Source organism: Martes martes, assembly GCF_963455335.1.
Source record: "Martes martes genome assembly, chromosome: 10".
In the NCBI taxonomy this organism is placed as follows: Eukaryota; Metazoa; Chordata; class Mammalia; order Carnivora; family Mustelidae; genus Martes; species Martes martes.
In genome coordinates, this window is record NC_137898.1 from 12,945,765 (window position 1) to 13,015,023 (window position 69,259).

The window sequence follows — 69,259 nt, forward strand, 5'->3', positions numbered from 1 at the left end:
GGTAGGTTCTATGTTAAGTGCCAGGAGGGTCCCCGCCCTCCCGCACACACAGTCCATTGGATGAAACACACATCTTGATGAGTCTCCTCAAAAGGAAACTCAGATATATAGATCACATAGCAAGGGGATTTATTGCTGGAATCAGGCAGGGAGACTTCTTCCCCCAGGAAGTGACCATTAAGCCATAATCTGAAGGATTAGTTAGATAGGCTCAGGCAGGGGAATGTTCCAGGCCCAGGAGAAACTTGAGATGGGAGAACATGGGGTATTAATGGGCATGGAGAGGTCACCATGGTGAAAGCATAGAGAAGAGAGAGGCCAGAAGGGAGGCTGGGGCTGCAGGTGGGGCCCAGATGAACCTGGGGTCATTGTCGGGAGTTTGTATATTCGCCGAAGGGTCATGGGAAGCTTGTAAGGGGAGGAGTCCTTAACTTGTAAGCTAAGGAGATCCTTAAACAGGATCAAATCCCTGTTTCCAGAAGATCATTCTGACTGGACCATGGGGTCATGTGCACAGGTGGAATCAGAAAGGCCAGGTTGAGAGGGGCGCCCGGCTGGCTCAGTTGGTGGAACATGTGGCTCTTGATCTGGGGGCTGTGAGTTCGAGCCCCATGTTGGGTGTAGCGATGACTTAAAAATAAAATCTTAAAAAAAGAAGCCAGATTGAAAGGGTTGCCGGAGTGCGGGTATAGCTCCTGATAACCTAGCTTCAGGATGACAGTGGATAAAGATGAGAGACCTTTAATAGGGTCCACAGGCTTTCTAGTAGATTGGATGTGGAAGATGAGGCAGGGAGCAAGTCAGGTAACTCCAGTTTTGTGGCTTAAGCGACCAGGTGCCGGGTGGCACTTTGACTGACACAGGCAACAACGGAGCAGAAGGGGGTTAGGGGAGAGGAAGGTCCTTTGTGGTCATTATTGGGCACCTCTCATTTTAAAAAGATTTTTTAAAAAATTTTAAGTAATCTCTATACCCAACATGGGGCTCGAACTCAGAGCCCCCAGATCAAGTGTCGCACTTGATCCACCAACTGAGCCAGCCAGGTGCCCCCCCTGACTATTTTAGAAGATCCAACATAGCTGGATCTTTCCAGCTGCATCCTCACACCACAGTCCCCTCATTCTGCAGGCTTCATCCATTCTGGCCCTCATTCAGCAAACTGACTGCCTCTGGCATCCTCCTGCCGTAGGACCTCCGTGTGCACTGTGTCTTCCTCTTGGTGGGCTGATAAATCCTACTGATTCGGACATGGGAAGCTGTCTTCAGATCAGACTACAAGCACGCTGACCTCCGGTCTCGATCAGATCCCCTCCCCAGGGATATGTTCGCATGGCACCCTACGTCTCTCTTCCTTAGCACCTCCTTTGGATGCAATTACACCACCTGTGTAATTACTCAATTCCTCTATACCTCTGTCCCATTGGATTTTGCATTCTGAGGGTAAGGTCTGTATCCTACTCACCATCGAATCCCTAGTGCCCGAAACATGTGAAGGTGTGTGTGTGTTAGAGATATAAATTCACATATCATAAAATTAAATATTTTATTTTTTAAAAGATTTCATTTATTTATTTAAGAGAGTGTGAGAGCATGAGAGACAGCCCATAAGCAGGGGGACGGGCAGAGGAAAAGCAGGCTCCCCACTGAATAGGGACTCCAATGCAGGACTCGATCCCAGGACCCCCAGGATCATGATTTGAGCCAAAGGCAGTTGCCTAACTGACTGAGCCGCCCATGCACCCAAAATTGAATATTTTAAAGATTTATATTTATTTTTTAATGTAATCTCTACACTGAACTGAGGCTCTAACTCACAACCCCAAGATCGAGAGTCGCATGCTCCCACCAACGGAACTGGCCAGGCGCCCCCTTCTCTTTTTAAAGATTAAAAACATTTTTTTTGCATAATCTTAAAAGTAGATAGTTTAGTGTAAAATTCAGTGGATTTTAGTATATTCACAGAGTCGTACAACCATCATCCCTGTCTAATTGCACATTTTCGTTGCCCGAAGAAGAAACTTCACACCCACTAGCCATCACTTCCCATTTTTCCCTCTTCCAGTTCCTGGCCACCACGAATCCACTTCTGTCTCAGTGGCTCTGCCTGCTGTGGGCATTTCATATGAGTGCAGTCGCACAGTATGCGGCTTTTTGTGTCTGGCTTCTTTCACTGAGCAGTGTTTACAGGGTTCTCCCATGTGGGCACAGCATGAATTGCTATGACCAAATACAATTAAACTGGAGATGAGTACACACACATTTTGTTTATCCACCGACTGATGGATGGTTGGGTGCTTGCACTCTATGGCTATTCCGAATAACGCCGCTGCGAACGCTTGTGTCCAAATTTCTGTGTCTATGGCTGTTCTCAGTTCTCTGGGGTATATTCCTCCAAGTGGAATTTGCTGGGTCATGGGGTAGCTCTATGCTAACTATGTGAGGAACTACCAGCCTGTTTTTCCAAAGCGGCTGCACCATTTTATTTACATTCTTCATGCAAAAGTTTATAATGACGATTTATTACACAGAAGAAATAAGTTCTGACATAGTGAACTGGATGCCATTATTTCCAGCACCTAACGGACTAGAAGAGTGAGGCTCAGCAGCGTGCATGCCTTGGGCAAAATCGCACAGCTCATCAGCTCCTCAGAGCCAGGATCAGGACTCCGGAGCGGATGCTGCTGTCGGCCCAGCCTTGAAGCAGGCTGCACCAGCAGGAGATCCTATATGATTCAGGGGGTGTCAGGGAGATGGAGTTTAGGAAGGCATTACTTATGGGGGCGGGGAGTGGGCTGAGAAATCCTATCAAGTCTGATACAGAAGTGTATCTTAGGTCTCTGCCCTTCTTTTTTTTTTTTTTTTTTCATCTGAACTATTACAGTGGCTTTAAGGTCTTTATTTTTTTATTATTATTTTTTAAAGATTTTATTTATTTATTTGACAGACAGAGATCACAAGTAGGCAGAGAGGCAGGCAGGAGAGAGAGGAGGAAGCAGGCTCCCTGCTGAGCAGAGAGCCCAATGCAGGGCTCGATCCCAGGACCCGGAGATCATGACCTGAGCTGAAGGCAGAGGCTTTAACCCACTGAGCCACCCAGGCGCCCCGAGGTCTTTAAACTGTCCTAAGTTCTCTGTCCATTCCAATATATTCTTCTCCTTTCATTAAGCACACTCATTAAGCAAACTCAACCACATCTATCACCATCCTTAAAAGGAAAAGAAAAAAGAAAAAAGAGACAAGACGATCCAGGAGCTCCCGTCAGCCATCTCACAGCCCTGGAAGTCCTTGGCCTCGCAGAGGTCATTCCAGACCAACCCCAGCTTACTCTTTCAGCTTCAGGTCCCACCACCCTTTCCTTTATTCATCAGATGTTTACCAGAGGTTCGTTATATGCCTGGTGCCAGGATAGCGGCAGACCTATCTCTGCCACATGGCTGTGGCCCCCAAGAGATTTACAGCTCGTGGGGAGGAGGCAGACAACGAAACCAATGAGTCAAGTTTACTGTGAGGGCTTCAGTGGAGATTAGACTAGTGTTTTGGGGAGTATGTGGGCAGGGCCCCAAACCCAGCCTAGGAGACCAGATAGCTTCCAGAAAAAGGTAAAACTTGAGGTGAGTCATGAGGGAGGAGTGCATTAGAAATGAGGTGAGGGGGGCGCCTGGGTGGCTCAGTGGGTTAAAGCCTCTGCCTTCAGCTCAGGTCATGATCTCAGGGTCCTGGGATCGAGCCCCGCATCGGGCTCTCTGCTCGGCAGCAAACCTGCTTCCCTTCCTCTCTCCCTCTCTGCCTGCCTGTCTGCCTACTTGTGATCTCTATCTGATAAATAAAATCTTAAAAAAAAAAAAAAAAGAAAAGAAATGAGGTTGGGGGGGCGCCTGGGTGGCTCAGTCATTAATCATTTGCCTTCTGCTCATGGCATGATCCCGGGGCCCTGGGATGGAGCCCCACATTGAGCTCCCTGCTCAGCGGGAAGCCTGCTTCTCCCTCTCTCACTCTGCCCGCTTATGTTCCCTCTCTCGCTGTGTCTCTCTCTGTCAGATAAATAAATCTTAAAAAAAAAAAAAAAATGAAGAGGGGAATCTGTCATGCCCACAGGAAGGAGGAGCAGGCGCAAAGGCAAGGACATAGGAACCCTGCTGGTTTACATTTCGTTCCACAGGTGCTTGCTGAGGGCCTCTTAGCTGCCAGGGGCTCTTCTAGGTGCTGGGGATACAGCAGGGATCACAGCAGACAGACCAGGCCCTCACCCCCATGGAGCTGACGGTCCACGAGGGGACAATGTGGAAATGTGTTGGGGATGAAGAAGGGCAAGCATTAAAGCCATAAAGGCCCATGGACCCCTAAAGCCCACCCCAGGGAGGGGACCCACAAAACCCTGACATTTGAATGTGAAGATGTGTGTATGTGCGCCCATGGTCACAAATGCATTTTCACAGGGAGTGGACTCACAACATTGCATACGGTGTTCTCAAGGGGATCCATGACTGTTTTGGGTTAGAACCCTTATTCGAGGGCACCTTGTGTTAAGCTAAGGAGTTTGACCTTGATCTGGAACTTCTGTGAGCGGGTAATGAATTTTAAGAGGTGAAACCATCAGAGCCTGACTGCGTGCTCCTGCCAGAGAGAACTCCTTGTGCCTTTGTCCCCGCTGAGCCTTTGCTCTTGCTCTTTCTCCTGGCCAGGAGGACTGGAGTGGGCCCCACTTAAAAGCCAGATCTGACTTCGCATCCTGCCTCCACCCACCACGTTCCAGCAGCTGGCTAGCCTCCCCCCGCTGTGAAAAGCTGTGGAGATGAGCCCATGATGTTTTGAGGATTTAATAGTTTTTTTTGGCAAGTGCCCAGCATTCGGTAGCCACTCAGCCAATGTGAATTCCTCTCTTGGCTTGGTGACTTAACTGTTCGGGGATCCTCTCTTGTCTGAGGTCGTGCTGGCGGTTGCTCACACTGCCACAGAGCTTTGTGGGTATCACCACTCACTCTTAACACGCTGTGTTAAGCTCACATCTGTATTGACTGGCCTTTGCCTCATCTCATTAACCCACACTTCCCCTCTATCTTATCATCGAGGAACCTGAGGCTCAGGGAGGAGTCCGGAAGTGTCTGGAAGCATCCCATCGCCACGGCTTTGGAAATAATAATAAAACTAGCCATGGCAGTAACAACAACGAACCCCCAGTGTGTTACTGAGCACCACCACGCTCAGCATTTGCCCTGCACCACAAGCCCCGATTCCATCCTTCACCTCCTGCCTCCTTTATTTAGGTACTGTTACCTGAATTCACAGAGGAGGAAACCCAGGCTCAGAGAGGTTAAGCAGCTTGCCCAAGGTATCCCAGGCCAGTCACTTTCAAAGTCCAGATGCAGACCTCCAGCTCACTATCCCCAAGGAAACCCGTGTCATTCTGCTTCTTGGAAAACACTACTCCCAACTGCACAGTTCAAAACCCCACCCAAGCCCGCCCTTGCATCGCGGCCAGTCTGCTCCAGCTAAGTCGTTCTCTGTTTTGATCAAGGATACGGAGGGCGCTGCCCAATTCTTCTGGGGGACCCGAGGGAGAGGGTAGGGGTGAGGGAGTGCGGGTGAGGGTGGAAATATTAGGTGCTGGGGCGTGTGCCGGGGGAGAGTATCTGGGGACCGGAGGCGAGTCACGTGCGCGTGAAACTCGACCTAGGGGGAGGGGAAGAAAAGGGAGCCCCCGCCCCTACCTCGGGGCGCAGCCCGGGACGAGTGTAAATACAACGCTTAACTCAGTGGATCCACTTGGTCTATGCCCCACCTTAAGGATCCCGGGTGCCCGGCGAGTTCCCAGTCCCCCGACTTCATCCGAGGGAACAGAGGAGGTAAGAACACCAGACTGCGGCGCTGAGTCTCCGAGGCGGCCCTGCCCGGGAGCGCAGACAAGTCCGAGCACCCGTGCGGGTCGGAGCTGGGCCCGCGGGACAGCGGACACCGAGTGTGGACGCGCCCCGAAGGCGCTGCGCTCCCCAAGGCGTCGCGTTCGCGGCGGCCAGAGGCGCGTTTGCCCCCAGACCAGAGGTGAGCAGCGGGTGTGGGTAGGGGGTCCCCAGCGGCGGGTCCGCTGAAAGCCCCCCGGGCCGGCTCTCACCGACACTCGCAGGCTCCACAAAGAAAACTTGCTCCGGGAACCCGTGGGTCCCGCGGCGCACTGTCGACGTCTCTCCAAGCGTGCCCCTCCTTCCCCTTCCCTCCCGCCCCTCCGACTCCCCTCTTCCTCTCCGCCCGCTCGGCGGCACTTCCTCAGTTTGGAGCAACAGTCTTGTAGTTTGAACGGGCGCGCGGGAACCCAGAGCCCCATTGCACAGATGCGGGTACTGAGGCCCGGGCAGCCGCAGCTGGTGTCCTCCAACCCTCCCTCGTGCCCTCCCCCCCTTGCCCTTCGCCGTCCCTCTCCTCTCAGCAGTATCCGTCTCCCCCCTGCCGCTCCCCGCCCCCGCGCCGCCCGTGTCCCGTCTCCTCCCACGGTGTGGCGGCGGCCGCGGCGGGGGGAGCTCGGGCTCCTTCCCTCCCTCTGGTAAACACACCCGCCCGCCGCCGGCCCGCTGGCCCATCCGCCACCACTGCCCTTATAAAGTCAGCGGCCTCGGGACTTCCTGCCGGAGCTCGAGCCCCCTTCCCCGGCCCGAGAGCGCCGGCTGGCGCCGATGCGCGCCTCGTGGTGGCCCGTGCCCCGCCGAGTGAGTGAGGGGCGCCCCGACTCGCTCTAGGTCCCCATCCACGTGGCAGCTGTTGGCCAGGATCGAGAGACTGCAGGGACACGGGTCGTCCGGTGCGGAAAGGGGGGAGGGAGGAGGGCTGGCGGGGGCCCGGCCCTGGAGCAGAGGAGTGGTCTTAACCCGGGCAGCAGGAAGGGGGGGGGGTCTTAGGCGAGCCCCAGACTTCCCCTTCCTCCTCCTGCTTGCTTCTGGGGGGTCCTTCCTGGCGCAGGCGGCCGGATACTGGCCAGCGGTGGCTCTTCAGAGTGCGCTCTGCCCCTTGTTGACCTTTGGGGACTTGGGGGAGTGCGGGTTTGGGCCCGGGGAGCCGGGCTCCGCGCGTTCTGGCCAGGGCGGAAGAGCCCGGCAGCGCGCCAGGAATCGGCCGCGCTCGCCCAGGACCTGCCTTGTTTCCGATAGCGGCCAGGCGGGAGCCCGGCACCGCGTGAACCCCTGGCACTGCCAGTGCGCACAGAGCCAGGTTGGAGGCACCCGCCGGGAAGCCCGGGGCCTTGGGGCCTTCCCGGGCTGGCTCGAGGGGGTCTCGGGAGGCTCCAGGATGCGAGACCCTTCCCGGGGGCCGCTGGGGGTTCCCCCCGCTCAGCGCTGTGTTCCCGTGCAGGCTCGTGGCCGGCATGGCCCCCACGCTACAGCAGGCGTACAGGAGGCGCTGGTGGATGGCCTGCACCGCGGTGCTGGAGAACCTCTTCTTCTCCGCTGTGCTCCTGGGCTGGGGCTCCCTGCTGATCATGCTCAAGGAGGAGGGCTTCTATTCCATCATGTGCTCAGGTATGCCCGCTGGGGGAGGGACAGCAGCGGGGCAAGGTGGAAGCTGTAAAAGGACAGGTGGCCAAGGGGACAGAAAGCAGGGCTGCCAAAGAGGGAGCACTGGGCAGGCGCGCTTCTTGACCTCTTCACACTTCCCCTAGACAGTGGGTGGCGATCCGCACACTCCACCTCCTTTATCTAATGGAGTCTTTTCCCGAATGCCAGGTGTCCTGCTGGATATTCAGACCCTAGGACTGACCACTGGAGTCCTAAGTCTTTGGCACCTCAAGTCTGGCTAGAGTAAGATGGAACCCCCTAGAAGCAGAGGGATTTTTTTTTTTTTTTTAAACCAGGGTTCCTGGAAGGCTATACAAGACAAAGGAGTCCCTACAAAGTGCACTTGAACTTAACAGGTCTGTGTCCTTCCTCTTCTAGGACTTTGAGCCCCCAGGTGTTCAAATCAGTCATCCGCACAAGGTTAATAAGCCAGGCATTGTGGAGGGACCCTGTTTTCCTTTTCAGTTCCTTTGGCTTCCTGTGAGCGGCCCCTAATGAGGAAGTAGGAATTCTAAGGCTCCAGAGTGGAGGGGAGGAGACCAGGTCCCCTCTGAGTTGTTTACCCTGGAGACTGGCTGCGACCTGCTCTTTGTCACCTCGTGCTCTTGAAGCTTGCCACTGCCCATCCTGTAGCCCCTTCCTGCCTCACTCCACCTGCTTGGTTTGGGTGTTTTGGTTTTTGTTTTTTGGAATCAACTTTATCAAAGATTAGTCTACAGCACACGCTTTGATGAGACTTGACAAATGTGTGCCTCAGGGACCATCACCCACCACAATCAGTATTTAGAATATTTCCATCACCCCCAAACTCCTGCTTCCCTTTTGCTGCCCATCCCTCCGCCTGTGCTTTTTAAAAACACATGCAAAAGCTTTATTAAGATCTAAGTCATATACCTTCCAATTCACTCACTGAAAGTATACAATTTAAAAAATATATATTCTATTTATTTGAGAGAGAAAGCGCGACAGCAGGAGCAGAGGGAGAGGGAGAAGCAGACTCCCTGCTGAGCAGGGGGCACAACACAGGACTCCATCCCAGGACCCTGGGATCATGACCTAGACCAAACACAGCTGCTTAACCCACTGAGCCAGGCAGGTGCCCCTAAAGTATACAATTTAGTAAGTTATGCAACCATCACCATAATCAATTGTAGGACATTTTCCTTTACCCCAGAAAGTAATCATGTACCCATTAGCAGTGCCTTAGTTTACCTAGAACAAAAATAGTTTTTTTTTTTTAAAGCACTTGTTACCATTTAGTAAACCTCCCTCTTTCCCCACCCACGGGCCTTCAAGCGACCAGAACACAGCCACCCCCTGCCCCCGAATCTTCTTTTCAGCTCTTCTGTTGAAGCATTTGGCCTTCCCACCGACGGGTGGCTTTGGGGAGCCCTCCCTTGTCTAGCACTCTGTAGTAGCCTGATTTTACCCAACAGTGATAGGAACTGTTTGCATATTTCATGTAAATGGCATCTTATAATATGTGGTCTTTTGTGACTCACTTTTTTTCACCTAGCATGATGCTTTCAGGGTTGATCTGTGTTGTCGCAGGTGTCAAGGCTCGATTTCTTCTTCACCGTATGGATCGACCACATTTTATTTATGTACTCATGAGCTGATATGCATTTGTTTGCACTTTTTGGCCAATATGAATGCTCCTGTAAACACTTAGGTACAAATTTCCGTGTGGGCATAGGCTTTGCTTCCTCTTAGGAAAGGAGTAGAATTGCTAGGTCAGGTAGTAACTGTATGTTGAACATTTTGAGAAAATGCCAGACTGTTTTCCGCAGGGGCTGCACCATTTTCCGTTCCCAGTGACGGTGTGAAGGGTTCCAGTTTCTCCACATCCTCACCCACACTGATGATCACTTGTCTTTTTTATTACAACCAGTCTAGTAGATACAAATAGTATCTTCTTTTAAAGATTATTTATTTATTTATTTATTTGACAGACAGAGATCACAAGTAGGCAGACAGGCAGGCAGAGAGAGAGAGGGGGAAGCAGGCTCCCCGCTAAGCAGAGAGCCCGACGCGGGGCTTGATCCCAGGACCCCGAGATCACGACCCGAGCCGAAGGCAGAGGCTTCAACCCACTGAGCCACCCAGGTGCCCCCAAATAGTATCTTCTTATGGTTTTGATTTCCAGTTCCCTAATGGCTAATGATGGTGAACAACTTTTCATGTGTTTCTTGGCCCTTGGTATATCTTCTTCGGAGAAATGTCTGTTCAGATCCTTTGGCCATTTTTAAGTTGGGTTATTTGCTTTTTTAAAATTAAATTAAATTAAATTATTTGACTGAGAGAAAGATCACAAGGAGGCAGAGAGGCAGGCAGAGAGAGAAGGGGAAGCAGGCTCCCCACTGAGCAGAGAGCCCTAGGCGGGGCTCAATGGACCTTCAGATCATGACCTGAGCCTAAGGCAGAGGCTTAGCCCACTAAGCCACCCAGGCGCCCCCCTCTTTTTTTTTTTAATCATTGAACTGTAAGAGTTCTTTATATTCTAGATACAAGTCCCTTATGAGATCTGCGATTTGTAAAATTTTCCTCCCTGTGGATGGTTTTCTCACATTCTTTTGGGAGCACATAAGTTTTTTAATATTGATGAAGTCCAGTCCATCCTTTTCTTTGCCATTTGTGTTCTGGTGTCATGTTCAAGCAATCCTCGCCTAACCTACGGTCATAAGGATTTATGCCTGTGTTTTCTTCTAAGAGTTTTTATAGTTACAGCTCTTACATTTAGATCTTGGGTCCATGTGGGGGTAATTTCATCTGGTGTTTTGAGCTGTCCAGAAGTGAGTGTGCATCTGAGCCTGGTTGTCTGGGATCACTAGAGGTTACCAAGCTGAACCCTCCTTCTTTCTCAGAACTTATTCGTCCACTCTTGGAAAGCAAGGCTCAGCACGTCTCTCTTCCCCTGGCTCTCCTTCCCTCAAGTGACTTAGCCTAAATCCTTCACCTATCGGGCTGATGGGGGGTGTTGTACCTTCCGTCATGCTGCCCCATCAAAAGTGCTTATTTTCTGCTTCTTTTAAACATTTTTTAAAAATATTTTATTCATTTATTTGAGAGAGCGGAGTGAACACAAGAACAAGAGAGCATGAGTTGGGGGAGGGGCAGAGGGAAAGGGAGAAGCAGACTCCCCAACTGAGCAGGGAGCCCAGATCCCAGGACCCCGGGATCAGGACCTGAGCTAAAGGCAGACGTCCCACTGGCACCCCTGTTTTCTGCTTCCTGAAGCCACATTCACCAGAACACAAAATCAGACCAGGAATATGGGTCCCCACAGTGTGTGGAAAGAGCCAGGCTTCCAACGCTATGTGTCTCTTCGCTTATATTAGGTGTTTACTTAGCTTTCTGAATACCTCAGTTACCCCATATGTAAAATGGGACCGATCATCCCTACCCCATGGGACTGCTGTGAAAATGAAACGAGAGCAAGCGTGTGGACTCCATGTGGGGGGCCGTTGTTACGTGCTGGACCCAGCTTTGCTGTCATTTGCCATGTGCCTGTCATTCTCTCTGCATCTCTGCTTCTAAGTCTGCAAAACAGAGTGGATGTCCCTCATCCTTCTTGCCACAGAGCAATGACATGAGGACCAAATGATGTCAGTTAACAAATGTGGGGTTCATGACCCAGGTGTTCACTAGTGTGTGCCTTGGGGTCCCTGGCTACACCCTCTGTCTTCTCAGTGTTTCCTGCTCCCCCTTGAGGTTTGCCCTGGGGTGAGTGGTTGAAACACCTCTCGGGGTGTCACAGTTGAAGAGGGCTCTGTCACTCAGAATTCAGGCAAGGACAATTCAATTTAACCCATACTACTGTATAGCCAGCAAAAAATGCCAAAACAATAAAACGATACCTAAAGTTCATCAGGCCTTTAGTATTTGCTAGTTAGGTCTTTAGTCCTGTTATGTAGTCTATTAGTCTTATTATGTAGAAGAGAAAGCTGAAGCTCAGAGAGGCTAAGTAACTTGCTTGAGGTCACACAGCTAATAAGTAGCAGAGTGAGGATTCAGCCCGCGATCTGACTCCACGACCTGTCTCCTGGTCCTCATGGGAATAGTGTAGATATCTCCAACCTCCTGGAGCAGTCCCAGCATAGACGAGACAATAAGCTAGAGCCCAGTCCTACAGGCGTTTGAGTTAGCATGACTGTCAATGGCCGGACGGATCAGGGCGTGAGGAGGTGCTCACCGACCTGGGAGACCAAGTAAATGGGATCATTTTTTGAGTGTTTGTGTGCGGCAGTTCTCAGCCCAGCCAACCTCTAAGGGGGGGTTGCAACCCCCCAATATCCCCATTTCACAGATGGACTAACAGAGTCTCAGAGTTTCTGCAGCACAGCCAGTGAAGCCAGGATTTGAATGTGCTCTGGCTCCAGAGGCAGAATGTTTAACCACGATCCTGCTTTCTGGTGCTTCACAGACCTAATTGCTTGTGGTTCACCCTCATGATTTTACCTTTTCTGCGTCATAGGTGCTATTTACTTAATGCTTCCTTTTAAGCCAATCCATTTTAAAAAATTAGCTTAATTTCAAAGTGTAATATCCTTGGAATCTTGGGTTTGATTGTACTTACCCACACATATACACACACATCACACACACATATATGTGTCTAATAAACACACATACATGCATATGTATCAGAAACACACATATACACACATACATATGTGAATATATTGGAAAGACATATGCATGTTTCTAATGTACATATATATATGCAACGTGTTCCCAATACATTCCTATATGTATGTGTGTATATATGTGTGTTTCTGATACACATTGAAATGACTAATGACTATGAAACATCAAAATCCTTTCCCTGTACCCCCAACCCATCTTGAGGGCCCCACATGCTATGCATACCACAATTTGGGAAACACATTTTTTTCTAAGACTTCAGCTCTACCACTAACTCTATACATTTTCCCTGTCCCACCCTACGCCTCACTTTACTTGCCTATACAACTGGGGCCGTTAGATTTTGACGACCTCTTCTGTTGTAATCAACATGAATAGAGTTCCAAGCAGTCTTGGCAACTTGGGCTGGCTTTATCCAAGAAGTCCGGCTGTAGCCAGCTACCAGAGTGATCAGGCCTCAGGAGCCAGCTCACGTTAGTTATCAATCAGGCTCACGAGAGGCTGATTGATAGACCAGATAGAGCAATGCACTAACTGACCTTGATTAGTAGCTGTCCACGGGGCTGGCACGCTCCATGGCTGGGGAACACCTCCTCTTGCCTGCACCAGGACGGGCTTGGGAAGCACATGGAGCTGCTGCCTACAGGACTGGGGGTCCTGTTGGGGATGAAAGAGTGCTGACCTTGGAGAATGTCTTGAGTCCGATTGGAAGCCTACCTGTAGGAAGCAGCGTGGCTGGGAGTTGCAGGGAGGTTGTGAGGATGGGATCAGATACTGTATGAAAAAGCTTAGCACAAAGTAGGTGTTAATCAATCCAGAGCTAGTGGGACGGTGTAAGGGAAGGTGCTGTCTGATGGTGAAAGACCGAGGAGTGGGGCCAGAGTCTAATTCAGCGGCTGCACACTCAGACACCAACAGGGGTCAGGCAGGTTGTAATAACTAATTAATAATCAGAATTTAATAATAATAAAGTAAGGCAGGTGCAAGATGGCGAATGTCTGGGAGCTACTAGAGAGGTGAGGACTTGGGTGGCCTGGAGAGGGCAAGCGGTGGCGAGAAGGGGTGACCGCCGCTCAGCAAGTGCCAGATCTTCTGTCTCAATCCATCCATCCTTCCTTCCTTCCTCCATTCGTTCGTTCGTTCGTTCCTTTCCTTCTTTCTTTCTTTCTTGATTTTATTTATTTGTGTGAGAGAGAGAGAGATAGAGAGAGCATGAGCAGAGGAAGAGGGAGGGAGGGAGCGCAATGGTGGGCTCAGTCCCAGGATCCTGGGATCATGACCTGAGCAGAAGGCAGACGCTTAACCCACTGAGCCACGCAGGTGCCCCGATCTTCTGGCTTCTTAAAGAGAAGCCAGATTTTTCAGGGATAGCTCCCGATTTTAAACTGCATCCTGTTACAGTCTGCAAGCCAAGCAAAACAGGCGTGGGGGCCACTGCTGGTTGCCTGTTTGCAGCCTTGGGCCTAAATGATCTTTGCATTTTTTGCTGCTTTACCCATTGCCCCAACACCATACCTGGCATACAGTAGAAGTTCCGGAAGCGCATGGAGACTGAATAAAGAGGAGCAGACGAACCTGGTGGAGACATGAACAGTGATCGTGACCATCACGAAATTATGGGGCTTACCTGAACCCCAAAGGCCGTGGTCTGAACACCCCCACTGCTTCTCCCACGGACCTGAGCAGTCTCCCCTAGTGTCCGGGCACTGGTACTGTGGCCAGCTCCCCGTGACCTGAGGTGCCCCCTCTCCTGGTTGATCGGCACTCAGGATCCGAAACGTCTTCGTCCTGTTCTTCCTCATGTTAACACACAGGTCGCCTCACCCTCTGCTGCCTGTATGCCCTTCGGATATCTGAAGTCAGGAGTCATCATCCCCACCCGGGGCAGGTGCTTCCCCTCCCAGCATTCAGGCATCCTCATGGCCTCCTGTTTTGTTCTCTTCATGGCATCCGTCACTCTTTACCTACCTTTCTTTCTTTCTTTCTTTCTTTCTTTCTTTCTTTTTTAAATGTAAGCCCTACGCCCCGCGTGGGGTTTGAACTCACATCCCTGAGATCAAGTCGCATGCTCTACTGACTCAGTCAGCCAGGCGCCCAATAGCACCTGCCACTCTTTAAATCAGGGTCCATTTGTGGACTTGTTTTGTATCTAATATAAGCCCCATGAGAGCTGAGAGCTTCCGTTTGTATTCACTGTGGGATCCCCAGCACCTAGAGAAGAGGTTGACCCCATCATGACCCCCCAGCAGGGCCGGCCCCCACTTACCCCTTCGTCAGCTGTTTCAGGAGAACCTTCTCTGGGCCAGGCCCTCGGCCAAGCTCACTTTCCCCAGCTGAACCTCCTAAGGAACCTGTGGGTTAGGCTCCCTCTGCTTCCTCCATGGCCCAGGGAGAGGAAATGCCTTGTTCAAGGTTGCTCAGCTCATAGGGACGGTGGTAGGAATTCAGACCCTGGTTGGTCTGCCCTCCAGGTGCCCCCCGAGTGTGCCTTTGGCAGTGACACCGAGGCAACAAACGGGGAAGGGGAACAGCCACCTCGTGACTCCGTGAGCCCTGAGTGAAGCAAATTGCCCTCCTTCCCCCATTGTTAACCTTTTTCATTAACTCGTCATGACTCCAAGTTGGCAGGTTACCTTGAGGGCGAGTCCTCACCAGAGTAGATAGGACTCTGGGCCACCCTCAAAGTCACCAGGTTGGCAGGAAGTCATCAGCTCCGGAGCCCCGACCCCAGGCCCTTCTCTCCTGCGCCCGGGTGTTCCCGCTGCCGCGTGCTGAGCCCTCCCTTGCCTCCTCAGCTGAGAACACCACCAACATCACTCAGGGCGAGCGGCGCAAGTGGCTGAGCTGTGACGGCCAGGAAAAGATGCTCAACCTGGGCTTCACCATTGGCTCCTTCGTGCTGAGCGCCACCACCCTGCCGCTGGGGATCCTCATGGACCGCTTCGGCCCCCGGCCCACACGGCTGGTGGGCAGGTGAGGCTGATCGGCAGGTGGGGGACTGAAGGCAGGGGCTGCCGCTCAGGGGCAGGGGTGGGGGGCGGGGGAGGCTCAGAGTGTTCATGGGCAACTCCTCCCCGTTCCCTGGGTCTCCACAGCGCCAGCTTTGCTGCGTCCTGTGCCCTCATGGCCGTGGCCTCTCAGGACACCAGAGGTGAGCTGTTCGGCCTCTCGGGTGACCACAAGAAAATGGGTGGTATGCGGGTGGATCATAGGCTCCCAGCTCCTCCCTTGGCCTCGGACAGCTCCCCAAATGCCCTCACCCAGCCCTCTCCCCTTCCCAGTTCTGTCTCCGCTGATATTCCTGGCGCTGTCCCTGAATGGCTTTGGTGGCATCTGCCTAACGTTCTCTTCACTCACGGTGAGTGTGACGGGCCCCACTTGGCAGCAGGGCACCCAGGAGTGGGGTGGGGAGTGGGGGTAGAGGTGAGTGAGGGGGAGGGGTGAGGGAGGGGCCGGTGGCCGCAGAGCAAATGCTTGTGTGTGTGTGTGGAACCGTGTAGGCGGCCGCTAAGGGTGGGTATGAGGCTGTGCACGTGGGGACTCGACGGTGTGTGGGTGTTGGGCCATGCGCTGTGTCCCAAGCACGCAGTGTCTGCCACCTCCGTTCTAGGCACTGGGGCCACAGCGCAAACAGGACTGCCAACTTCCCTGCCTTACTGGAACTTCTGTTTGGGGGGTGCTGAGTGAACAGGCAACCCCCCCCCAACAAGTAAACTTACAAATGATGTCAGCAGTCATAAGTGCTGGAAAGAAAATAAAACTGGGTGTTGTGATAGCTAGTGACAGGGAAGGAGCAGCTGGGGTGTGTGTTTGCCGCGTTGTGTCTTGTGTGATGCCCTACATGGGGAAGGGCGTGTGTCAGGGAAGGTATTTGTGACTGTTCGAGGTTAAGCCGGGTGAAATTACCGCCGCTTGACCGTGCCGAACCTACAGAAACAGCCTTTTTGCATGATTCGCTCTCTTACATATGTGTTTGCTGTGCGTGTTGCTCTGAGTGTGTCTGTTGATGGATGTGAGCGAGTGTAAGGGTAAAGGCTTATGAGTGTGCGGTGGGGGAGGGGTTCCTGGCTGGGCCAGCCACAGGCTGTTTATCCCTGACCCATCCTGACCGCCAAACTGGGTGTTTTTGGCTGAATTTCACCTCACCCAGCAGCCGCCTTTAATTCCAGCCTGGGACATTTCACAACTCTCTAAGGAAGCGATCCCTTCCTCCCCGCCCCCCTGCGCAGCCCCTTCTCCACGCTGTGCGACTTGGCTCGGGCCCTGAATCCTTTCCCTCCCTTGCCCCGCCCTGCGCTACGCGGTGCCCAACCTTAGACCCTGCCCCGGCCGGCCTAGGGGGCTCTGCCCGCCGCCCCGCCGCCCCGCCGCCCGCCGCTCCTCCCCTGCCCCGCCGCAGTAATCTCCAGCCAATGGCAGGGCCCGGCGCCCGCCCCGCCCCGAGCCTCTGCCCTAGCCTGCCAGGACAGACCCGAGCCGAGCCGGGACATCCAGTGCTGTCCAGCCCCTCGGCCCCGGTTAGCCCGGTCGGCCTCGCGCCCTGCCCCCGGCGCGCCTTGCTGGGCGGAGGCAGCGCCCGGGGACCCTGGGGCGGGGGCGCCAAGGGTCCGGCCGCTCTCTGGCCCTGGCCCTGGCACTTTATCCCGCGTCCTTGGCGGCGTGCCTCGCAGATACCGCAGATACCGGGTGTCAGGGAAACCTCTGCCCCAGTGAGGGTCAGCCTGGTCCCATCCCCTTTTCATAGCCACTTGGAAGGTGGTGGAGGACTCCGTTCTCCGTGTTTACCATCTTCCTTCCCCAAGGAATTTGAGGTCCCCTTCCTGGCCTGGGTTATCCTCTCTGTAGAGAGGGTTGAATTTCCATATGGCATCTAACTCCGGTCCCAGTTGTGGGAATCTGTTGGCCTGGGGAGGATGGTGGGGCCAGAGGAGGGGTGTACACAAAGGGCAGAGTGACTTTGCTTTCTCCTCGCCGGAGGGCCTGGCTCAGGCCAGTGAGCAGAACATATGATCAGTTCCCTCCTGGTGGGAATTCTGGGCCTGCTCTGCACGTCAGAGCCACCTCTCCTGGACACCTGGCCTGCCCCTACCCCACCTTTAGTTCCACCCTTACCTCCCTGGCACCTCCCATGACTTGTCCTGGCTCAGCAGATTGGGGCCTTTGGTGTCCCCAGGAGGGTTAATTCCAGAGCCAGCCATGGTCACAGCCTTGGGGCCTGGGAGACAGCAAGGATCACCAGCACAGGGGAAAAAGTCATTAAAGAGCTCTGTGAACTTGAGTACATTTCTCACCCTCTCTGGGCCTCAGTTTTCACATCTTTCAAATGGGTTGCACTAGATCAGTTTTTCTTAAACACCCACTGCATGGGTTATTAAGAGGCATGGCCCAATAGAAGGGCTCCATAAACTTGGGAAACCCGGGGGTTAAGCAAAATTGACAATTTTTTTTCTTTGAGTGCACGTCTGGGAACATTTCACATGCTAAAGTGCATTGGGAGGGTGCTGGCTAGTTTCCAACCATGATTTTGCCTTCAGACTTTTCTGTTGCATCTCCCAGAGCTAGTTTTCCTGGAGTTCACTTTGAGGGCTGCAGGGCTGGATGCCTTCAGGTTTTACCCCACAGGGCTGGGCACAGGGCCCCCTGGGTGGCTGTCAGGGTCCCCTTGCTCACTAGTGCTGCTTCCCTCCCTCAGCTGCCCAACATGTTTGGGAACCTGCGGTCCACATTCATGGCCCTCATGATTGGCTCATACGCCTCTTCTGCCATCACTTTCCCGGGAATCAAGGTATTGGAACTGTTTGGGGTGGGGGCAGTGAGGTCACTTGGGTTTTCTTTTTGCCTCGACACAAACTGGGTGGGACTGGGTGAGTAGTGGCTGGCGTGTCTGAGGATCCTGTTCTTGCTGGCTGGAGGTCAGTCCCCACCACCTGGGGACAAGGCACTGCCATTGACCCGCAGGTCTGGCCTCCCTGCTTTGCCTCCTTTCCTTTACCACCACCCCGGGCCTGGCCTCCATCCTCTGTCTTAGGCTAGCTCAAGCCTTTCTCGCTGATCTCCCTGCCTTTAACCTTCCCCCTCTCTGGTCTGTCATTCACACAACTTCTAGAATGATCTTAGTTGGAGGCCTGGCTCACACACTTGCCCTGCTTCGCTGACAGACTCAAGTCCAACCCCTTCACAAAGGCATTCAATGCCCTTCACCTCCCTGGCCTCAACCAGTCTCCCTCTCCTGCCCTGGAGGGACTGGTTGCCTTGGGTCCAGGGTCATGAACGTAGTCCACACCGAGGTGGAGCCTGGGCAGGTCTGCCTGGTGGAATCAGAACCAGAAGGCCAGCATTCTAGCTTGGGGGAAAGCTTGGAGCCTCATTTCTTCCTCTGATATCAAGGAGCGGTTTCACCTGGGCCATCGCGTACCCTCCAGATTCTGCCTGGGGCAGTCACGTGTGTTATTTTAGAAGGCACTTGCTTGGCATCCCGGAAGGAGTTTGAGAGTGGAGTGGTGGGGGCGGCCATCAATCATTCAGGTAGCACCAGACGTGGAGGGTGGCAGGTTCTCCCTTCTCTTTGAAGCTCTGTCCTGTCCCCAGGGAAGAAAGAGCCTCCAGGCCCCAGGCTGAGGAGGAGCAGAAACATTCCCAGGCAGCACTGGAGCTCTGAGTGGGAGCCTGAGGGGTGGCAGATGTCCGTCATCCCAGGCATGGAGGACAGGGGGAGGGACACCATCTCTGTGTACCTGGCTTCCCCGTTGGCACAGAATCCCAATCAATTCAGAACCTGCTTGTCCTGATGTGAGGAGGCCTTGGGCAGAGCCTTTGCCCGTGCGTGCGCGCGCTCATGCACGCGCACACACACACACACACACACACACACACACAACACACACACATAGTTGTTGTACCTGGGAGCACCTGTGAAAGGAGAGATAAGGCTTCTCAGATTGGGTTTGTCTTTCCCTCAGGGAACGTGCCAGGAAGGGGCAAGATAAACACATTAGGCCTGGGGAAACCTAGAACATTAATTTTTCTCTTTTGTACATAAAATGAAATGGCATTTTTGTGTGAAAGCCAACATGTGCATGGAGTCATAGGTACATTTGTGTGCCTTTTTAAGATAGTAATTGAGATTTCAAAGACCTTTTGTGCTTGTGACCAGCAATTTCAGCTCCGTGTGGGAATTGTTTCACACCTGTTTAGGGGGCTGGGGTGAAAAAGGAAGAGGGTGGTGGGTCTTCTGGGTCTGACTCTTAACTTCTGGCCTCAGCTTCCTTATCAGCATATCAGGCACAAGGAATGGGGTAGAAGAAACCTTGTCTCAGACCACTGGGTCCTGGGCTCTGCCTTGGGCTGGGAGAGGTCGGGCCAGGCGGCCACCCCTGTGAGTCTGCCCCCTCCTTCCACAGCTGATCTACGACGCTGGTGTGTCCTTTGTGGTCATCATGTTCACATGGTCAGGCCTGGCCTGTCTGATTTTTCTGAACTGTGCCCTCAACTGGCCTGGTGAAGCCTTTCCGGCTCCTGAGGAAGTCAACTACACGTGAGTGGCTGTGGAGGGCTGTGTGGGGGACTTCCCTCCCTGTGGAGGGAGAGGTGGGGGGGGACTGGCGAGCATAGTGGTGGTGCAGTGCACAGAATCAGCTTTGGTGTCAGAGAGACCTGCCTTTGCTGATGGCCTCTGCTTTCTCATCTGTACAATGGGCTTGATCCTCCCCACCCACAAGTGTTTGAATAGACGTGGCATGTAAAAGGTGGTCAAAACAGGGCGACTGGTACTGTTAGTATCCTTTCTGAGTTTGGATGGTGGGATCAGAGTAGGAGGGACCCCAGCCAGGGTGCTGCGTGTCATGTGGTCCCAGCAGGGGGATACAAAGACTCAAATACCCCACCCTTTATGGGGCAAGCTAAATGCCAACTTTCCCCCACCCCCTATCAGCTTCCCCACAAGGAAGCACATGGGGTGCCAGTCAAAAGCTGATGTTTATCCTGTGTGTGCTACAGACCAGGCACTGTGCATAGCTCTCATACCATTGTCAACAGTCCTATGATGGGGCTTCTGTTATTAACTCCTTTAATAATGAAGGCTCAGGGAACAAAGTGATTTTCCTAAGGTCATACCACTGAAGGGGGCTGAGGTAGGGCTTGGAACCAGGATCTCTGACTCCAGAGTCTGAATTCTTAATTCTGCCTCCATGGCATCAGCCCAAGTGGAAAATGACTTCCCCACCCACCACCAGGGTGCTAAGCTGGCCCCTGGCCCAGGCTCTGAGAGACAGACACAGTGGGCCTGTCAGTCAGTGCTAGGTCAGGGGGTGCTCAGCACCCCCGGGGACGACTGGGACAGACCCTGAGAGGCCGGCTGTTGAGGGCGGGCTCTGCGCAGCTGGTTTCCACACGCCCTGGCCTGGCTGCTGGCAGGAAGAAGATCAAGCTCAGCGGGTTGGCCCTAGACCACAAGGTGACAGGTGACCGCTTCTACACCCATGTGACCATTGTGGGCCAGCGGCTGAGCCAGAAGGCCCCCAGCCTGGAGGAGGGGGCTGACGTCTTCATCTCATCCCAGGATGTTCGTGGTGCTTCGGAGAGCCCTCCTGAGAGTGAGTGTCTGGTCAAGGGGCCAGTCTTGGGGGACAGCGAGGGTGGGTCCTCATGCTTAGTGAACACTCATCCTAAGCGCTCATGCTCTCCTCTTGTGGTCTCTCCACAACCGTGGTGTAGGTGGGACATGCTCCCCATTTACAGATGGGGCAATCAGAGCTCAGAGAATTCTGGAAGTTCAGACACAGGGGTACTGGATTCCTGGGTGAAGGAGGGAGGGAGAAGCTTCCAGAAAGGGGCAGGCTCTCCAGGCCTGTGGGGCGGTTGGTTTCATCAGGGCTCCCTTCAACCCTTTGAGACCCTGGCTTCAGGTACTGCCCCCCACCAACTGTCTGGCTAAGCCCTCCAACGTCTGGCTGTCTAGCTCCCCCTGCTGACCGGAAGAGGAGCTGCAGCCACCTGCCTGGGGCACTTTCTGAGGTGTCCCGCTCCCAGATTAGAGGAAGATGCACCGACCTTGGAGTCAAGAGATGGGGGTTTGAGTCTGGCTCCCCAGTTGCAGGCCATGTGACTTTTGGGTCGATCCTGTAACCCTGCTCTGGCTTTCCTTATCTCTTAAACTAGCAGTAATACCCACTGAACAGGGAAGTTAATCGTGAGGATTAAATGGTCCACGGACGTGGAAGCTCTGTTACGGGCACAGGAGTGTGCAGGTGTGAGTGTGTTACCCCCGCTGCTGGCCTCTCGTGGCAGAGGGAGGCCGGCGACCTGCCGCTAACAGCCCCGTGAGCTTGAGCCAGTCACTGAGCTCTGGGCCTCCCTTTCCTCAGCAGCAGAAGGTACTAGAGACAGGGTTTTGTACGCTTTGAGTAAATGGGATGGTATGTGTCGAGGGAGTGGCACATAGTAGGTGCTTAATAAATAGTAGCTAGAGTTATTATTATACACCAGTGAGGACATCAGAGGTCAGGTGAAAACCTTCTGTTGCAATCATTATCAAACTGGGCTAGAACCTGGAGGGCAGTGAGTCTCAACAGTCATTTTTGAAGAAAGCAGCCCCTCCTGAGTCACTAGTGCATGTCCGAGCCCCCTCTGGAGCTGCATCTGCCGGGACAATCAGAGGGAAATGGACGCTCCGGAGGCTCACGGGCGCCCTCTGCTGTCTCCCCAGAGACCGTCCCGTTCCGCCAGAGCCTCTGCTCCCCCATTTTCCTGTGGAGCCTCCTCACCATGGGCATGACCCAGTTGCGGGTCATCTTCTACATGGCCGCCATGAACAAGATGCTGGAGTACCTGGTGACGGGGGGCCAGGAGCATGGTGAGGGGCTGCTGAGCCTGCTGGGGGCTGGGGGCACAGGAGGGTCACCCTGCTGAGCTCCTCTCATTCTGGCTTCTTCCCCCACCCCCATCAGAGACAGACATCCTGAGAAAAAGGGCAGCAGAGACAGGTAAGGGGATGAGAATTGGGGCCCGGCCCACACCTGCCCCCCTCCACTGCCCTCTCCACAGGGAGCCTGGGCCCATCCTTGGAGCTCTGGGCATTTGGGGCATCAAAAACCTGGGCTCAGGGGGAGGCAGGGCTGGCACCCCCTCTTCTACACCAAAAGTGGGTAACAGTGTCCACTGGGCTGCTGGCATCTGTCGTGCCAGCTCCTGACTCCACTTTTCTTGCCGTCCTGCCCAGTTGGGTTCTACTCCTCCATCTTTGGGGCTATGCAGCTGTTGTGCCTTCTCACCTGCCCTCTCATCGGCTACATCATGGACTGGCGTATCAAGGACTGTGTGGACGCCCCTGGTGAGGGCGCTGCCCTTGGAGACCCCAGGTGACCGGCACAGGGATGGCCATAGCCTGTCACTTTCTCTGCCCTTTCACATCCAGCGTCCCATTTCATTCTCCCCAGACCCCTGGGAGAGCAGGAGCCTCTCCCCATTTTACAGATGAGGAAACTGAGGGGAGGGCGCTGCTTGCTTGGTAATGAGTGTAGCTCATCTCAAGTGCTGACTGTGAATGAGGCATCTTGTACTGTCCTGTCCAGCCCTGCGACAGCTCTCTGAGGTCAGTATGTTGTCCTCATTTCACAGGTGAGGACGTGGAGACACAGAAAGGTTAAGTAACTTACCCAAGATCACACAGCTTTTATTTTATTTTATTTTACTTACTTTATTATTTTAAAGATTTTATTTATTGGGGCACCTGGGTGGCCCAGTTGGTTAAGTATCTGACTCTTGGTTTCAGCTCAGATTGTGATCTCAGGGTCCTGGGATCAAGCCCCGTGGCTCCCTGTTCAGTGGGGAGTCTGCTGCTCCTTCCTCCTCTGCCCTTCCCCCCCAACTTGTGTGCCCATGTGCGGACGTGCTCTCAAATAAATAAATAAAATATTTTTTAAAGGATTTTATTTACTTATTTGAGGGGGGACGCCAAGCAGAGGGAAAGGCAGAGAGAGAATCTCAAGCAGACTCAAGCATGGAGCCCAACTCGGGGCTCAATCCCAGGACCCAAAGATGGTGACCTGAGCTGAATCCAAGAGTTGGCCATTTAACTGACTGAGCCACCCAGCTTCCCTATCACACAGCTTCTAGTAGCAGGTTCTAGAACCTGTTATAAAGGGTATACCCTAAAGCCTTCTGTGGCCAGGAAGAGATAGAGTCGGTATATCAGACGTCGATTGCTATATTCCAAATTACCCCAGAACTCGGGCATCTTTAAACAGCTCACATTTATTGTCTCGAGTTTCTGAGTCAGGAATCTGGGGATGACTTAGCTGGGTGGTTGTGGCTCAGTGTCTGTCTGAGTCTGTTTGGGCTGGTCTAACAAAACACCACACACTGGGTAGCCTAAAAACAATAGAAATTAGGTCTCACAGTTCTAGAAGCTGAAAGTCTCAGATCAGAGAGCCAGTGGTTGAGTGAGAGTCCTCTTCTGAGGGGCAGACTTGTCCTCTCATGTGTCCTCAGTGTCCTCTCATGGCCTAAGGAAGAGGGAGCTCCGTGGGGCCTCCTAATCCCATGAAGAGGGCTCTGCCCTTGTGACCTAATCACCCCGCAGAGGCCCACCCCCTAATACCATCGCGTTGGGCATTCGGCTTTCGGCATATGAATTCCAAGGGGACACAGCCATTCAGACCATAGCAGGGTCCCAGGAGGCTGCGGTCCGGCTGTTGGCCGAGGCTACAGAGATCTGGGGTGTTGACCGGAATGGGGGAATCCATTACTGAGCTCACTCACGTGGCTGTTGGCAGAAGGTGCGGCTCCTCCCTACCTGGGTCTCTCCATAGGGCTGCTTACCACAGGGCAGCTGGTTCCCCAGAGCCAGGGGTCTAAGGGAGGGAGACCAAGATGGCAGCCTCTGTGTCTGTCACAGTGCAATCTCACAGGAGACGCACCGTCGTTTCCATGGTCAGTCACACTTCCATCTGTCAGTCACACAGAGTCACTGGTCTGGTGTGGGAGGGGACGACACAGGGTATGGCTAGCAGGAGGTGGGGCTCACTGAGACCCATCTTTTGGCTGGAGACCACTGTTGGGTCTTGAACTTGGGTTTCCTGACTGCATGTGTTCTTTTTGTGTTTGTCCTGAGAGGATAGTAATGGAAGACTTCTTCTTCTTCTCTTTTTATTTTAAGACTTTATTTATTTATTTATTTGACAGAGAGAAAGATCACAAGTAGGCAGAGAGGCAGGCAGGGACGGGGTGGGAGGAGCAGGCTCCCCACTGAGCAGAGAGCCTGATGCGGGGCTCGATCCCAGGACCCTGAGATCATGACCCGAACCAAAGGCAGAGGCCCAATCCATTGAGCCACCCAGGAGCCCCAGAATGGAAGGCTTCTAAGGAACAATCCAGTGGCTTCCCTCCCCAACATTGGTGCCCCCACTCAGCCTCCTGAAGGCAAAGCCATCTATCTAGGATAGAAGGGCAGCCTGCCCTCATCCCAGCCTGCTGGGATGTTCTCATCCTCTGGGTCTGGGGCAGTCCTTTGAGCCCTTGCTTGTGCCAGAGCAGGGCTTGCTGGGCAGTCAGGAGCCAAGCTGCTGTCCCCAGAGTAGCATCTACTTTTGCTCAGGCTGATGGGCGGAGACGCTTTTTTTTCCAATGGGAGGTGGTGTGAGCGCTCCCGGTTCTCCACCTTCCTTCCCAGCCTTGTGTCTCCGACTTCAGTGTGTGTGAAACCTACCTGGGCTATTTGTCAAAATGCAGATTCCTAGGCCATGCTCCTGCAATTCTGGGGGTGGGAGCCTGGAATCTGCATTTTAAAGAAAGACCCCAAGTGGTACTGGAGTCGTAGGTAGGGGAGCCACACTTCGAGAAGCACGGGGCTGGAGACACGGCCTCCTCCCTTAGCTGCCGCCACGGCAAAGGCGCAGCCCGAGAACCAGGGAGGGAGCTGCTGTAGAGGTGGAGGCACAGCCAGTGACACCCTGTTCTCCTCAGGGATGGGGTTGCCACCAAGTCCGCCAGGCCCCGCTACCGCAAGATCCAGAAACTCACCAATGCCATCAACGCCTTCACCCTGACCAACCTTCTGCTGGTGGGGTTTGGCATCACCTGCCTCATCAACAGCTTACACCTCCAGGTACCCGCTTCCGACCTCCCCGCTCCCTGCCTCCCAGGACCCCTCCAAAGGTTTCACCTGCTTTCCAGGAAGCATGGTTCTCATCCTCTGGGTCTGTTTTCTGGGGACGGTGTGGTCAGGGGCTCGGGGTCCCTCTTCACCTCACCCATCCTTCCTCCCGCCTCCACACCTGCTCTTCACCTGTCCCCTCCCTCTTTTTGGTTTCAGTTTGCCACCTTCGTCCTGCACACCATGGTCCGAGGTTTCTACCACTCAGCCTGTGGCAGCCTCTATGCTGCAGTGTGAGTCAGCCCGCGCTTAGCTGCCTTTCCGAGCTTTCCCCCATAGCCAGAGAATCCCCGAGCGGAGTCCGAAGGGCCCCAGACCCCCCTTCCTGCCCCCCTCCACCGCCTCCCTGCAGTGCTGACTGACATCTCACAGCCAGCGGGGAGCCAGGAGGCTGTCTGGGGGGCCACTCTCTCAAAGCGTCTCTGGTGGGGGGCCCCCACCCCCTCACCTCTATCAAAGGCAGCTTGCCCCACCGCCGGCTGGTTCCAGTGCCAGGAGGTCCTGCCTTAGAGGAAGCCGAAATTCTTGGTTTGATGACACTTTGGTTACGTCCACTCTCTCCTCCCATCAGCCCTGTAGAAATTTCCAGACTGCAGTCTTGCCTGCCTTCTAACTCTCCTGCTCCATCTGGGGCAGCCCCCAGTTCCCTTTCCCCTCGCCCTTCTGGTTTCCGCTGCCGGCGCCGCTGAGTGACTCTGGTGTGTGCAGTGACACAGTCATCACCACTATCAGGTGCTTCCTCGGTGGTAGGCACAGCGCTGGACCCCTGACCCGAGTCAGCAGAGGGCAGCCCCACCTCCTTCACCTGCTCCAGCCAGAGCCTGGACGTCACCCTTGCATCTTCCCTTCCTCACACTCCGCATCCAGTCCCCAGCAGTCCTGCCAGCTCCCCATCCACAAACCCCCAAGGCAACCCCCTCCTCATCCCTAACGCCTCCCCCCTGCCCTGGCTGAGTGCAGCAGCTCCCAGCGGGTTCCCCGCGCCTGCCCTCGCCTCCCTTGGTCTATTTTTAACACAGGGCTGGAGACACCTGTTGGGACATAAGTCTTTTCCTGTCACTCCGTGGCTTCCTGCCATGATCTGAGAAAAAGCCAGAGAATTTGTTATGGCTGAGCAGGCCCTCCAAGGTCCAGCCCCTGGGAACCCCTCTGCTCTCTTCCTTCCCCTTCCCCACTCGCTCGCTCTGCTGCAGCCACGGTGGCTCCCTCGTGCCGCAGAAACCCCCAGTGTGTTCCCTCCTTGGGGCCTTTGCACTTGCTCTTCCCTCTTTCTGGAACATTCTCCCTCCAGATAGCAGCAGGGCTCACAGTAGCCTCATCTTGCCCAGGTCCTTACTCGGCTGTCCTCTTGTCAGGGAGGCCTCTGCTGGCCATCCAGGGAAACCCCCTGACACCCCTACCGGCTTTCTCTGCCCTGTTTCTCTCCTTAGCTCTTATCGCCAGCCCACACTCTAGGCATTTATCCCGCTCCTTATCCAACTGCCACCCGCCCCACCAGAAAGCCGCCTCGGCGAGGGCAGGAATCTTTGTTTGGTTTGATGGTGAATGTGCCTGCACCTTAGGACAGTGCCTGGCCCATGGGAGCACAGTGAATACTTGTCAAAAGAATAAATGAACAGCCCAGTGAGGTCAGTGCTAGCTCGGTTACTAGTGGAGGAAGAAGTGGGTCCCAGAGAGGCGGGATTCCTTGCTATTATCACCTAGATAGCAGGTGGCAGAAGCCAGCTGAGTGGCCCCAAAGTCACCACACACCTCTCTGAGGCCAGAGTCCAAAGAGCACGGGCAGAGAGGCTCTTCCGTTCTGCCCTGCCTGCCTTGCAGATGCCGGCGTCCGGGGGTGGGGGTGCTGGACGGGAGAGGGCCACACCCCCCTCCTGACTGGCCCCCCTCTCGCGGACAGGTTCCCCTCCAACCACTTCGGGACACTGACGGGTCTGCAGTCCCTCATCAGTGCTGTGTTCGCGCTACTCCTGCAGCCACTTTTCATGGCCATGGTGGGACCCTTGAAAGGAGACCCCTTCTGGGTGAGAACTGGGGGTGCCAAGGGGGGAGCAGGAGCCCCTTCCCAGGGTGCTTCGGAGGAGTTGGGCGCTGGGAGGGGGGCTTGTGTGTGGCAGAATCCCTGACTCCTGTCTCCGACTAAAGGTCTCTAATCGGGGGGTTCCTGAGCTGGCCGCCCATCACAGCCCCTCACAGAGTGAAAAATACAGATTCCCCAGCCTGCCTCTTGCCCTGGGCCCAGGAGTGTCTCTGCTTCAGGTGCCAGGTGAAGTGGCCCAGTTCTGAGGCAGTCTGGTGTCACCCAGGACATGGAGGGTCTCTCTCTCAGCACCTCTGGAAAGGGGTTCCTCCATACCCTCCCAGCTCAAACACCCTCAGGATGGGGCAGCAGCCTTTGGTATGGTTAGGAGGGCTTTTCACTTCCACCGAACACACATCCTCTCTCTGGTCCTCTCTCTGCCCTGTGGGGACACCTGTCCCATAATCCTTCTCCCAGCAGAGCGGTGAAGAAAGGACAGTCACGGTTTACAGAGTGTTCACGAGGTGCTGAGCTCCCCATGTATTCTCCTTCCACCATCTTTGCCCAAACGAGGCATTTAGAGTCAAGGCAATTTGCCCAAAGTCGCACAGCACGTCGTACAGGGAGGGGGTGTGAAGGCCTGTGTGAGGGCCACCGTCCAGGGCCCTCTGTCCCCCGGCTGCATGCCTCAGCTCCTTTAACCCACAGCAAACCTCTTCTCACCAACCTCAGTGTGATCCTATCATCAATATCCGCAGCCCAGAAAGTCCCATTTCAGTAGGTGCCCTGGATTGGGCACCAGCCCAGGGTCCCCCCAGTGTTTCCCCAGAGGACGCCAGGTCGTGAGGGTCCTGGTGTTGGGCAAAGTTCAGACCATGCTCTGATACTTTACGAAGCGGTTGAACAGTAGACGAGGTATTGGGGAAACGGTGACTGAAGACAGAGTAAGCAGTAGCTATGTTTATCATTCTGGCCCAGGCCCTGGAGTGAAAATGGCTGTGTCCTCCCCTCTGCTGGAAGCTGAGGAGGGTCCTTGAGGCTGATGAGAGAAAATGGGTGCCTCCTTGACTCTTGTCTCTCTCTCCTTGCCCTCAAGGTGAATCTGGGCCTCCTGCTCTTCTCGTTCCTGGGCTTCCTGCTACCTTCCTACCTCTTCTACTACCGTGCCCGGCTCCAGAGGGAGTATGCCACCTACTGGGAGGGCCCAAAGAAGGTGCTTGGCAGCTCTGAGGTGACCGCGTAGACCTCTTGAGGCCAAGGGACCTGGATGACAGGAAGCCAAGGCCTGAGTAACCAAAGGGAATGCCTCATGTGGCTTTTCTACCTGTAACATACGCACAGAGCTGGGCCGTGGATTTATAAATACCAAGAGAAGTTCTATTTTTGTAGGGACTTGCTAAAAGGAAAAAAAAAACCTAAAAAAAAATTTCCCCAAAGCAATGCTCCATTGACTGAAGACAGCCCCTGTGCTAGAAGGGTTGGGCCTTTTTCCTTCTCAGAATGGCAGAGACCGGGATGTGGGGCTGCCCTTTCTCTGGGCCTGCCTCCTGGTGCCTCCTGGTGCCTCCTGGTGCCTCCTGGGGGCTTGTGGGATCAACAAACAGGCAAATAGGCTGCCCCTGGGGTTCTAGCTATGCAATGCCCAGAGCATGTGTGTGTGTGTGTGTGTGTGTGTGTGTGTGAAACAACCTTCCCCTTAGAGGAAAGGGACCTGAGGTGCTCGCTGTATCTTGGATGGGGTGTTAGGGGGTAAGCCCCTTCCAGGGACCGGAGGGCGGGTTCCCTCCCTGGTACTGCTTTTTGCAGGTCTTAGAGGAAAAATAAAAAGGGAAGTGAGAGACTGGCTGGTGTGTGCCTGTATCTTTGTTGGGGGTGGGGGGGTTGTTTTCCCACACCCCCTTCTCTTCCTCACCCAGGCTCAGCTGGGCATTAAGTAGGACACCTAAAGTGCTAGCCTGTCCACCTCTAGCTGTCGGCTCATCTTCCGGTTCTTAACCATGCCCTGCCCTTGGTGTCTGGAGGGAGTCCACATCCTGCCCTCTGCTCCTGCCCCCCACTTCCCATGGTCTGAGGTACATCCAGGAAGTTGCCTTTCTCTGTACAGGGGGTCAGGGCAGGATGCTTTCGAAAAATGCCAAGGGTATGATGGAGGTTTATTGAAATATACACTTTTTTATAGTCTCCTGTTTTATCTTAAAACTTCATGCAAATTTGGAGCTTCACTTTATACTATATTCATACTTATTTTTAACATTGAAGTGAGGCTTTAAAATTACATAGGTAAAGACACCATGTTTGAGAACAAGGGGCCCGCCAAGAAGATATACCTTATTTATCCCAGGTCTACACTTCTTCATGTCCCTGGGACAGAAGCCTTTGAGGCCAGAGAGTAAGTCACAGAATGAAGGGCTGGGCCAGGACGGCCCCTGAGGATCTGTCTGTGCCTCACAGGCATCTCATTTCATCGTAATGATGGCCCAAGAGGTTGGTATCTTCACAATGGTTTGTAGGTTGAGGAAAGCCCGGACAGGTTAAGGCACAAGGCCAGTCGGTAGGTGGTAGAGCTGAGCTTGGCACCAGGGCGTTCTGACTGCTGAGTCCTGACCACAGGCCTACCAGGGGCAGTCAGGGCCAGAAAGATCCCAAGCTTCTCAGGTGAGCTCAGTTGTCCTCTCAGGGCTGAGAGCGACCTCAAAGACCCTATTCACAACCCCCTTCCCTGGAGGAAAAAAAACAAAAACAAAAAACAAAGACGACTTTGGAGAACCCTCAAATGTCAGTGCCAAAGACAAAATTACAGATAAAACTGCCTCTTTGTCTTAAACTCTCTTTCGAAGTTCATGAAACAGATTGATCCACCCACTTCACAAATGAGGAAACATGTCCAGAGAGGTCTGGAGACTTGACAAGGTCCCACAGCAGACCCCTGCCTGCTCTGAGCCCAGAGTGCTGGCTTTCAACACAGTTCCCGTTTTGCGAAATACTAAACTAGGATTGGACAGCGCCCGCTAAGGAGTTGGGTGGGTTCCCGGGGGGCCAGCCTGGGTCTCACTGTGCTCGCCGTCCCGGACCTTGACCCTCCGAGTAATCTGGCGGGGAGTTTGATCACGAGGGAAGGATCCCACCAGAACGGGTTGCTGGTGGGCAGAGCAAGCAAAGCCCTGCACCGGGTGCTGGGTGTATCCAGCAGGCGGCGCTGCGGGGCTGCGTCTGGGATGGGGTGGGGGTGGGGCTGGGGTGGGGTGGGGGGAGGGGGGCGGAGAACCAAAAGGGAATCCCCCCCAACACACCCCTCCACACACAGCCTCCCCCCTAGCCGGTCCTACCTGGGCCTCGACCCCCTTCTACTCCCACCCTGGCTTGTGCTGCCCTCCTTGGACGGCTCACGCCTTCCCGACCCCCACACTTTCAACCGTCATCTGCACCCCCACCGGCCCTCAGACCGAGGGAGGGGGGCCTGGACGGTGGCCCCGGCCCAGCTGGGGCTTCGGACCGGGTGGGAGTTGCCTCCAGAAATCTCGGCCTCCCGGGGGAGGGGTGGAGAGCTTGGGGAGGGGGCTGGGCAGGGGCGGAAGCGAGCTAGAGCCGTGTTTGTCGCGGCGCTGCCGAGCGGAACAGATGGCTGGGGAGGGGAGAGGGTACGTGGCGGGGGGGAGGAGGGGTGCGGGGGCCGGAGGATGAGGAACGAGGAATTTCGACGCCCCGAGTCTCCCAGGAGAAGCCCCCCTCCCCATCTCTTTCCTGCAAGAGTGGGGGCCAGTGCCGGCCTTTCTCCCGGAGAGCCCGGCCTCTGGCCTGCCGCGGCCCCCGCTGCGCAGCCGGCCGCCCCAGGGCGCGCCCCTAGCCCCTGGGTCGCCCCCCTGCGCTGGCGGGGCCGGCTGGGTCAAGGCCGCCGCGAGCCGCCCGGGGCGCTAGGGTTAATGGGGCTGCACCCCGAGGGGCGAGGGGGCGGCGGGAAGCCGGCTCCCGAGTTGGGAGCGAGTTCAGGGATCGTAAATAGCTGAGGGAAAACGTGTTAATTGGAACTTTATGCAAATGAGCTGGGACTGGGGGGTGGGGGGTGGAGGGAGGGAGAAGGTCAGGCGGGTGCGGGACCCGAGCCCAGTTCCGAGGGCAGGGGAGGCGGGCTCCGGCCTGGGAGGCATAGGCGAGTGTCCTGACGTCTGGGCGTTGGCCTCCGGGGAGGGCCGCGGGTCCCTGCAGGGGCGGCTTCCTCCCTGACCCCCTGCCCCAGAAACCGAGAAGACGCCTCCTGCGTGTCCGCATCCCGCGTCCAGAAGTTCAGGGTCTCAGACCGCCGCGAGGGTGGGGGACACATTGTACGCGTCTGTTTCCCCTAGTGGCTGCTTACCCGGGGTCTCACTTCTGCTGTGTCCCCGTCCCCATGGTCTCCGCGTCCTCCCTCTGCCTCCCCCCTCCTTTATCCCCCGGCATCACCCTCTTGGCGCTGGAGTGTCGCCTGTTACTTTCACCAAGTGTCCCTGCCTTGGGGGTGGGGGTGAATCTAACTTTTCTTCCTTTGCTGTCTCTACTCTGCCCCCCTTCCCTGACCACCCCATCTTCGGGATGTTTCTCAGCTTTTAGAGTGCTCAGTAACCAACCCCCACTTGTTAAACTGAGGCTCCAGGGTCCCTCGGTGATCTGATTCAGCAGGGCTAAGGCGCTCAGGAATCTGCATTTTAGCAACTTCCCACCTAAAAATGTAGAAGACCCTCATTAAAAAAGAAAAAAAATACAGGCAGGGAATTGGTGGGCAGGAAAGAGTGGGCAAGATTTCTTCCAAGGCTCCCCCTTCCCCTGCCAACCCTGCCTCCGTGCTTCTGACCTCACCTCTGCTCAGAACGGCCATCCAGGCTTCTGGCACGATCGCACCAGGCGTGGAGAATGTGCCAGGAAGGAGAAAAGGAAGGAAGGAGAAAGGGAGAAAGGAAAGAAAGGAGTCTGCACCTAGCTCTATTCTCTCTGAGTAGGGTCTTCCCCTTCCCTTCTGCCGCCTGCTTCCCTCCCCTTCACCTCAGCCCCACCATCTTCCTCTCTTACTCCACCTGCCTGACCTCCGCGTCTCCATTCCTTTCCCCCTCTTCAGCTGAAGTTTTTAGAAAGGCTAAAGGATCTTGGCCGGGAGTGGGCAGAACCAACCAAAGCTCCTGCCTCCGAAAGAAAGGGGCGAGAGGCACCCGGGGGTTGGAAGGTAGAAGGGGAGGGAAGCTGGACTTGAGGGAAGATAATAACAGCACATACTAGGTCACCTTTCCACGGGGTTATTGCATTTACTCCCCACAGCAAGTTGATTTAAGCAGGTGCTATTGTCCTCAGGTCACAAATGAAGAAAAAAAAAAAAAAACACAATAGACAATCAGAGAGGTTAAGTAACTTGCTGAAGGTCACACAGTAAGTAGAAGAATAACTAGGTCATTCACCTTCCACTTCCCCAAAATCATTTCTCCAGAGGCCACTGGTCACTGTCCCAGGCCTGTCCTCCCTGCCCTACCCCCAGGGGCAATGGGGATGGGGAAGGGCACGGTGTACAGAAATGAAAGGAGAAGCTCAGGTTTCGGAACATCTGACAGGTCTGGCTGGAAGCATTAAAAATTCATGTAGAAACCTGACCCCAGCCGGACCTTGGGTCTGCCACCTGGACTGTCCCTGACCTTGTGGCCTCTCAGAGCCTGGTGGGCGAATTTCCCTTCCGCAGTGTCCCGGAAGCCCCGTGTCTTTGTATCTCAGAGGAGGGGGGTTCTCTTAGGGATTAGGGGTCTGAAGTCGGGTGCTAGCAGTTCTGAAAGCAGGGCTGAGAGCCCTCCCCGCCACTCTGAGGGTAAGAACCTTAGAGGCTTAAGGGCTTATAAACCCCGTCATCTGGCGTCCTTCTCCCGTTCCTCTCCCCAGGCGGTTGGATGGATGCTCACGCTCAGTTTACTTTGACTGACGCCTGGCTGTGATTCCCAAGGTGGCCAGTGGGGGGCAGCCATCTGCCTGCAGGTAGCCTGAGCCGGAGCCTTCACGGCTGCTTTGAAGGACAGTCAAAGAACCCCCACTGATAAGGTCAGAGAGGGGCAGACTGGGCCTTGGCGGAAGGGGTCTGGAGTCTGTCATCTGAGGAGCGGGGAGAGGCTTCCTCGTTTGGGGGAGATCGAGGAACTTTAATAGAGATTTCAAAGCAGGTTTGTGGGTTGCGAGTGCAGGGTAACTGACGGACCGCGTGATACAATCATTCTAGCCCGAGTGAAGGTTTGGGGCGAGGCCTTGAGAGAAAAGGCGAGAAAGGCAGTTGGTAACCAACTCTGAGATATCTTTGATGGTCGGCTAAGGCATTTCATCTCTAACCTGCAGGCAGTAAGGAGGTATTGTAGGCTTCCAAGTGACAGGAAAACCCAAGGCAAATTTTGGTCGGTTGAATCTGGCCACCGTGGGCCGCGGGGGGGAGGGAGAGAGGCTGAAGGTAGGAAAACCAGGGAGGGGGGTACTGCTATTTTCTTCTCTATTCTAGGCCTGAGGTAATGAGGAGATGGAGCAGGGGGATGGTGGAGGGAATGGAAAGGGAGGGATGGGTCTGGCCAGGAGGGGACTGGGTAACCAGGCAGACAGGTTACAGAGAGGAGTTAAGCACAGTGAGCCTGGGGGTCTGGTAGACAATGCAGGATGTGGGTCCTCTCACAGAATGCGGCAGGTGAATGAGCTTTGTTTTGTTCAAGGGTGGGGGCTCTTGGACAAATCCCCTCCCCTCTCGGGGCCTCAGTTTCCCCATCAGAACACTGGTGATTGCATAGGATGGCCTTGAAAGCCCCTCCTGTTTTCAGGGTGTGCAGCTCAAGGCTGTAAATCTGAGTTGTCCCGAGATGCTGGGGGATGTGTGCGCTCGAGATCTCTGGAGGTGGTATCTGTGCAGGGTCCTGCTTCGGGAGTTGTGTGGCTATGCGTGCATGCATTTGGGGTGCATCTGCCTGTTTGTGGGACCCGTGGGTGTCAGCTGGCCTGCACGTGCTCCATAGCTCTGCACTGTGCGAGTGTGTGTGAGAGAGCGTGTGAGCGTGGGTGTGCACGTGATGGGCGTCCGTGGGTCTGTCTGGGCTGGTGGTGGTGGAGGTGGGGGTGGTGGAAAGAGGCACTGCTGTAGGCTTCTTCCTGAGGCTCACACACTCCTCTTGCTTTCACTGTTCTGAAATAGCATCTGGACCAAAGGCCCATGAATATTTCACAACGATAATTCTGTGACCTGGACAGCCTGCTTCTGATTTCCCAGCATCCTCCCTCCCCCTGCCCAGTCCCCAGCACCTCCTCCTCCACCAGAGCTCTTGCCCCCCTATCCCGCTGGCTAGCCTCCTCAAAGCCAGCCTGACACAGGCACCTGTGAGGCCCCAGCTCCCCAGGTCCCTGGTTAGCTACTGTTTTCACTGTTTCCCCACCCACCCTGTAGTCTTATCCAAGGTCCCCCTGCCTCGGGCCTTCAGTGTTGACTCCTTCCTGTTTCTGCCTCCTCTCCTTGCCATCCTTCTGACTTGCCTTACCAGAGTCACAGGATCTCAGCATCCCTGCTCTCTGAGCCCTGGCATCCAGGCCCCCTCTCTTTCCATTCCCACCCCCTGAGTTAGAGTCTTAATCCTAAATGTAAACCATCAAACTTCTCCCCAGTTGGTCTGATGAGGCTCACCCCTAACCTCTCTCTCAGGTTCTACTTAGTCTGGCTCTTTCCTTCCCCGGGCCTCCCTAGTCCTACCTCTACCCCTCCCTTTCACACACTGGAAAGATGAAGCTTCAGATCATACTTAAGCCAGCAGGGTACCCCAACTTGGGATTCTTGTCCCTCTGGTCACCTTAGGACCTTGGTTTCTTCTCTAACCTGCTTGTAGAACTGCTTCTCTAACCTGGTCCATCCCACCTCACAGGAGCCAAGGGAAAGAGATCACTAATCTATAGGGTTGTTGTGTACAGCTGTGCAGGCTGTACACTGCATAAAGGCACTCAGCCAAGAGGGCAAGTGTTTGTTGTGGTGTGGGGCTGGGTTGCCCTGAGGATGAGGTGCCTTTTTCAGATTTGCCCAAAGCCATGTTTGGGCTGGCTGTGCCCTTGGATGTCTGTTATTTCTCCTTGAAGGGTAAGATGGAAAATGCTCTTCCTTCCGGAAGGAACAGGGCCTGGGAGGGAGCCATTAACCAGGCTGGAGGCCTTCCCCAGCCTCAACTCCTCAGGTGCCAGAAAACTCAGGGTGGTCTGTAGCTGCTTCTCCCAGACCAGTGGGAAGCAAGGTGATATCAGCACCCACTCTTGGCTGTCAGAATTCACCTGGCCTACTTAGGACTCCAGGGTCATCCCTCTTCCTCAGTCTTCAGCTTCTCATCATGGGGGAGCAGCATTCCAGCCAGTAAGAAGCACTTTGGTTGCCTGGGACATATCCTCTTTCTCTAACCCTCTTGACCCTGAGCCTGCTAGTTCTCATGGCTCTGATGGTTCTAAGCCCTCCTCCCACTTTTGGGGTCCTGAGCCAACAAATCTTACAGAAGAAGATAAAATAATAGAATTTTTTAATAAATTTTTTTTTTTTTCCCAAACGACTTCTGTTGATCTTCACCACACAGGGGCCACGGTGGAGAGGAAAGTTCCCTCCAGGCACCCTAAAAAGTGTCCCGGGTAGACTTAGGAGAAAAGTATTCCTCCAGTGTCGGGAGGTTGAGGGGGGCTAGGAGAAGCAGGGGCCTAGAGTTAGCCTGGCCCCAACTGAGGCATCCCTCCAAAGGACTCCTAGGCGGGGCTCCCTTCCCGGGAGCTTCCAAAGGCTCTGCTGGTGGGCGATGCTCTGCAGACAAAGCCCCTCTCGAGTCCACGGTGGGCGCAGGGAGAAGGGGTCGGCGGCTGCCTGGGGTGCCCCACCCCAGCCTTGGGGTGGGAGAGAGTTAATGGCCGGAGTTGGGGAGAACAGGGCTGAGCCACCGGGCTGGCGCAACCCAGTCCTGAGCCAGCAGCCCCGGAGGCAGGGAGAGGCGGCCTGTCCGTCTCTGGGGAGGGGAGAGGAAGGCTGCAGAGGCCGGGGGTGGGGGTGGGGGTGGGGGTGGGTTGGGGAGCGGGGCGGGCCGGGGGCGGACCGAGCCGCCGCTGGGGGTGGGGGTGGGGGTGGGGGAAGGGGGGGACACACAGGCCTCTTCAGTCTCAGCACCGCAGTCAGAGGTGGTGGGGCGCCAGGAGCAGGAGGCAAAGCAGAGGGGTGGGCAGCCCGGCCGAGAGCGCGGGGCCGCGGGAGTCCGGGGGCGCCTGGCAGGCCGCGCCCGGGCACGTCTGCTCCCCCCGCTGGTCCTCGCCCCCGTAGCCCCCCCAGTAGTCGTCCTCCGTGGGCGCGTCCCCGCCCTGGCGCCCCCGCGGGTCTTCCGCGGGCAGGTCTCGGTAGAGGGTGGAGGGGTCGGCGGGCGGCGCCCCTGCCTCGGCCACGCCGTACAGGTGGTTGGACGAGCTGTTGCCGCGCGCGCGGCTGCCGGGCCGCGTGGGCGCCGCGGGCGGGCACGCCTGGAAGTCGGCTTCGCGGAGGGTGCGCAGGTCGCGGCCCTGGCGCTCCGGGGGGGTGGCGCAGGTCACGTCGGAGCTGGACACGCGCGCGCGCTGGAACCAGGCCCAGAGCGGCCGCGCGCGGCAGTCGCACGCCCAGGGGTTGGCGTTGAGCCGCAGGAACTCGAGCGACGGCAGGTCGGCCAGCGCCTCGCCGGGCAGCGAAGCCAGGCTGTTGTTGAACAGGTAGAGGATGGTGAGGCGGCTGAGGCCGCGGAAGGCCGCGCGGTGCACGCCCTGCAGCCGGTTCCCGTGCAGCAGCAGCCGGTCCAGGCTGCCCAGGCCGCGGAACACGTGCTCCGTGAGCAGCCGCAGGCGGTTCCCGTGGAGGAAGAGGTGGCTCAGGTTGGCCAGGTCCGCGAACAGGTCATCCTGGGGTGGGGGTGGGGGAGAGAAGAAGAGAGTGGTCCTCAGAGGCACGTGGGGAGGAAGGGAAAGAGGGAGAGCATCGTGGTAGAACGCAAAGGGTTTGACTTTTTGATTCGGACGGCTCTGGGTTCGAATCCTGCCTCCCCTAACCGGTTGAGAAGTTAATGTGGGGAAAACAATGTAGTTGAGGCCAGTAGTTCTCCAACGTTAGTGCTTTGAATGCCCTGCAGAGCCCAGCGTGCTGTGCACCGCCCCCCAACCCCGAGTTTCTGATTGAGCAGGTCTGCGGTGTAGCCGCAGGATCTGTTCCCAGGTGGTGCTGATGCTGCTCGTCAGAGGGCCACACCTGGAGAATGAGAACCCTGGGCTTGCTTAAGCATGCAGGCTGGGCGCCCAGACTTCCTGACTTCGAATCCTGGATCTCTCCGTACAGACTGTGCCACTCTGGGCAAGTCTCCGTATCTCTGACTCAGTCTCTTCACCTGTAAGGTGGGCAGATGAAATGAAGCAACATATATTAGGTGACTGAGAACAAGATTTCCATGAGGTAGGCATTCAGTGGGTTGGCCGCTGTTGTTAACTTAGCCAAGCCAGTAATCTCTCTAAGCCGGTTTCCTCATCTATAAAATGGGAATGAGTGTACGTCCTCCTGTGTTGGAGCTGAGGATTAAGGGAGACAATCCACACAAAAAGCAGATGGGTGAAGCACTGGGCACAGTGCCTGGCACATTGGGATTCGGTCCAGTGAAGCCCACAGGCTCAGTAGTGAGAGCCCGGGGCTTCCGATCCAGCGTGCCCTCCTCCTGGCTGCAGAGGGCTGAGGGAGGGTTAGGTGAGATCATGCTGGAAGGATACGGCCTGGGTGGGCACAGAGACCACCATCAATAAAAAGCGGTTATGGTGACGGTAGGGTCTTGGTTACAGTTAGGTCCATCCCTGTTCCTCTAACAGAGGAGCTTCCTGGGGCTCAAAAGTTCTGCTGTTCTACTTCCATAAGATATTAAAGGGACCAGGTGTCAGCGACACCCACCAGAGGGAGGAGGGAGGGGAAGGAAGCCTGTTTGATGCCCTCCATCATTGGCCCCCTTCAAGGCCTGTCCCACCTGCCTGCCTGGGGCTGGGGCGTCCCAGAATCAGGACTTGTTAGTGCTGGACAGATCCTGGACGGTGATCCAGAATGAATGGGGGTGCGGGTGTAGGTGTAGGTGTGCTTCCTGGGGGCAGGGAGCTGGATTCTGTCCCTTAACCAGCTCACCAGCTTGGTGGTCAGCCTGACTCGAATAGTGCTTCCGGGTCCCCTGGTCCAGCCGCTTTTTATAGAGGAGAGCACTGAGACCCAGAGAGACCAAGGGCTTGCCAGAGAGGGGCCCAGAGCCCCAGTACCGAGGTCCTCCCCTCTGTGGAGGATACCCCTGTGGTCAGCAGGCCCAGAAGGCCTGGTTCTCAGGGATGAGAGCATTGCGGCACTGAAGCCTGCGCACCCCTGGATGCTGTCTCCAGGCTGTTTCCCATCCTTTCCTAGCTGGGGCATGATCCCGCCCTTCCCACCTAGGAGCCCGGAGGCAGGCTCGCAGGTGGGGGGAGGGCGTTGACTCCCAGCCCACACCCACAGCCTCCACCTTCCTGTGCTCCTGCTTTTCTCGCCCCCTCCCATCTGCCTTCCGCCCTTTCCGCTGCAGGAACTGAGCCTGCCAAGAACCCTCCTCTTGGCCACATTGAGATCCGTCCCCTCAACCTTCTTGGCTGTCTCTGACACCAGCGTTCTCTGCCCCCTGCTGCCACCACCCTGTGTCCGGCTCCGTGGTTCTCTGCACGCCTGTGGCCTCAGCCTGTCCCAGCTTGGCCTGGCGCCCTTGTCCTTCTCTTCCTGGCCCCCACCGAGTGCGCTCTGAAACCCCTCCACTCAGACACCTTGTTAGGGTTTTCCTTGTTTATGGAGTGTCAGCCAAGGTGGGACACCCCTAGATAACTGGTCAGGATCAACATGGGGTGGGGGTAGAAGCAGAGGTCACCAGCACTCTTGGGACTTCCTGAGGTCAGGAAGGGAAGACCAAAGACCAGACACCCCAGAAATTCAGACGCCTTTGATCCACAGCCCCAATTTGGGGTCTACAGAATCCCTTGATCTCAACTCTTCTACTTCCCCCTCTTCCCTCTTGGGAATGTCCTGGCCCTCCCCCTCGCTGAGGCTCCATCCGGGGTCCATACCCCTCCCTTCATCCCAGCTGTTGCCAGATGCCCCGGCCCCTTCCTGGGCTGCAGCTCTCAAATGCGGGCCTTCCTCTCTCCCCATTAAAACGTTCTCTGTGCATTAATAAGCTCTTGACTTTCACAGCCCTCGCCCTCCCCACCCTGTGCCCCCCCCCCCCCCCCCCGGGCTGAGAGTGGCTGCTAAAGTCATCCACTTCCATTTCGAAAACCACATTTCCCTCACCTCCCTGCAGGTCGGTTCACGGCTCTCTGCATCCATTTGGAATCTCAACACAGGATCCCTGCCCCCCCCAACTCCCCCCTCCAGGCCCAACAGCATCCAGCATCCTGCTCTTCACCTTGCCTCCTTCCACCCTCCCAGCTCCAGTCTCTGGCACCAGCTGCTGGGCTGTGTGACCTTGGGCAGCCCCACAACCTCTCTGAGCCTCAGGTTTCTTCATCTATGAAGCAAGGGACTTGAGAGAGTTGATCATTAAGATCTAGCCTCATCTGATATTTATGAGTAAGTGAGTCCTGGAGTGTACCTCATTCATTCAGCAAAGCTGTATTGAGTGTCTGCTCCGTGCCAGGCACCCCCACTCACAGGGCTCACCAATCTCTGCCAGGTGTCACCGTCATCGTCTGCGTCAGAGCCCTCGCTGGGTGCCAAGCTCTGTGCTGCCCAGACCTCACATAGTAATTGAATCATCACAGCCCCACGAGGCAGATAATATTATTGCGTCCCTTCCGGAGAATAGGAGAGGAAGGCCCCCAGAAGGCAAGTGACTTGCCTAGGGTCCAACGGCTCTACGTGCTGGAAAGTGGGGGTGAACTCCGGAGTCAGCCAGACCCGGGCCGGTTCTAGGCTGTGCTCCTGACTGTCTGGGTGACCTTGCACCGGGGCCTGGTCCTCAGTGTCCTCGGTGGAGGAATGATGCTTACTCTGAACCACACACATCGCTGAGCCCTTTTCAGGCAGCATCGACTTTAACCCTCACAACGTGCCTCTGAAGTGCCGGTCGTTTTCTCCGCTTTACGGATGGGTCCGTGGAGGCTCAGAGAGGCGAAGTAACACCCAGAGCCACAGGGCAAGCCGGAGGTGGGCCTGGGATTCACACCCAGCTCTGCCTGCCTGGAAGACTGCCCTTATGCACCATGCAGGCTGACATGACTGAAGGAGAGAACTGTGTCTCTGTCACCTGGTTCTAGTCATAGGAAATAAACTCCAGGAGGGGAGGAACTCTGTTCCTGCTCACTCTTGAAGCCCTGGCACCCAGAACGCCACCTGGCATGGAGACGGCGCTCCGTAAGCTGATGAAGGAACGCCCCCTGGTACGGTGCCTGGCCTACAACAGACAGTTCGTGAGAAACTCTGCCCTACCCCACCTCCACTTCTCTTTCTGAAAAGCTGTGGCCCCTCGCCCCCTCCAAAGCTCCCCTCTCTGGGCAGGCTCCATCTTGGGTCACACCTGCGATCTGCGCAATTTCCTCACCTGCCGGTACCGTCTCCTGGCCTGGCTCTTTCCCCAGGCAGTCCCCTGGCAGAGGCGGCTCTTTCTCCTCTCTGCAGGGGCTGGTGAGGAGATGCTCCCTTCCCCTGAGGTCCTGGGGGCCCCCCACCCCCCCCCCGCCCACCATTCACACCACAGGGTGCAGGACAAGCACTTCCCCTTTCAGAAGGACCCCCGCCCTCCCTCGCCCACTCAAGGTCTCCTTTGCCCAGACCCTGCTTGAGCCCAGGCCTAGGAGACAGAGGGTCCGGTCCTCATGACCCATTTATTCTGCACTGAACTACGTGCTTTGTATACACAAACTCATTGGCTTTTTGTAGCCATTCTTTGTGGAAGATCTTGTTTTTATCTTTCCCATTTTAAAGATAAGGAAACTGGGGTTCAGAATGGGGAGGCAACTTGCCTCAAGTTAAGTAAGTCGGAAAACAGCGGAGCAGGGATTCAAACTCAGGTGCTTTGGCTCCAGATTGATCCTCCTGAACAACTAATGTGTGTTGGTCAAGAGGTCAGGGTGTCAGTAGGAGTTGCTGTCCAGCTACTAGCAGGAATAGGACAATGATAGCACCCGTGTGCAGGGGGGCTCTGGGCTAAATTTTCAGCCTCACAGAGCATCTTAGGTAAATGTCAAGTACTACCCTGGTCACCATTTTACAGATGAGGAAATGAAGACAGAGAGGTTGAGTGATTTGTCCGAAGACATACAGCAGCTGGGATTTGAACCTCAGTCGGGCAGGCTCCAAAGAGTGTGCTTTCAAAGCCCAGCCCATACCGCTGTCCGTCCTGCCCTGCTGGACGGACCCTGGGGGAGAGGTCTGAGGGACAGACATTCCTAAAATGTCATCAGATGCCAGAGGCTCCAGCACCATGAGCACTAACGGGTCGTGTGGCCCCGGAAAATTCCATTCTGTGTCCCTACTGCCCCTAACGGTCCCCTACAACCAGGCTGTTGGGACGATGAGACACGCAAGCCCCCAGGCACACGGACAGTGGTTTAAGAGAATTGATGTGTCGAGGCCTTCTGTCTACAAAATCTTTGGGGCCCCGGGCCGCCGCATCCTCGCTTCCTCGTCTGTAAGGAGACAACCTCCAACAGGGAGGAAGACGTGAGATGAGGGGGCTGAATATACTTTGTAAACGCTGAGGTGCGAGGCAAATTTAGGAAGCAAAGGAAAGGGAGGGAGTATTCTGGGACCCGCTCGTGGCCTCAGTATCCTCCATGAAGATGACCCAAATCTCCAGGATCGGGTCCAAGACGGGCTGTTTCACCAAGGCCAATGTTAAATGAGGCTTGTTTCTCTTTTTAAAATAGTATTTTAACAAGCATTTACATAGTGCTTACCGCATGCCAAGCACTATTCTAAGTGCTTTACAAATTATTCATGCACCGAATGCTTATAAAACCCCTAGGAGATGGGGGGCTGTCGCTGCCCCTGTTTTACAGATGGGAAGACTGTGGCTCAGGGGAAGGTTGAAATTCGCCACGTGCTTGTAAATGATACCAGAGTCGATGCCTGTATAGTCCTTAGCACAGGGCCAGACACCCAGTGTGCCTCCTAAGTAGTAGTGGGAGCTACTATAACCATTGTTTAGGCAGTACTCATGGCCATGGCAGACTTCTCCAGCGGGGTCTGCATTTTTCTTCTTGTCTTTCTCCCCCACTAGAATGTTATCTCGGAAGGCAGGGAGCTTTATCTGTTTAGCTCCCTGCTGTCTCCTTAGCGCCTCGCACATAGTGGGTGCTTCATACACTTGTCAGGCTACTACGACCCGTGTCATCGGCACTGACCTGATGTGCAAATCAGCATATTGGTGAAACCAGGCAGGCTCCAGACCCGGGGTGGGGAGGAGCAAGGGCCTTCCAGGCTTATTGGGGGGGGGAAGGTAAGAATTTAGAGGTCCTTGCCCCCTTCCAGCCAGAGGCTGTGTAGCCCAGGGAGGAATTTCTTCCAGAGTGGTTTGGAGGGTGTGTGATTGCTTCCTGGGGAAATAGAATGGGAGGATCTGGCTGTCAAACAGTCAGCATAACAACAACAATAAACAATATTTAGATCAATGACAATAACAATAAATAGCAATTACTGTTATTCCTTCCGTTTCCAGAGCATCCATTTTCCAGCTACTTAACCGCTCTTTACCCTTTTCTTTTCCTTCTGCCCTTGCGCGGGGACGAAAGGTTTGGGGGAATCTGAAAGGTTAGGACTCCCCCTTGTCCCAGTACCCAGTGAGCTGGAGAGAGGTGGAACCTTCCTTGGGGCATAAGTACAGGGGCTCTGCCCTCTGGCTCCTCCTCCCCGTGACGTGATGTGGGAGGGCGTAGGGGTGGGTGAGAAAAGCAGCCTCCAAGGCCTCCAGGCTGGGTGCCCGGGGAAAGGCAAGAGTCCCCCGAAGGCAAACAGGGGGGAAAGGAGGGATCACAGAAAGAGACACGTACATACACCCAGACAGACATGGGGGAGTGTGCAGAGTGGGCGTGTGAAGGGAGACAGACAGAAGAGGCAGAAGAAGACAGATGGGGGAGGCAAGTTAGTGAGAGAGGCAGAGAGGGACAGAAAGGGATAGACAGACAGACGGACGGGCAGAGGAGACAGATGGGGGGTTGGAGAGTTAGGGAGAGAGGCAGCGAGGGACCCAAACAGGCACAGACAGGAAGATATAAGGAGAGAAAATAAAGAAAAGCCCCTGGTGAGAGTGAGAGGAACAGAAACTCAGGAAAGGGGCGGGGAACCGGAGAGACCTTGGCAGGAAGGGGGTCCCCCTGCGCCCTGGGGCATTGGAGCCCCGGGCCCAGGGGAGGGCGGGGCGGCCCCAGCAGGCGTGCCCGGGGCCGGCTCACCTGGAGGTGGAGCAGGCTGTTCTCCTGGAGGTAGAGGTACTGCAGGCTGACCAGGCCGCGGAAGATGTTGCCGGGCAGGCTGCTGAGCTGACAGCGGTACAGGTGCAGGGACTGCAGCCGTTCCAGGCCCTGGAAGGTGTCGGGCTCCAGAGAGCGCAGGTGCCGGTTGTCGCCGAGGTCCAGCTCCTCCAGGGCCTGCAGGTGGCGGAAGGTGCCCGGGTAGATGGTGGAGAGGTTGTTGGAGAAGAGCCACAGGGTGAGCAGGTTGGGCCCGAAGGTCCCCGGCCGCAGCGTGCGGATGAGGTTGTTCTGCAGGAAGAGTCGCTGCGTGCTGGGCGGCAGGGACAGCGGCACGGAGGAGAAATTGTTGGCCTGGCAGCTCACGGTGGGCGGGGACGAGTAGCAGGTGCAGAGCATGGGGCAGCTGGGGGCTGCTGGGGGCAGGGCCAGGAGCATCAGCAGGAGGCAGGCCGAGGCGGGACCTGTGGGAGAGGGAGGCCGGGTGGTTCTGGGCACCCGCCCTCAATCCCCCCACCTCCCGCGGCCAGGCCTGCCAGCCAGGGGCCTGCCCGCCTACCCCTAAGGGCAGCGCTCCTGGGGGAGGCGTTCTGGGTGCAACCCTCAGGGACGCAAGAGGCCCTGACCCGTGGCTGAGTTTTGAGGCTCCTGGTGTATTAAAAAATAAGGAAATGCCAAGAGGACACTGTGGAAAGCAAGGTTTGCCCATGTAACTGCCAGGGCTCTCCAGCTCCGGATGGCCGGCCCCTGATGGTTCTTGCTTATACCGGGCAGTCCTGTAAGATGTCTTATTTAGGATATTTAGCAGCATCCCTATCCTCTGCCCACTGGGTGCCAGCAACACCTGCCCCCAGGTTATGATAACCTAAATGTCTCCAGACATTGCCAGATGTCCCCTGGGGGGCGAGTCGCCCCCATTTGAGAACGCCTGGAACTAAATTGAGAATCTTCGTGAATCTAAGGCCTGTGAAACATGGCCCTCAGGCTGCCCCGGGGTCTGGCCTTGCCAAGCCCCCCAGGCCTGCAGCCCCTACCTCACCTTCCAGCAGCTTTCACCTTGGAAGAACCAGGGCCTCTCCAGGCTGGAAGGGCCCTGAGGGACCAGGGGTCAGTGCATGTCTAACTGGGCCAGCAGCTACCTGCAACAGAATCAGGCAGGTGGTCCTGGAAAGCAGGCAGAATCAGAATTTCTGGGGTGACAGCCTGGGAATCTGCATTTCACACCACCGGCTCTCCTCCTTCAAAGTCATCAAAGTCACTTAAAAATAATAGGTTTTTCAAAGTAACTTTTGAATGATGGGAATAGTTCAGCTTCCTTATGATACAGATGGAGAAGCAGGCCCAGGGAGCCCTAAGGGTCTGGGGCTAAAGTGTTGTGTCGAAGCCCCTGTAACCCTGTGCTGGGATACGGGTGCAGGACCCCCCATCCATCCCTGTCCCCGGCCTTCTGCAGCTGATAAGCTTCCGAGCTGGATCTAGCTTGCCCTCTGCCCTTTATCATGATTTCCAGATGTGTCCTGGGATTTTCTCCTGGCAAATTTGCCTGGGGAAAGGGAAGCCGACACCCCATAAACCAGGCAGTGATTCTCTGGGCACACACTGATGAGAACCTTCTGCTTCAAGGAGTGCGTTAGCCCCATGAGGGCAGGGGGAGGGGTGGGAGACTGGTCCTTGAACCCAGGACCCGAGATCCTGGGGCTCTGTGGGTTTCAGAGACTCCAGGGGAAGGACGGAGGGTCTGTGGCTCTGAGTGCTCCTTGCACTCCAGAGGTGGCTGTGTGTGAATGTGTGTGTGTGCTTAGACACAAATGTATGATTGTAGGGACGGGTGTGAGTGCTGCTGAGCTGGTGTGTGCCCATGGCACCGCCGGTCTGAGTGTGGCATGGACAGCACAGATACCCTGCTGTGCCTTTGCCCTGGGTTGTGGGGGGGGGCACCCCTTGCCTGGTGTGTGTGGTGTTCCCACTCCTTGGCTCCGGGCGCTGCCCCAGCTCTGACCGGGCCCCTCCTGGTGCCCTGCGGCGCGAGCGTGTGCCGGCTGTCCTCCGCGTGTGTGTGAGTGCGGCCCCGTGCGTGTGTAGGCTGGGTGTGATGTAATAACTCAGTGACACAGCGGCTGCTGTTCCGTTCCTTCACACCACCTCCGCGTTTCTCGGCCCTTCTCACCCCTCCCCCGTGCGGCGTTTCACGATTACTTTCTCCTCCCGAGTTTTTCTCAGAGCCACGTGGGGTGGAGGGGCACGTCTCTCACCCCTTCCTCTGAACCAGGCAGAGGTGGGGAGCGGGAGTGCAGCAGGGAACCCTGGGTGGGTTTCGTGAGGCCTGAGGTTTGGGCCTTAGAATAGGAGATTTCAGAGCTGGAAAGGTCCTCCCTGTGGTTCCAGTTCTTGTTCTATGCAAGGGACATGGGGCTCAGAGAGGGCAAAGAGCTTGCCCAAGGTCGCACAGCAAAGTGACTGACTGGGCAAGGACCAGAAAGGATTCTCCTGATGCCTGGCCAGGACACTTCTCTTTGTAGCAGTCAGCCTCTGAGCTTGCTTCCCTGAGGACTTGACACCGGAGGAAATCAAATCCTTTTCTCATCCTTAATCCCACCCCTGATCCACAAAGCTCACGAGAGTGTGAGCTCTGAAGGCCAGCAGCCCTCCAGAGGATTACAGAGCTCTTCACCCCAGCCTCTAGGGCCGACCGGCACCCCAGAAGAGACAGCGGGAAGGATGTGTGGTTCGGGAGCTCTCCAGACTCCGGGGCCACTCCCTGGCCCCAGGGTCTCTTCCAGCCTGGGGGCCAAGCCTACAGGGGCTGACTTGCGACTCTTTGGCTCTCTGCTTGCCCACATCAGCCGGCTCCTCTCCTCTTTCCCCACGCCCCCTCTGGCTGGTCCCCACATCTACGCTCATCAGGGCCCACTGCCCCACGTCGGAGATGGTGTTCCCTGCAGGCTCTTTGAGGAGGGGCCCGGAGCAAGGGGCCCCTCCGTGACAGCTGCTGCGTAACAGTGACTCTGTTGCCATTTCTGGCCCTCTCCGCCGTGCAAAGCAGCTGTAACCCAAGGAGCCTCATCCATAATTCAGGCTGCGGCTCTCACTGGAGGCGAGGAGGAGGGGAAGGTGGGGGGCTCTGGGTTTCTCTGCCCCCAGGCCTGGCTGGAGCGCTGCTGGGCAGAGGCAGTGGGGGCTGGTGAGCCATGCCACTCCCTCCCTCCTCCGCCCTCAGTCCCTGCCCGGCGGGCGCCCTTTTCCTTCTTCTCCACCCCTGCTTCCGAGCCTGCTTCCCACGGCTCCTCACCATCACTCCTTCCCTCCAGGCCTTGTCTTTCCTCTCTCCCTGAGGACCACACGTCCACTCCCAGCCCCCATCTTGTGACTCCCCGGCAAAGACCAGGACAAGATGCAAAGTGTTGGAGCCGGAAGTGGGGGGGGGTACATCCATGGCCTTCAAGGGCAAACCCCCGCCTTATTTCACAGGCAGAACCGCTGAGGGCTGGAGAGGGGAAGGGTCAGTTTCGGAGGAAGCAGCTCAGGCCTCCTGATCCGGATCTCTGACAGTCTGCCTTCAGTATCTTTCTCGAAGGCTTCATTTTGCTGCTTACTCCTTATACAGGCTGAGGAGAGCCCCTGTGACAGCCTCCCCCACCCTCTTGGCTCACCCCAACCTCTCTTTCCTCCTCTTCCTTTTTTCTAAAGTCAGCAGGTGATGGCTACAGCCGCAGGCGAGCGCAGAGCAGGCATGGGCAGAAGCCATCTGTCGTGAAGCACCTACTGTGTGCCAGACTTTGTCTTACTCTACGGCCTTCCGCAGAGAGTATAACACAGTGTAAGCCCATGGAGTAATATTATTGCCTCCAATCTGCAGCCCAGGCAAGGGACACTCAAGCGCAGAGTTGCCTCAGGTCCTAGTATCCGGTGGAACCAGACTGGTCCATGTCAGAAGAGACTCTCTGACCTTTCTCTGGGAGACCTCACATCATCCACAGAAACCACACTGAGTGTGACAGTCACTGCCCTTGAGGTAAAGGGAGACAGAAAGTGCACCCAGGTGCACGGGGCTGGGCCAGTCATGATGCTGTTGTGGTGATGGGGGAGCAAAGAAGGGACTCAGACTCCCAGCAACTTTTTTCTTCTGGGCTTCAGTTTGTGGCTGCTCTAAAGGACAGCCTGTTTGGGAGTCAAAAAGGAATGACCGGTATCCAGGAGATGTGGCTAGGTTTGACCTACGGGACGGAGCAGAGAGAGGCCAGAATAAGGTATCGATCCTGGAAGGCCGAGGTGCCCAGAGCCAAAAAGTATCCATTCACCGAGGGACCACTGTCAAGGACTCTGGACTATCAGCCTGGAGTCCCAAGGCTCAGAAGCAAGGTTCTCACCCCAGTAGCCACCTTTTAGTCCAGAGGCTCTGGTGAAAGAAGGAGCTTGGGGAGGAGGCAGGTGGACTCCGGGTGGAGGGCAGGTGCCAGGGTGCTGACCTGCTGGGTGGAGAGGCCCCTGGGAAAGGTGCTCCCTGGAAGGGGAGTCAAGGGCCCTGGCTCTGAAGGAAGGGCACAGGGTCCCAGATGAGCAGCAACGGCTCCACACCCAAAAGGCTAGGGAAGGGCTAGGGCCTGGCAGGCAGCTGCTGAGGGGGCAGGGGCTGAGGAGGTGGGAGCCTGGAGCAGAATGGAGGTGGTGGCGACACCAGTGACGCAGGGGCCTGGGGAAGCACTGGTGCGGTGACGGAGGTTTAGAGCTGCTGCAAACAGCTTCTCACTCTGCCAGAATGTAACACCCCAAAATAAGCAGCCACCGTGGTAGCGGTGGCAAGATCCGACGACGGGGCCCAGAGATATAAATGGCAGCATGCAGCCAGCCGGGGTGCCCAGCCTTGGAGGCTGCCAGCCCACTCGAATGTCCTCACCCTTTCCCCCTCACAGCCGCCCCCAAGGCCCAGAGCTCAGAGCCCCCCAGGCTGGCCCAGCGACCACTTCCTGAGAGAAGGGATGTGACAAGCAGGCACTTTGGGAATGGAGGGCTTCCCACGTGGAAGTGGTTACCAGAAGCCTCTTTGTCTCATCCCTGGGCAGCACCCCCTGGTCCCTCTCTCCCATCTTGTCCTCTTCCTCCTCCTCTTCCTTCCTTCCCAGCTCCCATCCTCATCAGCCCCCAGCCTCCCTCCCCTCTGTGGTTCCCTGTTGCCAACCATAGCGCTCATCCTTGACCCCCTTCCTGGCTCCTGACACCCCAGCTCTATCCGCCAGCCGCGTCGCTCTCTGGTTTTTAGGCTTCGTTCTTCCCACTCCCCTTTCCTTCCCATTCCCCAGAGTCCCAGCCCTCCACTTTCCCATTACCCACCCTGCTTTCCGGATTCTGGGTTCCTCTCCCTCACCTTCTCTCCACCCCTCTGTGCATCGGGTCTCCTCTCTCCTCTCTTCCTCTGTCCTCACCTGGGTCCCATTTCCCTCCATGCTTTTCCCGTCTAACCTTTATTCCTCCTCTGTCTTTCTCCCTCCTCTAGCCACTTTCTCCATCATCGACTGCTTCTCGCTCCCCACCCCTCTCTATGACCCCTTCCTCACCCCACCCCCAATCTCTGGTCCACACCCTAGTCTGTCACTCAGTCCATGGAACTATCCCCCTTTCTAGCGCCCTCCATCTGTCTTACTAGGCAGGGCCGTTAGGATTTCCCTCTGAGCCTCCTATCCTCCCAGACAGCCCCCTACCAACACCCCCTGCCTTCCCAGGTGACTGGAAAGTGCTGAGGCACGGGGCACGAGGAGTTGCTGAGTCGGCGCTTCCCCAGCCGGCCAGAGTCCTCAGCGTCCCCCGGAGCAGGTGGAGCCCGGGCCGGGTCCGCCTGCCCCAGCGTCCCCCCCTCGGTCACGAGCTACCCGCACCTCCCAGCAGGCTCCGAGCCGGGTGCGCTCCTCCAGCCCGCATCCCTGGGCGCGGGGGCGGGGCCCCGGGCTAACCTCTCCCCCCTCCCCAGGCAACCCCCACCCCCACAGCGGCCCCACCCTCGCGCCCTGGGGGAGGGGGCACCCGGCTCCCCTCCCCTGGTTGCCCTCCGCCCACCGGCGGGCTGGGGTCCCTACCTTGCAGCAGGCGCCCGAGCCCGGGCAGCATCTTGTCTCGACGCTCGGGGGAGGGGGCGGCGGGGGGAGGGCGCTCCCTCTCGCTCCCTGAGCCCGCCGGACGGACGGCGGGGACTCCGCGGGGCTCCGGGAGGGCCCGGGAGTCCCCAGGCTGTGTGGCCCGGCCGCGGCGCTCTACCCTGCGCCCCCCGGGCTGCGGGCCTCGGGAGGAGCCATCGGCCCCGACGGGACGGGGCGGGGCGCGACGGGGCTGGGAGGGCTGGAGCTGGCCGTCGACGCCCGGTGCCGGCGCCCCCCAGCAGCGCAGGCAGCGCGCGAGTCCGTCAGTCCGTCGGTCCGTGCGCCCCGGCTGCTCGCCGAGGGAGAGTGGGGACAGCGAGGATGCTCTTCCCAACCACCCCCACTCCTTCCCGCACTCGCTGGCTCCTCCCTCGCTTCCTAGCTAGCCGGCTTAACCCTCTCCTGGCCACTAGGAGGCGGGAGCGGCTCTCTAGCCCCCTCCATCCCGGCCCCCTCCCCTCCTTGGGGAACCCGGAGGACGTTGTTTGATCGCCTTCGCGGAGCCACGCTTCGAGAGAAATCCTCTCCTGGGTGGGGTGGGGGGGGCGGTGCAGTAGTGTGAGAGAGCTCCGTGGACTTGGCCAGTTCCCCCTCCCAACTTTCCTGGAGGAGATGGGCTCCTGGGTCACCTCCCCCTCCTGCCGCGTCCCCGGCGCGAATGTCCAGGCCTCCACCGTTTCTCTCCCCTAGATTCCACCTTTCCTTCCGTTCCCAGACCCCAAGCCCAGAGTGTGCGCGACTCTAAGAATAGCATATGCAAGAGTTTGCGTGTGCAAGGTTGAGTGCCTACGAGCGTGCACGCGCGCACAAGGACCCTTGTGCAGGTGTGACTCTAGAGTGCTTGCGCGCGACCTTTTAAACGGGCCCGCGGAAGGGGGAGGGCACGTGAGTGTGCAAATGGGTAAGCCGCTGAGCGCCCACCAGCGCGCGTGTCTGCACGGGTGGGAACCGTGAGGTGTTCGAGAGTTTGGCGCGAGTGAGCTTGGGATGGGTGGCAAAGGGATATGTGCCCGGGTGTGTGCGTGTGCCCCTTAACGCCCTGGTGAGCGGGTGCAAGTTTGGGTGTGAGCGCGAGTGTGTGCATTTTTATGTGTATGTGTGATGTGTCCTAAAGGGAACATCTCGTCTCCCGCGTGGGGAGGACACCGTTGATTTCACTGGAGCTTCTTCTTCCTCCAAGAGAGGGGTGCATTCTGATCTCGTCGGGGTCCCTCCTGCCTCTCGCGGCCGCGTTCGAGGCGATACCAAACGATTCGTGGTGACCTAAGCGTCTCCTTACAAAGGCGGCGGTGACGGTGACCCCGGCCGAGACCCAGCCCGGGGCGCGCGGCATCCGGCCCGCAGAGCCGCCGCGGCTCCGGACAGGCACAGAGCCCTGGGGGAAGGCGCTTCGGGGACGGCGGCCTTGCGGCACCCGCAGGGCTGGAGCTGCGGGAGCGGCGCGTGCAGCCCAGGCCAGGGCCATCTGCGCGCAGCCTCACCCGAGGAAGCGCGAGAGCCCCGGGCGGCCGCTCCCGGGAGCACAGACAAGGAACCCCTAGCCCGGTTGCCTCGCTCTCTGGCTCCTCCTCCCCTGTCGGCGCCCGAGTCCAGCACGGCGCCGGGCAGACAGTCGGCGCTGCATAAATGCCGGTTCCCGTTTCCCATTCATTCTCGGCTCGGCTCGTGGTCTCTCATGCTTCTCTGGCTCTCGGTCGACTTCTCTCACTTTCTTCCCCACCCTTATTCGTATCTGTGGTCTCCGTCTCTCGGTTCCTCCTCCCGCCCCGTTCTTTCCCCCTCTCTCCCCTCCTTCCTCTCGCCTCTCCCTGTCATTTCCTATCTTGATGCACCTGCCCCCCCCCACTGTCTCTTCTTGTCCCTGTCGCCTCCGTTCCGTCCTGTGGCTCTCTGCCTCTCGGACTCCACATCTCTGCGTCTCCTGTCTGTCTCCCTCCCCGCCTCACCCCCACCCACCCCCTTTCTCCCGCAGGCTCCCGGCCTTCTTGCACCCGGACGCTCCGGCGCCCCCTGCTGGTGGATCGTCTGCCCTTCCCGGGCTCCGTCCGCCCCTCACGTCCTCTCCCGCGCGTCTCCTGCTGGGGAGAGGTCGGAGCGGAGAGCCGCGTCTCGGGGGCTCCAGGGCCCCTCCCATCTCTCGAAGGCAGGAACAGGCCCCAGCGTTGACGGGGACCCACCCTGCCGAGGCCCCGCGCCTGGGAGGAGGGCCTGGAGGGGGCGGCGGGGAGGGAGTGTTGGGGGTAGCAGGGTGGGATTTGGCGTCCTTCCCCGGAATGAGCCGCGGCACAATCTGTCGCTGGGTTTGTTTGCCGAGCTGCCTCCGGAGCGCAGTGGGGCTGGCTCCCGGGGAGCGAAATATCACAAGATGCGGAGACAGACGCTGAGGGGCGGGTGGGCGGCGGGCTGACTCAGGTGTGCTGTCATCGGTTCCCTGGGCCCGCGATCTTCTGAGAGGGGTGGGGGGGGACCCCGGGTCCCGGACACAGGCCAGCTCCCAAAGCTGGGACGGGATCCCCCATCCGGGGGTGAGATGCAGAGAAGGGATGCCCCTGCCAATAATCCGTGGCCTCGGGAGCCCCAGGGGACAGCTCCAAATTGAGTGTACCCCAGAGGGTCACAGACCCCTCTGCTCCTATCCCATTGTACAGGCGTGCACGGGGTTTCCTATAATTATCTGCTGACTCACCACTTTCCCCTACTAGACTCCCAGCTTTTTGAGGGCAGGAAACTCCTCTCATCCATCTTTGTGTCCCCAGCAATTGCTCAATGAGCCCTTTTGGGTGGATGGATGCATGGATGGATGGGGTGGGTGGTGGAGTGGGTGGGTGGTTGCTTTACAGGAAATACCACAATGCCTTTGGTCTTCCCTGTAGAGCATTCTGACCCCTTGTTCCTCTCCCTATCCATACCTGCATCAACCCCTGCCCCTGTCCCGCCTCCAGATGGGCAGGGAGTTGGAAGCAGCTCTCCCTGGGGTCTGAAGACCAGCGTTCTCCAGATGACCCTGTTCTGTCCGGTGCTTCAGTCTCTTCATCTGTACAGTGGGGACATATTCCTCAGGCTTCAGTAACTCTCCAGCCACTCCAGATTTGAGAAAATGCTTAGGGAAATGAAGTTCTGACCCCTCTCTGTGGTGGTTACCTATTGTTCTTACTGTCCATATGGAGGTTCTTTAAGATCTTTGCCCCAGGAGAATCAGACACCGCGTGTGAACACGAGTTTTGCTTCCGCAGTTAGATGTTTTTACATCTCAGCGAGTAAGCTGATGGCAAGATGTAATGGATGGCTGTGTCATAGGACATCTGGGTCCATCCCTGCCAGGCTGGACACTTGGCCAGTCTCTGGGGCTGCCAGGTCCTCAGGACTGGCCACAGAGCTGTCCTGCCCTCTGGTGGCGATAGGCGGATCTGCAGCCCCAGGGGAAGCCAAGGCTCTCTGGAATTGGGCTGATGGGATGGATGGATTTTCCCTGAGAAGGGGAAGGATCCGTTGTGTGGAAAACAGTGGGCTTTGGAAAGGAGGTCATGTAGAAGAGACAGGATATTGGCACAGATTAGTCAAGGCTTGGCTTCCCCTACGATTTCCCGCTTATTAACATCACTCTTACTCTCACTGTGGCGCCAGAGACCCCACCCAGGGAGTGGATGGAATTTCCCTGACCCTTTTTGACACCTACTTGGCAAAGTCATCGTGTAGGACACTTGGCAGCAGGTGAGGTGGGGGTGGCTCAGTGGTCAAGAGTGCGGGTGTCGGCAGGTTCCTGCCCTGGCTCTGCAGCTCACGTGGCTAGCTCGATGACCTTGGGAGAGGTGTTCAGCTGTTCTAAGCCCCGGGTTTCTCCCATCCAGAAGATGGGAGGAGGGCAATTCTGGTTCCCAACTCACGGGGGGATCTGAGGATTAAATGAGATAAAAGGAGAAAGAACCTAACAGAGTACTGACCCTGTGCTCAACAAACCCTAATAATATTACTATTGATTTTCTCTTTCAGCCTCACAGCGGCCTGCAGAGACAGATGTCGCATCTAGTGGAGACAGCAAAGTGGGGACCCGAGGGTGCATGCGTACTGAGAAGCAGAGCTGGGTCTGGGAGTCAGTTTTTAGTTGTAACCTCCTATCCCATGTGTGGATCTGCCTTCCCCTGGCACAGACCAGGGCTGCCCTGTGTGGTCAGTGCTGTCTGGGCCTGAACTAGAAGTCCAGTTCTCCCCTGAGCCTGCCTCCACACGGCTGCTGTGTAACCTGGGACAGACCTCTCTCTCCTCCCTGGGTGTCAGGATCACCATCACGGAAAGGAGCAGCTGGGACTCTACTCTTTCTTGAAGGTCCCGCAGAGCCGTGCTTTTGTGCCATCCTCATTTCTCTGTGGGGACTCTAGAATCAGAGGCTACTGAAATGCAGCCCTCAACCAGATTCCATTCCATGCTTCTCCCCCCCTTCCCAGCTCTGGGGGTGTGATGAGCAGCCCCAGGGGCAGGTCAGAACTTCTAGGGACTTCCCGAGCCCCCTGAGCCTTTCAGGGCCTGCTGGCAGTGGTGGGGGAGGGGTGGCAGAGAAGGAGAGGCTGCACTTTTCACCCAGAACCCTCCCACACTGAAGTCCAAGTCCTACTCTACCCCCCTAATGGGGACAGGGGACAGGGCTGCTTTCCAAAAGGGAAGAAGACAGAAACCAAAGTAGTTTAAAGGGCAGGGGTGTCAGAACTTGTTTTCTCCTTCTGTGCTTGGTTTCTAGGGTCTCTGTCCATTTATATCATTTATAATGGTTACTGCCATTTGTGAACTATTTCGTGTCATGAACTTATGGGTATTGGCTCATTTATCATTCCGAGCAGCTTTATGGGGGAGGGCCTATTAATATCCCCTTTTTACAGATGGAGATTACTCACAGAGGTAATATTACTCTTATATCCTTCTTGCCCTGGGTCCCATGCTTTAGAGGGTTCTGGAAGAAACACTCTGGAAGAGTGTTTTTTTTTGTTTGCAACCTCCTCCAACCAGCATCCCTCCTTGGGGTATGAAATTCCTGCAACCAAGGGGTTATGACCTCTGGGAGCCTGCATTCCCCTTCTAGACCATCCTGCGGGTATGTGGAGTTCTGGACTCCTTTCTCAAATGGCCCTAGTCCACTGCCAGGGCCTCTGGGGGCATCTTCTCCCATCTACCTTTTTGCTAGTGTGGGCAACCCTAACCAAAGGATGGCTGAGGGGCAGCTGTTTGTGAGGGGTGGTCGGAGCTTGGACATGTGGGTAGGATAGTCCCACGTGGGATATACATGAGGCACCATGTTTGGGATGGAGCTATGTTTGGGAAGACAAGAGGACATGGCTGTGTTTCTGTATAGAACTCCGTGGAGTTAGATCATTCAAAATTTGAACCTGGTTTTTCCAATGTCAGGTTCCTTTGAAGGATGCAAAGGAACAGTGCTGGTGTGGAAAGACAGAATTGCCTGGCATGGATGGGTGGGGTGAGGAGAAGCTTCCTAGCTTATAGTGCCTGTGCTTCCATCTAACATTGCAAATGTCAGGTTCAGGGGCAGCCATGGTGAGACGTCATGTGACTTCATCATAGCCGACATTTCTAGGAAGTTGTGGAACCAAGCTCTGAATCCAAGTCTGTATGACTCTTTCCTTGTTTCACGAAGCTCCACGCCAGTCTTGACCAACAGTCCTAATTTTGACTCCCTAAAGTCCTGTTGGTTAGAAACTTGGGTCCCCTGTGTCTGCCGGAGTTTCCCTCCTCGTGACGAGAGCCTCCCTTCCACACTAGACTGTGACTTGCCGAGCGCAGGGTCCACGTTTTCTTTGACTTTATTTCATGCACCTGGCACAGCCTTGACTCAGTGCGGGCATTCGCAGATAGTGCTGACTTACCAGACGGAGGTCTTAGAAATAAGCATGGCGCAAGGTGGTGTTGGTCCAGTTGGTGTCCAGCAGAGGGAGCAAGTCTGGGCCAGAGAGTGGGCTTTGGGAAGCATTGGGAAGCCCGACCTGGTATTAGATGAGTTGCCTTAGACTCTCTGAGTCTGGGAATTCATATTTGGGGTTGAAAGGCTCCCACAATGACCCCCCCCCTCCACCCTTGCACTGATTCTCCAACCCCTCCCCTCACTCCAGGAGACACCAGAGGAGAAAGGATATTTATGGCCTGACTTCCTTGTGTGATTCTCTGTGGGCAGCACTTTTCTCATTTATATCGTGAATGGACAGGGGCAGAACAATTCCCTTCCCCTTAAATTCCGTGGGCTGAAACCACTGAATTGGCAAGGGAGAGCGTGTGTGTGTGAAGGGCATAGTGGGAGGCAGCGCAGAGAGCCACAAGTCCTACTACAGGGGACACGGACCCCTACTGCCTATTCCCACCACCACGGCCCAGTCTGGGCTTCTGCAGTAGCCTGCTAACAGATTTCTCTGTCTCTCAGCCCACTCACCTTAGTTAATCTCAATGTTAATCCCCCAAGGTGTAGTTTTGATCCTATGACCGCTGCTCAGAAGCCTCCCGTGGCCAAATTTGGCCAGCCAACGATTCACGTCTCTAAATCCCGAAGCACTCAAATGAGTAAGAAAAGCCTTAAGACGTCAACAGATAAACAGGTGAAGGAGGGACAACTACTTCACCCAAGAGGATAAGCAGAGTAAACAAACACTCGGAAAAATAGTTCAACCTGTTCGTGATCAAAGAGATGGAAATGAAGGCAGTCTCGGGATAGCGATTTATACTTATTCAATTAGCAGAATTCATAAACACCAGCACCCAGTGCTGGCAAGGTTGGATGAAGTCTGTGTTCCAACATCTTTGGAAGCAGCATGCAAAACTCTGCAAAACAATCTAGTAAAATGTAACAAGAGCCTCAAAAATATTATTACCTTTTGACCCATTAATCTCACTTCTGGGAACTGACCTTAAGAGCGTAGTTCAATAGATGAAGAAAGCTCCTAGCACGCCACTGGCCTTATCCTTCCACATTTTTTCAGACAGGGAGATGGTTAAGAAAACCATGGCTCATCCAGTCAATGCAATATTATGCAGCCACAAAAATGACAATTATAGAGAATATGCAGAAGCATGGAAAATGTTTATAACATCATGTTTATTGAGAAAAAACAGGATATGAAATTTGCATGAACACGGTGATTGCGACCATGAACAGTAAGTATTCATGTTGACAAAGTCTGGAAGAGAATATGCAAAAATGAAAATTATTTAAGGTTGGGAGGATGAGTGGCTTTCCTTTTTGTTTAAGCGTCTTCTTTGTTAATGTTGAAATATTATTTTCACAACAGGATGAATTCTATAAAAGCAAAACCTCTATTATTGCTTATAAAATAAAGTTAAAGCTCTCTAGCCTACATTCACTGTAATAATTAGAATGATCACTTTTATTAGGTGTTTAATAATGACAGGGACCCCATTTGTTAGGTGTTTACTACATTTCAGGCTGTGAGGTGAGTCATGCATGCACTTTCACTGAATCTTCACTGAGGACCCTGTGTGTAAAAACTAACATATCTCCATTTTACAGATTAGGAATCCGACACCCCCCAGGGGGTAGGGGGCGGTTAGCCCACGTGCCTATAGGGTAAATAGCAGAGCAGGGCTTGAACTGCTGGCTGTCTGCTTCCAGAACTTGTGCTAAATCCCAATCACTGGCTTTGTGTGTCAGTGTTTCAAGAACTTCAGTCATTAATGTATCACTGTGATGATTTGGGGGCTAACGGTGGCCCACACATCATGTACTGTGATTTACTTAATCTTTAAATTTAAATTTAAATCAACTCACTTTTTAAACATTCAAACGCCTACTCTAGCATTATCCTAAGTAAGAGTCCCCGTGGAATCATCTGTGAAATGTGTTGGTTATATTTTTCAATGTACAATAAAATAAAAAAGAATTAATAGTATAAAGATTCCCTGAAGATCGGGGCGCCTGGGTGGCTCAGTGGGTTAAGCCTCTGCCTTCGGCTCAGGTCATGATCTCGGGGTCCTGGGATCGAGCCCTGCATTGGGCTCTCTGCTTGGCTGGGAGCCTGCTTCCCCCATCTCTGCCTACTTGTGATCTATCGATCTCACTCTCTCTCTCTCTCTCTCTCTCTCTCTGTCAAATAAATAATAAAAAATAAAATCTTAAAAAAAATAGTTTAAAAAGATTCCCTGAAGATCATCTTGTATACCCCTCCCCACTTTAAGAGAAACTGAATTATCTCATGCCACAGTCTAACTTGACCTCCCAGTCTGTTTTTCTTCCTCCACACCACCTGCCCTATCAGCTACCACCTTCTCGAGGCCTGAACCAGTCCTAGCCAGATGGCTTCTCAGGACTCCCCTGACCCCTCCGAGCCGGGTGCCTTGTGACCAACCCTATGCCCCTCCCTGCTCCTGTGTTCAGTGTTTCTCTGGGGCTTACAGGAGCCGAATGCAGATCAAAGCCCTTAGTGGACAAAGAGGACACTCAGATTCAGAAATCTGCCTACTACAAAAATTAATTATCAGGGCTCCTGGGTGGCTCCGTCATTTAGCGTCTGCCTTTGGCTCAGGTTATGATCCCAGGGTCATGGGATCAAGCCCTGCATTCAGGCTCCTTGCTCAGCGGGGAAGCCTGCTCCTCCCTCTCCCACTCCCCCTACTTCTGTTCCCTCTCTGGCTGTGTGTCTGTCGAATAAATAAAAAAACCTTTAAAAAAATTAAATCTCATTTATTAAGCTCCCACTGTGTGCCAGGCACTATACAGGAAGCTTTATGTATATGGAATTTCTATCGGCTCTTTTACTTTTTTTTCATCTTGGGGTCAAAGTGTCTACATTAACCAATTCTTTTCATTCTATTGTGATAAGGGCATTTAACATGAGACTTACCTTCTTAGATTTCTAAAGGTGTAGTGCAGTGATATTATCTATAGACACTGTGCTGTACAGCAGATCTCCAGAACTGATTTACCTTGACTCTTTTTTTTTTTTTTTAAGATTTTATGTATTTATTTGACACACAGAGAGAGAGCACACAAGCAGGCAGAACTGCAGGCAGAGGGAGAGGGAGAAGCAGACTCCCGCTGAGCTCGGAGCCCAAAGTGGGACTTGATCCCAGGATTGTGGGATCATGACCTGAGCCAAAGGCAGATGCTTAACCAACTAAGCCACCCAGACACCCCTATTATTGACTCTATAATGACTCTGTGAAATTCATACAATTTTTAATATATGTATTTTTAATTTTAACTTTTTTTTTTTTAAGAGAGAGAGAGCATGCAAGCAAGCAGGGGGCAGGGCAGAGGGAGAGGGAGAGAGAGTCTTAAGCAGGCTCCATGCCTAGCACAGAGCCAGACGTGGGGCTCAACCTCACGACCCTGAGATCATGACCTAAGCTGAAATCAAGAGTTGGACACTTAACCAACTGAGCCATCCAGGTGCCCCTGGTTTTTAATTTCTACTTCATATGTTGGCAAACTGTGGTCCATGGGTTAAGGCATTTACTTGAAGCACACAGCAGGTAAGTAATAGAGCCTAGACTCAAGTCTTGTACTGTTTGACCCCAAAGTCCTTCCTCTTACCACTCTGATCCTCAATCTTATTAATGATGAGGGTAATAAGACAGGCCAGTCCTCCCTCCTCCATGCTCTCCGAAGCGGGCCTCTGCATTTCTTGTCTCTCCAGGGTGGTAACAAGAGGCACTCATTCACAAGGGAGGGACTGTTGATTGGTCTGACCATTTTGGAAGACAGTTTGACAGCAGCTGTTAAACTGAGGGGTGCCTGGGTGGCTCAGTCAGTTGGGTGTCTGCTCAGGTCATGATCCCAGGGTCCTGGGATTGAGCCCTGCATCAGGCTCCTTGCTCAGCGGGGAGTCTGCTTCTCCCTCTTTCTCTGCCACTCCCCACTGCTCCTCCTCATTCTCTTTCTCTCTCTCTCTGTCAAATAAATAAATAAAGTCTTTAAAAAAAATTGAAAATGAATATGATTGTTGGCCCCCAAATTTACTTTTTTTTTTTTTTTTTAAAAGAGAGAGAGAATGCAAGTAGTGGAAGGAGCAGTGGGGATTAAAAGGGAAGGTGAATCTCAAGCAGACTCCACACTGAGCACTGAGCCCAATGTGGGGCTTGATCTCACAACCCTGAGATGGTGACCTGAGCCAAAACCGAGAGTTGGACACCTAAGTGACTGAGCCACCTGGAAGCCCCAAAGTACATACCTTTCAGTACATCCATAAGCAGTCATCAAAAAGAATGAAGGGGCTCCTGGCTGGCTCAGTCAGTAGAACTTGGGACTCTTGATCTCAGGATTGTGAGTTCAAGCCCCGCGTTGGATATGGAGTCCGCTTAAAAGAAAAAAAAGAATGAAGGAAGTGTGTGTGTTCTTATGAGGAACAATAACCTAGCAGAGATACTAAGTTACAGCAAGGGGAGGGGCAGAACAATGTGTCAAACCCTGTGGGATGAAATGTATCTAATTATACACACACAGGCAGACAGAGGTTACCTCTGGAAGGACATAAACAAAACAGGTAACAGAAGCAGCCCAGAATTCTGTATCAGAGCGACTCTGCGGGAGGTGAGATGGAAGGGCTGGTTTTGCAGCAGCATCCAGCCAGAGGACCAGCCTGGCACCCCAGGGTCATCAGAGGGATCTGTGCACGTGAGTAATGGAGATGTCCCCACCTACGTACCCACCGCAGCCCGCCTGCCCCCAGATGATGGCAGACTTACTTTCTACTACGTAACCTTTTGTGCTGTTTGTTTCTTAAAACCCTGGGCCATATATTACCTCTTTAATAATTTAGAATTTAAAATTAAAAAAAGAGGAATTTCCTGCCTGAGGCAGGACCCACCTAAGAAATGAGAAGAGGCCAGGCTGCCCGCGGAGGGAGAGCAGGCCCTCAAGGGCCCGGGTGGGAGGGGCTGAGACGCTGGGACCTGTGGCCTCTTCCACAGCCCATGGGGGACCTCAGGACCCTCTCTCCATCTCCCTTCAGGGGAAGGTTCCATCCTCTCCCTTCTGTGACCAGCAGCTGGTCACAGCTTCAGAGGTAAGTTTTTGGACGAGATGTATTTCAACAGCTACACTGAGCTCGAATTCCTTCACTTCTTCAGGACTTGACTCTTTGTTTCTAAAATGGGGGTGACACATACATCACAGGGTGGTCCTGAGGGTCAAGGAGCCCATGCTGGGCGGTACACAGAGGACACGAAACTGGGGAGACTCCTCCATGACCTTGGCAAAAAGGGAAAAGGTGTCTGTTGAGGGGTCTGGACAGCACACAGTGGGGGTGGAAGAAAGGGCCCGTGTTGAGTTTTTGGAAAACTCCACCCAAGCTGGGTTGAGCAAATCTTCTTATACCTCCAGTCTCTCGGACTCATCAGGGCAGCCCTGCAGGCCAAGATCAGACCCTGAGTCACATGACGGCTGAGCAGTGGGAGGGGAAGAGATCTGGGGGGAGGGGTCAACCCTAAGGACCACCACAGTCCCCTAGGGCCAGATAACAGTGTCTTGGCTGGACATTAAGCATAGCTAAGCAAAGACTGGCTTACCCATTCACCCATCCGTTCTCCTGCTCAGTAATTTCTCGAATGAGGACTGGGAGCCAAGCATGGGGTCAGGGGCTGGAGACGGGGCAGTGATCAGCAGCCCTCTGTTGCCAAGTGCTTCCTTTCTCTAAGGTTCTGGGTGTGCTCCTTCTCTGGGAGCCCCACCCCGCACCCCCACCCCAACGCTTAATCCTGTGCCTCATGCGCTCACCCGGCACCCCAGTCTGCTATACTTTTTCTTTCCACAGTACTCCCAACTTGCCAACGTGCTTTTTAAGTTATCTATTTATTAACTTTATTTTATTTTTTAAAGATTTTATTTATTTGACAGAGAGATCAAGAGAGCACAAGCAGTGGGAACAGCAGAGGGAGATGGAGAAGCAGGCTCCATGCTGACCAGAGAGTCCAACACACGGAGCTCGATCCCAGGAACCCAGGATCACAACCTGAGCGGAAGGCAGATGCTTAATGACTGAGCCACTCAGGCGCCCCTGGGTTTATTATTTATTGGCTGTCTCTTTTTACTAGAATGTAAACTCTGTGAAAACAGGGAGTTTTGTCTTGTGGCCCTGGACCCATAAATGGCTGTTGAGTGACTACAGCCCTACCCATTCCCCACCCCAACCCCGCCCCGTTGTGTGCTGGCGAATGTTTACACACTTGAGGGGTAGGGGGAGAACTCAGAAATCAAGTCATCCCAAACACAAACATGTAATTACAAGCAAGGAGCAGTTCGGTAAAAGAGTACCGGCCACAGTGCGTCGTCCTGGGGCTCAGGAAGTCACACAGGAGGCTCGCTCTGAAGGATGAGTAGGAGTTGGCGAGGGGTAAGGCAGGAAGGGGCAAAGCAAGGGGCTTCCTGTGGGATCCAGGGGCGGGGGAGGGGGGTGGTGGCACAGAGGGCCTGGTGCCCTTGAGGAGGAGCCAGGCCCCAAAGCTGTGTGGCCTGTTCAAAGTTTCAGATCACTTGAATAAATGGAGAGTGACAGTTCTTCCCAGGGAGCCCCAGGGAGCCTGCCTGAGGGGTACTAGGTAACAGCCTGCCTGGCGCTCCCCCTGCCTGGGCCGCCTTTCAGTCCTCCATGCACCCCGCACCCCGGCGTCTCAGCCCTAAAGCCATTCCCACCCAGAGCCCTCATTCAGTGCCCACCCTGTCGATGGCAGAGGGCACAGGGGACAGTGCTATGCAGACTCAGAATAAGGGGCTCCGAAATCTCCTGCTGTTCTGGGAGGAGGCACAGTGCGATGTCATTCCCCTTTTCCGGTGGAGGAGGGGGCTAGGAGAGGAGGCCCTCATTCACTGTCAAGGTCACGGTCATGGTCTCAGTCACAGTCACGGTCTCAGTCACAGTCACCACCGCCGTGGTGGGGGACAGTGTGTCACAGTCGGAGGGTGGCTCCTGGTAGAGGGGCGAGCATCCCAGGCTGGGGCAGAGATCACAGTGACCTTTGACTCCCTGGGTTCCGCAGCTCCTCTGAGAGGATATTCTGTCTCACACCCACTGGTAGGCTCGCTCTCCGGCTGGTGCTGGCCGCCTCTTCCCGCCAGGGCAGTTGTCCCGTCAGGGCTGAGAGAGGAACAGTTCTCTTCTTGCTGATACCGAAGCTCTAGCAAAAGTCCCAAGACAGCGCCGTTCTTTCCTTTTCCTGGAGTCTCCTCTCTTGAAGAATCAGGACAAAAGTCTCAGGGCATAGCCTCCTGACTATGTCTTTCCAGAAAGCATTGTTAAGCCAGTGCTCCCAGGAGTGGTCCCAGGCACCCTCAGTCTTGCCTCGGGGTCAGGGTCTAGCCTCCCTGGACACTCTCTGCAGGGGTGAGGCAGCCTCAGTCCTGGCTCCGAGTTGATGGGTTGGGGTTAATTGCAGCCCTTCACCCTTCACCTTTCCCGTTCTCGGCCCCAGGGAACGGTAGGCGCATAGCCTACAGTAGTGCATCCCCTCTGAGCCCAGAGCCTGAGCTATCCAGACCCTCCACAGACCCAGTCCATCAGCATGACCAGGTGTAAACTGAGCCATGCACAGAGCTCAGCGGGTATTAGTTCACTCCTGCTGTCCTTTCTGGCTCAGTCTGCCAGTCCTGCTTCTCGGAGCCCCATTTGTCAACATCCCTCCAATCCCATTACTTGCTTTGGATCTCTCTGTTTCCCAGTTTGACTTCAGGCCTTTCTTTGGCTCATTAATCGGGCTTACAGGCGAGCTGAGGCAGGTCAGCTACAAGGAGCCCCAGTCACAGCGGGAGAAGGCTGCTCTCGGGCTGCCTGGCTTTGGTAGACGGAAGGCAGATTCTCCAGCTGACTTGTCATCTGGTGGCAGGGTGACATGGCACAGAAAGGACACTTAGCCTATGTCTGCGCTTCTAGAAGCCTCAGGCCTCTGACTGCAAAGTGGAGTCACCGCTGTCTCTCTCGCTGGCTCAGGGGCTGGGCTGGAGTATAACTGCTTAACTTGTCACTTTGGTATCACTTCCCCTGAGCCCAGTTACCTATCGGGTGTGCGCTGACGGGCAGCCGGTGACGTCCCTATCCTTGCCTCTGGGAGGGATGGGCTTCTCCCCGGAGGGCTTCAGCAGCATCCCTTGAAGCTGGTGGGGTAGGTGCTCAGGGAGGGCTTGGGGAAATGCTTAGTTTGGCCAGCTGGAGAGAACGGTGAAAATCCACGGGATTATTCTGTCTCTTTCCTTCCTCCATCAGGATGCAGCATTGCATGACCCACATGCTCTGAGGCTCGAAGGGGACCCAGGCACCTGGGCGCACATGGGGGCCATCTGTTCTACAGTATGGCTGGGTTTCAAATGGGAAGAAAGGGAATTATCCTCATTTTGGGGTGTGCAGAAGCTCGGGCCATTTGTGTCCAGGACTCTTCTGACCTTCAAGAGCTTCTCCAGGGGGAACGCCTCCCCTTCTCGGAGGGAGGACCTCCAGTCCTTAAAGGACTCAGCCTCTCAAGATGGAGGCAGCTGTGCTGGGCCTGCTCCTGCCAGGAAAGGGTGGTAGAATGGTGTCCCCGGGTCCCGATGTGGGAATGTGTGAAAAGAAGGAAGTGCCCATTCCTGGCACTTCCCAAAGGAATGGTCCAGATAAGTGGGAAACCATTAATCTACTTGGCATCTGGAAACCAAGAGCAATTCAACTCCCAGCGATTGTTAACATGCCTCCCTATGCCCTTTCTCAGAGGGACTTTGTTTGATTAAGCCCAGCACCTGGGGTGACTTTTTGAACAGGAATTGCTTTTTCAAATCCCAGAGAAGTAGGATCAAAGATGGATGTTCTCTGTCCTTGGAAAAGCTGGTTTGGGGATGAATTCAGAGATGCCTGGGTATATAGAATGGGGAGCAAACGGAACACATAAGGCTCAGAGTCATTTTCCCAGGAGTGGTCTTTGACAGGCATCAGAACCGGCAGGTATCTCTAGGGGCGGGGCCAGGAATCTGCATTGCCTTTGAAATGAAGGAATATCATAATTCAGTAAAGGGCACACAACCTAAGTGCGTAGCCCAGTGAATTTTCACATAGGAAGAGAACTGTATAATGACCTCCTAGATCCAGACACAGGACGCTCCTAGGGACCCCAAGGGCTCCATCAGGTGCTGATGGTGATTCACCCACCTCTCCCCTCCTGGCATGAATCAGCCACCACGCTGGCTTTTGTCACTACCAATTGGTTTTACCTGTCCCTGGATTTCACACAAATAGAATTGTACATCATATAACATCCTTTCGTGTCCGGTTTCTTCTTCTCCACATCACGTCTGTGAAATTCATCTGTGTGGTGCGTACCAATAGTTTGTTCCGTTTATTGCAAAGCGGTATCCATTGTGCAAACTGAGGGCAATGTATTTATGCATATTCCTCTCAGTGGGCATGGAGTTGTTTCCAGTTTGGGGCTATTGTGAAGAAAGCTGCTGTGAACATGTCTTTTGGGAAACATATGCACTCATTTCTCTTGGGTAAATATTGAGGGTGGGATTGCCTGATCCTGGGTAGGTGTGGTGGCTACACCGAATTCCCTTCCGTATGTGTTTCTGGCTAGGGGAGACACGAGGGGGATTCCTAAGGGGATTTGGCGGGTTGAAGGGAAGCCATTCTGTAGCTCACACATGTTGTGGCTGATCGGCTGACACACTTCGTGGGCAGGAAGGAGCAGCTGTTTCCTCCTCCTGGGGTGGGGGATGGAGCCTGGTGCGTCCATGTTTAACTGGCGGTGAAGGATTCTGGCTCTGCAGAACAGCCCCGTCCTCAGTGACAGAGGCAACAAAACCCGGCATGAGCTTCTGGGATTCAGTCCATCCTTGTGGGGTTCCAGTTAGAGCTGATAGGGGCTCCAGCCTGTTCCTTGATCTCCCCCTCCTTCTGTTCTCGGCTGCCTGAGCAGGGCGTTCGAGCTCCAACTTGAGAAGCAGAGACAACAGTTCTGCAAGAGTGCTGAACCAGCTGCCTCGCTGAGTAAGGCCACGTCCCCGTGACAAACCACACACGCAGCGGTTCTCTCCCCTGGCTGACCCTGGCGGATTCCATCAGTGGGTTCTCCCTCCGTTAGAAGCTGCCGAACCTATTTCCAAAGGGATGGTTCTTACTTACCTCCCAGGTGGCTCAGGTCCTCGCCAGACCATGTTAGTTTCCTCCTTCTCAATGTCGCCCGTGCTGGTGGGTGGGTATCTGCGTGTTTAACCAAGCGCCTCTTGAGATCCTTTTGCAGGACAAAGGATAAGAAACCGGCTTGGGGCAAAACCTTGGCACTCAAAGGGAGCCTGTTTGCTTTTGAATGATCGCTTCACCCCTTATTGGCTGTATGATCTTAGTTGACCTTTTCTCTCTCTGGGCTTCGGTGTTTTCATCTATAAAATGAATTATTAAGCATCGCTAACAAGTATCGAGTGCTTACCAGATGCCAGACACTGTTCTAAGCACTTTACGTGTACGAACTTGTAGTGCTCTCGTGACAAACGATGAGGCCGGGGCTATTATTATCTCCAGCCTTAAGAGGGAGAAACTGCTGCGCCGGGATTCGGACCCAGGCTGTCCGGCTTCCATGCTTTTTTGCCTTCGGTTGTCCCTCTGTTGCAAAGCAGAGTGAAGGAGAACTCACCACACGGGGCTCAGGGCTCTGCCAAGGGCCAGTGCGGTTCTGATTCTTCCTCTTCAGTGGGTCTCAACGGGAAGTTCCGGTTCAGTTCTCTCACGTATGCAGAAATCTTCTAAACAAACAAGCTAGCAGAAAAGGTAGGCACAGTCATGATAAATGGAGCCAGAAAGGTAGGCTCTTCTTAGGATCCAGAAAAATCCAGCACTCTCCAGACAAGAGGACACTTGTAGGGCTCCCTGCCTTGGGTATTATGACCCCTTGGGAGGTAGGAAGCTTAGACGCCTGTGTCAGGCTTTACCTAAGTGTCAATCCATCAATTCCCTTCACTTTGACTTTGTACCGAACAAAGAACCTTCAGGTATTGATTTCCTTTCCCAAAAGTCTATCCTTCCTGAAAGAGATTGTGCTGACCAGTCAGCCTCAGGATTCCCGTCTGCTGGGTGGTTTCGTTTCTCAGTGTCAATTAATACTCTGCATTCCAGGTTTACCAATCCATCTCTTGTGAGTCTGTTTAGTGTAGGTCATTCCCCCGCCTGCCCCCCCGACACACACACCTAATCACAGCGACTGAACTCTCACGGAGAGACTGGGAAAGAAATACCTCCAAAGTAATACAAGAGAGATATCCAAGGAATAGTACAAAAAGATATGCTGTGAGACTGAAGAGAATGGAGGGAGGACTTTTGTGTGGAGGAAGGGAGCACCAAGGAGGGCTTCCTGGAAGAGGGTGATGTTGGCACAGGAAGAAGGCCACTATAGCATCAAAATGGGGTTAAAACATGGGCTCTGGAGCCTGCCAACCCGAGTTCAGAGTCTGTCTCTCCCACTTACTGGCTGTGTGATGTGGCCAAGTTACTTTATCTTCCTAGGCCTCAGAGTCCTTATTTCTCAAGTGGGCAAAATGATAGGGTTGCTGCAAGGATGAAATGATTATATATTACACATACCATTCTTTTTTTCAAAATTTATTTTTAATTTCTTAAATTTTTAATTTTTTTATTTGTAAATTTCTTTTCAGTGTAACAGAATTCATTGTTTATGCACCACACCCAGTGCTCCATGCAATACGTGCCCTCCATAATACCCACCACCAGGCTCACCCAACATCCCACCCCCCCCCCCCCCCCCCCGCTACACATACCATTCTTAACACAACTCCTGGCCCATAAGCAACCCTCTGAAAATGGCTGTCATTACTGTTGCCAGGATTAATCACCAAAGTGATGTGTTCATTGAGGGGAATTCTAGGAGAAGGGTCACCGTGGAGGCCTGCTGTATCCCCAGAGGCAATTTTGTATCAAAGGGAGTGGAGTCTGTATTTGCGTTAAGACTCAGAGGGCAGAAAGCCCTTTGCAGTGCATGGCTCTTTCCTGGAGAGTGGGCACAGCCCATCCTGTGGTTTCGCAACCCACGGAGAGAGCTGCTTGTCCAATCTATACGAACCCATCAGCCTCGAGGACATCCGTGGTTTCGGAGTCACTCTCAGGCCCTTGCAGCATCCAAGCAGAAACTCGCAGGGTAATGCGAACCTTCTAGGCCTTGTCTGCCCTCTGCTGTATGGGAAGAGGGAGGGAAGCATCAGGAGGCCCCCTGCGGCACCACCCCCCCCCCCCCCCCCCCGTGATTCCAGGCTCCCTTCCAGACCCTGCCCGAGGCCCGGCTCCGTATTCCGGCTGGCTCAGGTGCTCCGACCCCAGGTCTCCTGCTTCTTTGTCCACTGTTCTGTCTGTAGATGCTGATGGGGCTTCCTAGTCTCCCCACGAGTTTCGTTCTGGTTGATGTAGGGAGGAGGGGGAGAGGGGCACAGGGAGCACAGGAGCTTCCATCACATACTTGGAGATCCCACTTGTCTCCGGTTCTCCCCTCTTCTCCCAGTGGATGTCTATGTCCCTGCACCCTACGCCTTTAGCACCAAGGAAACTGTTACAGTTTTCTCTCTGACTCTCTTTGCCTTTCCCCATAACTAGAGCGTTCCATTGGCCCCAGCTGTCTCTCGTTCTTTAGATCCTGGGGGAGCCAGAGGTCTGAAAAATCCTGTTGCTTTCACATAGGACCCCTGGGCTCTCCTCCTGGGTCCATTTCCTCCTCCCACCCTCACCCCTCCTGAATGTACCTGTGCATTTGTGGGGTGATTGGGTGAGGAGGGCTGGGAGACACAGACCTGTTGCTGAGTGGAAAGCAATGCTTCTCTCTTGTTTTAATCAATGATGCCTTATGGATGAGGCATCCTATTCCCCATTCCTATTACTAATACTTGATACTTACTCATAGCTACCCAATTCCAGAGCTCATACTCCATCTAGCGCTGGAGGGACCCCCCTCAGGGAGGCTGGTGGGGTACTGGTTAAGAGCATGGGTCACAAAGCATCTGGGTTCATATCCCAGCCTTGCCACTTACTACTGGTGTGAGGTTGGGGGGCTTGCTTAATCCCTCTGGGCCTCAGTTGCCTAGATCATGGATGCTAATAACACCGGTTTCCATGGGATTGTGAGATTCAGAGAGAGATTAAGTACAAGGCACTTAGAACAGTGCCCCGTAGGTGGTCAGTGCTCAGTGAACCCTGGGTCCTAGCCTTACTTACTCTTCTCAGGGGGTGAGGCAGCCCTCGGTGTGGACAGCATCCCCCAGCCAGGTCCCCAGCCCTGGAGACTCAGAGGTGGTCTGTGTACCCCGGGCCCTCAGTTCTACCAAAGTCTGTATGGGAAGCTGAGTTAGCAATCCACGGCT

The 69,259-nt window shown here is 55.0% G+C and overlaps 2 protein-coding genes across 6 annotated transcripts; one reads left to right on the forward strand and one right to left on the reverse strand.

Annotated features, from left to right (window-relative positions):
• The first annotated feature begins 5,639 nt into the window (after positions 1-5,639).
• SLC43A1 (solute carrier family 43 member 1) lies at positions 5,640-29,195 on the forward strand. Of its 5 annotated transcripts, none has more exons than XM_080816505.1 (15): positions 5,640-6,039; positions 7,339-7,505; positions 14,981-15,158; positions 15,281-15,336; positions 15,467-15,543; positions 17,878-17,970; positions 19,586-19,719; positions 20,598-20,776; positions 21,889-22,035; positions 22,130-22,165; positions 22,402-22,540; positions 25,146-25,287; positions 25,495-25,568; positions 27,236-27,359; positions 28,452-29,195. In XM_080816505.1, exons 2-15 carry the CDS (start codon positions 7,352-7,354, stop codon positions 28,596-28,598), a joined length of 1,680 nt encoding a protein of 559 aa, XP_080672631.1. In that variant the 5' UTR covers positions 5,640-6,039; positions 7,339-7,351; the 3' UTR covers positions 28,599-29,195. The 5 variants fall into 5 exon arrangements, with proteins under 5 accessions (XP_080672631.1, XP_080672628.1, XP_080672629.1 ...); XM_080816502.1 differs by having other exon boundaries at positions 5,640-5,843; XM_080816503.1 differs by lacking the exon at positions 5,640-6,039 and adding an exon at positions 6,480-6,790.
• A 7,316-nt stretch (positions 29,196-36,511) lies between these two features.
• RTN4RL2 (reticulon 4 receptor like 2) lies at positions 36,512-49,909 on the reverse strand (the record flags this gene model as incomplete). The annotated part of the gene is made up of 3 exons (XM_080816517.1): positions 36,512-37,261; positions 43,793-44,274; positions 49,879-49,909. The coding sequence occupies 3 exons, from the start codon at positions 49,907-49,909 to the stop codon at positions 36,512-36,514; spliced, it is 1,263 nt and encodes a 420-aa protein (XP_080672643.1).
• Positions 49,910-69,259: the final 19,350 nt, after the last annotated feature.

Bases quoted from the DNA above. Each gene is read 5' to 3' on its own strand.
- SLC43A1 (XM_080816505.1), top strand. From the start codon at position 7,352: ATGGCCCCCACGCTACAGCAGGCGTACAGGAGGCGCTGGTGGATGGCC. The intron at 7,506-14,980 runs GTATGCCCGCTG...TTGCCTCCTCAG, and splicing joins CTATTCCATCATGTGCTCAG to CTGAGAACACCACCAACATC. The intron at 22,166-22,401 runs GTAAGGGGATGA...CGTCCTGCCCAG, and splicing joins AAAAAGGGCAGCAGAGACAG to TTGGGTTCTACTCCTCCATC.